We start from the raw sequence: 72089 nt of genomic DNA on the forward strand, positions 1-72089 counted from the left end.
AGTAATTTTCTTTACTATAGGTTAACCCAACCACCCTGTGGCCAACCCCCTATAAATACCCTGCCCCGTGCTGGGCACTGTCGAAAGCCATGGACTGCGGGAGTTGGCTGCACGCCTTGTTTCCCAAGGTGTGAGAATAGGTGTGAGAGGGTGTCTCTAGGTGTGAGAGTGTTTGTCTGAGTGTGTGAGTGGGTGTGAGAAGGTCTATGTGGATGTAAGAGTAAATGTGGAAGTGTCTGTCTGGGTGTAAGAGTAGGTGTAAGAGGGTGTCTCTGGTTATGACAGTGGGTGTGAGAGTGTCTCTGTGAGTGGGTGTGTGATTGCGTGGGTCTGTGAGAGTGTGTGAGAGTCTCAGTGGGTACGTGAGTGGGTGTGTGAATATCTGAGTGGGTCTGTAAGTGGGTGCATGAGTGAAACACATTCACACCCACTGTCATACCCACATAGACCCTCTCACAGTCACTCTTACACCCAGACAGACACTCTCACAGCCACTCTCACGGAGACACCCTCTCACACCTATTATGGCACCCAGAGAGACAGACCGTGTGTCCAACTCCCGCCATGCACATCCAAAGGTCATGCACAGCATGGCATTGGGTGGTTAGCGGGGTGGGCCATGGGGTCTGGCAACAGGCTAGGCCCTGCAGCTAACTCCTGCTACAAAGAGCTGAAGGCCATGCGCGGAGGTGGTTGGATTAAGGTTTAGTAATGAAAATTCACTGGTTTTAAGAACCTAACTATAACGTCCCAGTAACCTTTGGTATATCAAGTGAATATCTATGCTTTTTAAAAAAATTCTATATCTATAAAATCCAAAGGTTACAGGGATGTTATAGTTAGGCCCACATTTTAAACATACTCAACCATAGAAATTCACCTGTTATAGTTAGAGTTATCTAAAGTAACTATAACTCATGCCCAAAGTTAGCTACAGCTAGCGCTCCCAAGATGGAAGAGAGTGAGAGAGAGGGACAGGACCACGGGGGAGCCTCAAGGCCCACGGTACTAGCTGGCTCCCCACTTTCTGTTTTAGCCTGCATTACTCCCAGAAGCAGGAGCCTACGTTAAATAGCATTTCCCTGCATGTGGGAACAATGTTTTTATCTGTTTCCCTGCACACATATTTGTGTGCATGTAAACATATGAAAACTCTGCTTTCTGATAGCAGGAGTCCTGCATTCATTTTAGATTTCGTCCCAAGGAGGAGGTTGTCCCCAGGACATCAGGTCGGCTGAGGGTCCCCCCGCATCCACTTTAGATTTTGGTCCAGGAAGTTGCTGGTCCCTGGTGAAGAGGGGAGGGCCAAGGCCCACCACATCTAACATAAACAAAGCCCCGGGGAAGTGGCAGTCCTTTGGGAAGGGTAGGCCTGGGTGGTGGCAGTCCCAGGGAAGCTGTGGATTTGGGAAGCCCGACTACATTAAAATGTCAATACCACTGGTAGCTGACCCACCTGGAGGGATTGTATAAAACCAGCACCTGTGCTTGTTTTTTTATTTTTTTAAATTGCTGAATCCACGGATCTGCCACGACTCATGGTGATAAAAAATTAAAATGCTTTTTAGCTCAGTGGGGGTCCCTCTGTCACCCCAGCACCAGTGCTAAGATGTCAGGGTGTACCTCCCTGACCCTTTTGTTTTTTTTGTGGGACCTAACTGAAGCAGAGTCCCAAGATGGCTCCCAACACTTGTTGTTGAAGTGTTGGTAGCATATCAGATCTTAGCATGAGATCGGGTATGTTTGTGAAGCCTTAGCGTCCCGATAGATACACATTTTGATTTTCTTTAATTTCTCAAAAACCATTGAATCGATTTACATCAGATAACTAGAGGGATGCTTTCTAGACCAAGAGCTACCTTTCTATCAAATTTGGTGCAATTTCATCAACAGTCCGGGCGCTATCACTGTTTAAAATTCCTATGGAAAAATGAATGGGGAAAACTCATTTTGGGACCCTACCTTTCTCTAACCCCCCCCCCCGCTTGACGGATCACCCCGAAACTTTCCATACAGCGCTGACATGAGCAACTTTTTGGGGAACATGTTGTGAAGATTAATCAAATGGTGCCAAAGTTTAAAACCAAAAATACTTTTTAGATAGAAACCAGGTCCTAACTATAGCTACCATACATATGTGTATATTGTTAGGAACGGGGTCTTTAGTTGGCAGCCAGGTTATCCCCTGTCCCATCAAAGACCCTCTCTCTAGTCAGGGTAGGTCACACACAATCCAAATTATCCTGTTCCCACCCTCTGGTAGCTTGGCACTGAGCAGTCAGGCTTAACTTAGAAGGCAATGTGTAAAGTATTTTTGCAATAACTCATGCAATAAAACAGTGTAAACACCACAAAAAAACACCACACAGGTTTAGCAAAATATAGAATATTTATCTGGATAAAATAAGGTTGAAACGTTCAAGATTTGATAAGTACACATTGAAATATCAATTTAAGTGTCTCTTGCAAGCACAAAGTTCGTGGGTTCCATCTAAATTATCCGCAAGGGACTGCAGAGAAGGAGATGCGAGGAAAATGGGGAGGTGTGCGTCAGTTTCTCTGGGTGCACACAGATGATGCATTGATATTTTTCACAGAGCCAGGGCCTTGTGTTGAGTTCTGGTGCATGAACTTGGAACCTCTTTGGGTTGCGGGGTATTTGGATGCCCTGGGGATGATACAAAGAAATCCTGGGCGTGCAGGACAAAGTCACAGGAGCTCCGTTGATCTGGTGGGTGATGCAGGGAAATTTCTGTTGCACGGCAGGCACTGTGCCAATTCTTCTCACAGGAAGTTGGGCTGCATCATTCCTGCTCGGCTATGCATCGATCCAGTGGGCCGTGTGTCGAAGTTCCGGTCACAACGCTGGCGCTGCGTCGATCTCCACTCAGGGAGCCAGGCTGCATTGTTACGGTTTAGCGTGCAGTGATTTTCTCACTGCAATGCTGGCTGTGCGTCATTTCTGGCAGGCTGGGCATAGAACTTTTGCTGCACAAGGAGTTCTTTGCAGAGATGAAGTCTTTTTGCCACTGAGACTTCAGAAAACCAGAGGCAAGCTCAATCCAAGCCCTTAAAGAGCACTTCTCAGCAGAGCTTGAAGGCAACAGCAAGGCAGCAGTCCTTTTCAGTAAAGCAGTCAGGTGAGTCCTTCGGACAGCCAGGCAGCTTCTCTTGGCAGATTGCAGGTTCTGGTTCAGAGTTTCTTCACCAGTGGTATCTTGTACAGAAGTGCCTGAGTTGGTACGGTCAGAGGCCCTGTTTAAACACCCAAATGTGCCTTTGAAGTGGGGCTTAGAAGTGCACAAGGTCCCCTTTTGGTTCCATCCTGTCTGCCAGGGTCCCAGTAGAGGGTTTGGCAGTCCATTGTGTGAGGGCAGGCCACTGTCCTTCGACATGTAAGTGTCATTCCCTCCACCCTCCCAGCCCAGGAAAACCCATTCGGGATGCAGATGTGTGCAGGTGTGACTGGGCATCCTGTGTTTGGGGTTGTCTGAGTGAAATGCACAGGGGAGCTGTCAACTAACCCAGCCAGACGTGGATTGTAAGGCACAGAAGGATTTAAGTGCAGAGAGATGCTCACTTCCTAACAGTGGCATTTCTAGAATAGCAATATTAAATCCAACTTCACCAATAAGCAGGATTTTCTATTACCATTCTAGCCATACTAAATGTGACCTGTTTACCCCTTTCAGATCAGAATCTACCACTCAAACAGTATATGAGGGTAGCCCTAATGCTATCCCATGAAAGGAGCAGGCCTCACAGTAGTGGAAAATGAATTTAGGAATTTTACACTACCAGGATAAATAAACTACACAGGTACATGTCCTGCCTTTTACCTACATAGCACCCTTCCCTATGGGTTACCTAGGGCCTAACTTAGGGGTGACTTATAGGTAGAAAAAGGGGTGTTTAAGGCTTGGCAAGTACTTTTAAAGTCTAAGTCGAAATGGCAGTGGAGCTGCACACACAGGCCTTGCTTTGGCAGGCCTGAGACATGGTTAAAGGCTACTTATGTGGGTGGCACAACCAGTGCTGCAGGCTCACTAGTAGTATTTAATTTCCATCCCTGGGCACATGTAGTGCACTTTGCTAGGGACTTACAAATAAATTAAATATGCCAATTGGGAATGAGCTAATGTCACCATGTTTTAGGGAGAGAGCATATGCACTTTAGCACTGATTAGCAGTGATAAAGTGTGCAGAGTCCTAAAGCCAGCAAAAATGAGGTCAGAAAAAGGAGGAAGGCAAAACGTTTGGGGGTGACCAGGCAGAAAGGCCATTTCCAACACACATAGATAGATAGATAGATAGATAGATAGATAGATAGATAGATAGATAGATAGATAGATGGATAGATGGATAGATGGATAGATGGATAGATAGATAGATAGATAGATAGATAGATAGATAGATAGATAGATAGATAGATAGATAGATAGATAGATAGATAGATAGATAGATAGATAGATAGATAGATAGATAGATAGATAGATAGATAGATAGATAGATGGGACTTCATAGTTAGGTTCAGATTTTACACACTCAAAACCATAAAGATTTAGCAGTTATAGTTACGATTATCTCAAGAAACTATAACTATGCTCATGTCCAACTGTTTTTTTACTTCTATTTCAATGAATTTCTTTGTTTTTTTTAACGTAAATGAATATTTAATTACGTTAATCCAGCCACCACCGCACACGGCCTTCGGCCTTGCATGGTCGGGGTTTGACTGCAGGGCCTGGCCTTTCCCTGTATTGAACCAACCCTGTGCTGTGCCTGTGAGTGGGTGTGTGAGTGGCTGTATGGGTGTGTGACTGGGTGTTTGTGATTGTGTGGCTGTGTAAGTGGGTGTGCGACTGTATGAGTGGGTGTGTGAGTGCATATGTGAGTGGCTGTGTGGCTCTGCTGATGGCTGTGTGAGTAGTTTTGTGGGTCTGTCAATAGGAGTGTGAGTGGCTGTGTGGGTGTGTGGGTGGTTCTGTGGGTGTGTAAGTGGGATTGAGAGTGTGTGAATGGGTGTATGAAGGGGTGTAGGAGTGGCTCTGTGGGGCTGTGACTGGGTATGCAAGTGGTTTTGTGGGTCTGTGAGTGTGTGTGCATAATTTGCTCTATGGGTATGTGTGAGTGGGTGTATGAGTTATTGTGTGGGTGTGTAAGTGAGCATGTGAGTTTTTAAGTGGGTGTTGGAAAATGGGTTATTGGTAGGGCAGGTAGGTACCTACACCTAGCAACAAGCCACTAACCTCCACATAGGTACAGATGGGTCTCAGTAAATTAATCCCAGCTCAACCCTTGGTAGCTTGGCATCGAGCGTCAAGGCTTAACTTAGGAGACAAAGTGTAAAGCATTCAAATATCACAAAACAGTAATTAAATAAAACACAGGAAACAGTTTAAAAATCCAAAACCAATTTATAAAAATAGTTTATATTTTTATCTTTAAAATGACACCAAAACGAATAAAATCGGATAAAGGGAACCGGAGATATGAATTTTTAAAGAATTATTAATTTTCTAGCGCTTAGAAACAAAAAGCGCCAATCGGGTCATCTGGTTGCACCTCGACCGGGGCAAAGTCAAACTTTCAGGCCGACCGCGATGGAGCCCTGCTCGGCTACAGGTCGCGGGAGGCCTCGGTTAAAAAGTTACCTTCTGACTTAGTCTTTATTTTGAAGATTTTTCTTCAGCGGGACGAACCTGCCAGTCGAATCCAACCTCCTGGAGCCCTTGTCCGGATACGCGATGTGGGTTTCCTCGGTGGAGACTTTTACCTTCGGACTTAGTCGTTTTTTCGAGATGAAAATCCTTCGACCGGGGTAAACCTGGATCTTGATCCGACGTCCATGGAGCCCTTCTTGGATACGATGGCTGGGAGGTCCCGGTCAACTTTTTACCTTCGGACTTAGTCTTTTTTTTGGATGTTTTTCTTTACCGGGACGAACCACGAAGTCAGGCCGGGTCGCGGTTGAGGCAAGCCGGCTAGAATTTCCACGGCGGGTCGGTCCCTCTCTGGAGCTTTTTTCCAAAAATTCTCAAATCTTTTCCAAACTTCTGGGGCTTCACCCAGATGTTCTTTTAAGGTTCTTTTGAGGTCCACAGCTCACCCCAAGGGTCCAGAAGTTCTGTGATGGTCCTTGGGGGGTGCGGACTTCAACTCCCAGAATGCACCTGGCGCAAACTCCTTTTTGGCCACTGGACAGTGGTCAGCTGGTCGCTTTCTTCAGGAGTTGGTGCAGGGGACTCTGGTTTAGCAATTTTTCACCTGTAGCAAACAGGGAGTCCCTCCTTGAACCAGTTGAAGCCAGGCAAAGTCCTTCTTGTGGTGAAGCCCAAGTGTGCAGCTGGTGCAGTCCTTCTGAGTGCAGGGTCCAGGTGCAGGCCAGGGGTCCAGCAGGGCAGTCCTTCTTCTTCTTTAGTTCCTTTCTTGTTGAAATCTGGTAGGGATCTGAGGTGTGGGTGCAGGTCTGCCAGTTTTATCCTTGCTCCTGGGTGAAAAGCAGGGGGGCCCTGGTTCTCCAATCAGGGACAGGGTCGTCCCCCTGTGATGACCACTTCCTGGGAAGTGTGGCAAAAATCCATCCCAGAAGGCAACAGTCTCTAAAAATCCAACATGGATGAATCTGATTTTTGGAGGTTACATCTGGCTGAGCCCACCCACTGGTGTGGCTAAAAATCATAAACACACCCCTCTCCTGCCCTCTCCTAATCTAATCAAGGGAGCACCTAGCTGTCTGGGGTTGCAGGATGTGGGGGTGTTGCTAGGTGCTGCAAATGTCCTTCTCTGCCTTTGAAGACCAGTTTGGCAGCCCTCCCCCTTCCTGCCTCACCATCTGCTGAGGGGAGATTCTCTCCCCCAAGCACATTCCTTTGTGTGAAGTCTGGCCACTTCACACCTCATCAAGGCAGCCTGGCAGAATCTGCTGCAGGCTGGCCAATCAGAGCACAGCAGCAAAAACAATGCAGAGCTGAAATTGGCAACTTTTTAGGTAAAGTCTAAACTTTTTACCTGGACAAGTTATATTAAATCCAACAACTGGAAGTTGTGGGATTTATTACAACAATCAATTTGATACCAAATTCTTGGTATGTAACATTTAAGGAGACTTTAAAATTTAAAATAAAGTCTGCCCATTCTAGCCTATGAAGGCCATTTACTTCAATGAGTGAAAAACGAATTTGGCTGTTTTTACCTCACCAGGGCTTATAAATCTATTTTTATAAAGTCCCTGCTTATAGTTACATGGCACCCAGCCCTAGGGGCACATAGGGCACACCTTAGGGGTGACTTATATGTAAAAATAAGGTAGTTTAAGACTTTGGAAGTACCTTTAATTCCAAAGTCGAATTTGCATATAACTTTAATTTAAAAGCAGCCAGCAAGGCAGGCTTGCTTTTAAAATGACACTGGGCACCTCAGCAATGCACCTAGGTGTGCACCACCTATGCTGTGGTCCCTAAACCTACATGCCCTACCATATACTAGGGACTTATAGGTAGGTTAACTTAGCCAATTATAATTAGCCTAATTTGCATATCCATTTTACACAGAGCACAGGCCCTGGGACTGGTTAGCAGTACCCAGGGCACCTTTAAAGTCAGGAAAACACCAGCAAAAAGTGGAAAATGGGGGCAAAAAGTTATGGGGCCTCTGCAATCAGCCCTGTTTTCTCACACAACCCCCCCCCCCCCAGCCCACACGCCCAGGAGACTCAGCCCAACCCTGGGAGAGTCTTCCTGGCTTGTTAGGCGAGGAAGACAGTGAAGAAAACTGGCTGTCCCTTTGCAGGGCCTACTCTGCCTTACATCCCCCTGTCAGGGTCACTCCCTCTGGGTAGTGAAGCCATCCCAACAGTAAAAGGACCCAACTCAAACTGAAACTTCCCTCTAGGGGGGTCTTCTTCCTTTCTCTCTGCCAACTTGGGTAGTGAGGTGCCCACCTCCCCTACTCCAAACTTTGCTAGGGCAACACCTAGCTTACCCAAAGAGGTCACCCAACACTTGAGCAACCCCACCATGACCAATAGGGTCAGGGGGCCTACTTTGCTATTGGCCCTGGGGTCTGCCTCCCAGGTTAGGTACAGTGCTGCCAGGAAGGCTAGCACCCAGCAGAGGCTACTGACAGCTGTCAGTAACCAGAACCACACCCTAAGCTCTGCACTGACAGGTGGCTGAGCTGCTTTAGGGGCAATTGTGAGGTCCTGGCACCCCTCTTGCTGTCTAGAGTGGGGGGCTACCACTTCCTGTGGCAGACACCCTCCTTCCACTCTCCCTTCTGTCAGTGCAGGGGCAACACCTTGCATCTGGACAGCTGCCTGACTACTCTGGACTTCCTTGGGGTCAGGTGAGGCCTCACCAGTGCCAACTCTGGGCTCCCCCCCTACTGGGGCAGAAGGCCTTTGGCTCCCTGGAACTCTCTTTAAGAGTGGCCTACCCTTTCTTTTCTTCTTTCCTTTTCTTGGGGACCCCTGTCTCTTAACTGTAGGGACTGACTCCCCAGGACTTTGGGTTGGGGGGGCGCCCTGGGCGACCACCCCATCTGTGACCAGACTCACCTCTGGGAGGTCATTGCCCAGGATACAATCTAGGGGGAGGTCAGCACTGACTACCACCCTAATCCAGTCAAGGATACCCTCCCTCTCTAGGGGCACTATGGCTACAGGTTTGGAGGTGACCTCCCCTGTGGCTATCCTGACTTTCTTTGTCTTTCCTGGGACATACATGTCTGGCGTCACTAACCGGTCACTCACTATAGTGTGACTGGCACAGGTGTCCCTCAGGCCAGTGGTAGGGATCCCATTCACTTGAATGTGGTGGAAGTGCCTACTCCCACCCTCAGGGATCACCAGCTTACCATCTGGTCCTGTCTCCCAGCACAATGCTAGGAGGACTTCATCATCTGAGGAGTCCTCCTCTATGGCTACACTGGACAGCCCAGTGCTAACCACCTTCTTTGGACAGGCTGCATCTCCTCTGAAGTGACCTGTCTGCTGACAATCAAAGCAAGCCCTACTGTCCAAGAGCTTTTTTAACCCTGGGTCTCCCTGTCTCTGATTGTCAGAGTGGGAGTGGGATTTACTCTCCTCCTTCTTAGGGTTCTGGGGTACAGAGGGAGTCTCTGTGGTGGGCTTACCACCTCCCTCCTTAGGTTTTTGGGGACCTGCCCCCCCCTTCTTGGAGTCTCCCCCCGGGGACTTGACAATCACCCTGGTTCTCAACCACTCATCAGCTGCCTCCCCTAGCTCTCTAGGGTTGGTATGCTTAGAGTCCACTAGATGCTGGCGTAACCTTTCTTGGGTACAATTGGTCAAGATGTGCTCTCTCATGATCAGATTGTATAACCCCTCATAAGTATCTACCTTGTTACCAATAATCCAGCCCTCTAGTGCCTTTAGTGAAATGTCCACAAAGTCAACCCAAGACTGGGTACTGACCTTCTGGGTGTCCCTGAACTTCATTCTATATTGCTCTGGGGTCAGACCAAACTTCTTGGCTACGCACCTCTTCATACTAGGGTATGAATCTGCCTCCTCCCCCCTTAAGGTCAGAAGCCTATCCCTCCCTGAGTTGGGGACCAACTCCCACAAAAGGGAACCCCAGTATTGAGGCCTAACCCTTCTTATTTGGAGTGCCCTCTCAAAGGCCCCCAGCCACTTATCTATGTCATCCCCCTCTACATAAGCAGGAACCACCCCCTTGGGTAATCTGGGGCAAACTTCCCCACCCATGGACACCTCAGCTTCTTTATCGCTGCTTCCATCTCTTTTCTCTTTGTATGCCCACTTTTTATTTTCTAGGGCCAGCTTCTCTGCTTCCAAAGCTATGTATGCTAGCTGGGCCTCCAGCTCTCGTTCTCTGATGGATGGGTTCTCTCCTCCTGAAGGGACCCCCTTCCTACCACTAGCTTTGGGTCTGCCCCTAGTGACTGTGTCTACTGAGGACCGTTCTTCCTCTTCCTCACTTAGGCTCAGATGCCTTCCCTCCCCTGAGTGGTTAGAGTTAGCATCTTCCCCTTTTTCTTCCTCCTCTGGAGCTTCCTCTGTGCCTAGCCCTTGGGCCTCAGCCCATGCTGTCAGGGATTTAATCAGGATTTGCTTCCTGAGATCAGTGGTTGCAGGCAACCCTCTCTCAATACACAACCCCCTAAGCTGGACTACCGTCAGTGTGGGTAGGCTAGCCAGATCAAGCTCCATGGTTCCCTAGTTTTGTGTCAACAAAAACTTTTTGCAAAAATTGGAAACAAGAATTTAGAAAAATTACAAAAATTCAATAATTGAAATTAATCCAAATTTAAAAATTAAAAACAATTTTTGCACTAGGACAATTTAAAGGATTTTTAAATTTGCTTTACTCAAAACTGTAACGTGATATTGAACACAAGTACAGGATCCCGTCGCTGCTTCCAATTATGCTGGAAAATGGGTTATTGGTAGGGCAGGTAGGTACCTACACCTAGCAACAACCCACTAACCTCCACATAGGTACAGTTGGGTCTCAGTAAATTAATCCCAGCTCAACCCTTGGTAGCTTGGCATCGAGCGTCAAGGCTTAACTTAGGAGACAAAGTGTAAAGCATTCAAATATCACAAAACAGTAATTAAATAAAACACAAGAAACAGTTTAAAAATCCAAAACCAATTTATAAAAATAGTTTATATTTTTATCTTTAAAATGACACCAAAACGAATAAAATCGGATAAAGGGAACCGGAGATATGAATTTTTAAAGAATTATTACTTTTCTAGCGCTTAGAAACAAAAAGCGCCAATCGGGTCATCTGGTTGCACCTCGACCGGGGCAAAGTCAAACTTTCAGGCCGACCGCGATGGAGCCCTGCTCGGCTACAGGTCGCGGGAGGCCTCGGTTAAAAAGTTACCTCTGACTTAGTCTTTATTTTGAAGATTTTTCTTCAGCGGGACGAACCTGCCAGTCGAATCCGACCTCCTGGAGCCCTTGTCCGGATACGCGATGTGGGTTTCCTCGGTGGAGACTTTTACCTTCGGACTTAGTCGTTTTTTCGAGATGAAAATCCTTCGACCGGGGTAAACCTGGATCTTGATCCGACGTCCATGGAGCCCTTCTTGGATACGATGGCTGGGAGGTCCCGGTCAACTTTTTACCTTCGGACTTAGTCTTTTTTTTGGATGTTTTTCTTTACCGGGACGAACCACGAAGTCAGGCCGGGTCGCGGTTGAGGCAAGCCGGCTAGAATTTCCACGGCGGGTCGGTCCCTCTCTGGAGCTTTTTTCCAAAAATTCTCAAATCTTTTCCAAACTTCTGGGGCTTCACCCAGATGTTCTTTTAAGGTTCTTTTGAGGTCCACAGCTCACCCCAAGGGTCCAGAAGTTCTGTGATGGTCCTTGGGGGGTGCGGACTTCAACTCCCAGAATGCACCTGGCGCAAACTCCTTTTTGGCCACTGGACAGTGGTCAGCTGGTCGCTTTCTTCAGGAGTTGGTGCAGGGGACTCTGGTTTAGCAATTTTTCACCTGTAGCAAACAGGGAGTCCCTCCTTGAACCAGTTGAAGCCAGGCAAAGTCCTTCTTGTGGTGAAGCCCAAGTGTGCAGCTGGTGCAGTCCTTCTGAGTGCAGGGTCCAGGTGCAGGCCAGGGGTCCAGCAGGGCAGTCCTTCTTCTTCTTTAGTTCCTTTCTTGTTCAAATCTGGTAGGGATCTGAGGTGTGGGTGCAGGTCTGCCAGTTTTATCCTTGCTCCTGGGTGAAAAGCAGGGGGGCCCTGGTTCTCCAATCAGGGACAGGGTCGTCCCCCTGTGATGACCACTTCCTGGGAAGTGTGGCAAAAATCCATCCCAGAAGGCAACAGTCTCTAAAAATCCAACATGGATGAATCTGATTTTTGGAGGTTACATCTGGCTGAGCCCACCCACTGGTGTGGCTAAAAATCATAAACACACCCCTCTCCTGCCCTCTCCTAATCTAATCAAGGGAGCACCTAGCTGTCTGGGGTTGCAGGATGTGGGGGTGTTGCTGGGTGCTGCAAATGTCCTTCTCTGCCTTTGAAGACCAGTTTGGCAGCCCTCCCCCTTCCTGCCTCACCATCTGCTGAGGGGAGATTCTCTCCCCCAAGCACATTCCTTTGTGTGAAGTCTGGCCACTTCACACCTCATCAAGGCAGCCTGGCAGAATCTGCTGCAGGCTGGCCAATCAGAGCACAGCAGCAAAAACAATGCAGAGCTGAAATTGGCAACTTTTTAGGTAAAGTCTAAACTTTTTACCTGGACAAGTTATATTAAATCCAACAACTGGAAGTTGTGGGATTTATTACAACAATCAATTTGATACCAAATTCTTGGTATGTAACATTTAAGGAGACTTTAAAATTTAAAATAAAGTCTGCCCATTCTAGCCTATGAAGGCCATTTACTTCAATGAGGGAAAAACGAATTTGGCTGTTTTTACCTCACCAGGGCTTATAAATCTATTTTTATAAAGTCCCTGCTTATAGTTACATGGCACCCAGCCCTAGGGGCACATAGGGCACACCTTAGGGGTGACTTATATGTAAAAATAAGGTAGTTTAAGACTTTGGAAGTACCTTTAATTCCAAAGTCGAATTTGCATATAACTTTAATTTAAAAGCAGCCAGCAAGGCAGGCTTGCTTTTAAAATGACACTGGGCACCTCAGCAATGCACCTAGGTGTGCACCACCTATGCTGTGGTCCCTAAACCTACATGCCCTACCATATACTAGGGACTTATAGGTAGGTTAACTTAGCCAATTATAATTAGCCTAATTTGCATATCCATTTTACACAGAGCACAGGCCCTGGGACTGGTTAGCAGTACCCAGGGCACCTTTAAAGTCAGGAAAACACCAGCAAAAAGTGGAAAATGGGGGCAAAAAGTTATGGGGCCTCTGCAATCAGCCCTGTTTTCTCACACAACCCCCCCCCCCAGCCCACACGCCCAGGAGACTCAGCCCAACCCTGGGAGAGTCTTCCTGGCTTGTTAGGCGAGGAAGACAGTGAAGAAAACTGGCTGTCCCTTTGCAGGGCCTACTCTGCCTTACATCCCCCTGTCAGGGTCACTCCCTCTGGGTAGTGAAGCCATCCCAACAGTAAAAGGACCCAACTCAAACTGAAACTTCCCTCTAGGGGGGTCTTCTTCCTTTCTCTCTGCCAACTTGGGTAGTGAGGTGCCCACCTCCCCTACTCCAAACTTTGCTAGGGCAACACCTAGCTTACCCAAAGAGGTCACCCAACACTTGAGCAACCCCACCATGACCAATAGGGTCAGGGGGCCTACTTTGCTATTGGCCCTGGGGTCTGCCTCCCAGGTTAGGTACAGTGCTGCCAGGAAGGCTAGCACCCAGCAGAGGCTACTGACAGCTGTCAGTAACCAGAACCACACCCTAAGCTCTGCACTGACAGGTGGCTGAGCTGCTTTAGGGGCAATTGTGAGGTCCTGGCACCCCTCTTGCTGTCTAGAGTGGGGGGCTACCACTTCCTGTGGCAGACACCCTCCTTCCACTCTCCCTTCTGTCAGTGCAGGGGCAACACCTTGCATCTGGACAGCTGCCTGACTACTCTGGACTTCCTTGGGGTCAGGTGAGGCCTCACCAGTGCCAACTCTGGGCTCCCCCCCTACTGGGGCAGAAGGCCTTTGGCTCCCTGGAACTCTCTTTAAGAGTGGCCTACCCTTTCTTTTCTTCTTTCCTTTTCTTGGGGACCCCTGTCTCTTAACTGTAGGGACTGACTCCCCAGGACTTTGGGTTGGGGGGGCGCCCTGGGCGACCACCCCATCTGTGACCAGACTCACCTCTGGGAGGTCATTGCCCAGGATACAATCTAGGGGGAGGTCAGCACTGACTACCACCCTAATCCAGTCAAGGATACCCTCCCTCTCTAGGGGCACTATGGCTACAGGTTTGGAGGTGACCTCCCCTGTGGCTATCCTGACTTTCTTTGTCTTTCCTGGGACATACATGTCTGGCGTCACTAACCGGTCACTCACTATAGTGTGACTGGCACAGGTGTCCCTCAGGCCAGTGGTAGGGATCCCATTCACTTGAATGTGGTGGAAGTGCCTACTCCCACCCTCAGGGATCACCAGCTTACCATCTGGTCCTGTCTCCCAGCACAATGCTAGGAGGACTTCATCATCTGAGGAGTCCTCCTCTATGGCTACACTGGACAGCCCAGTGCTAACCACCTTCTTTGGACAGGCTGCATCTCCTCTGAAGTGACCTGTCTGCTGACAATCAAAGCAAGCCCTACTGTCCAAGAGCTTTTTTAACCCTGGGTCTCCCTGTCTCTGATTGTCAGAGTGGGAGTGGGATTTACTCTCCTCCTTCTTAGGGTTCTGGGGTACAGAGGGAGTCTCTGTGGTGGGCTTACCACCTCCCTCCTTAGGTTTTTGGGGACCTGCCCCCCCCTTCTTGGAGTCTCCCCCCGGGGACTTGACAATCACCCTGGTTCTCAACCACTCATCAGCTGCCTCCCCTAGCTCTCTAGGGTTGGTATGCTTAGAGTCCACTAGATGCTGGCGTAACCTTTCTTGGGTACAATTGGTCAAGATGTGCTCTCTCATGATCAGATTGTATAACCCCTCATAAGTATCTACCTTGTTACCAATAATCCAGCCCTCTAGTGCCTTTAGTGAAATGTCCACAAAGTCAACCCAAGACTGGGTACTGACCTTCTGGGTGTCCCTGAACTTCATTCTATATTGCTCTGGGGTCAGACCAAACTTCTTGGCTACGCACCTCTTCATACTAGGGTATGAATCTGCCTCCTCCCCCCTTAAGGTCAGAAGCCTATCCCTCCCTGAGTTGGGGACCAACTCCCACAAAAGGGAACCCCAGTATTGAGGCCTAACCCTTCTTATTTGGAGTGCCCTCTCAAAGGCCCCCAGCCACTTATCTATGTCATCCCCCTCTACATAAGCAGGAACCACCCCCTTGGGTAATCTGGGGCAAACTTCCCCACCCATGGACACCTCAGCTTCTTTATCGCTGCTTCCATCTCTTTTCTCTTTGTATGCCCACTTTTTCTTTTCTAGGGCCAGCTTCTCTGCTTCCAAAGCTATGTATGCTAGCTGGGCCTCCAGCTCTCGTTCTCTGATGGATGGGTTCTCTCCTCCTGAAGGGACCCCCTTCCTACCACTAGCTTTGGGTCTGCCCCTAGTGACTGTGTCTACTGAGGACCGTTCTTCCTCTTCCTCACTTAGGCTCAGATGCCTTCCCTCCCCTGAGTGGTTAGAGTTAGCATCTTCCCCTTTTTCTTCCTCCTCTGGAGCTTCCTCTGTGCCTAGCCCTTGGGCCTCAGCCCATGCTGTCAGGGATTTAATCAGGATTTGCTTCCTGAGATCAGTGGTTGCAGGCAACCCTCTCTCAATACACAACCCCCTAAGCTGGACTACCGTCAGTGTGGGTAGGCTAGCCAGATCAAGCTCCATGGTTCCCTAGTTTTGTGTCAACAAAAACTTTTTGCAAAAATTGGAAACAAGAATTTAGAAAAATTACAAAAATTCAATAATTGAAATTAATCCAAATTTAAAAATTAAAAACAATTTTTGCACTAGGACAATTTAAAGGATTTTTAAATTTGCTTTACTCAAAACTGTAACGTGATATTGAACACAAGTACAGGATCCCGTCGCTGCTTCCAATTATGCTGGAAAATGGGTTATTGGTAGGGCAGGTAGGTACCTACACCTAGCAACAACCCACTAACCTCCACATAGGTACAGTTGGGTCTCAGTAAATTAATCCCAGCTCAACCCTTGGTAGCTTGGCATCGAGCGTCAAGGCTTAACTTAGGAGACAAAGTGTAAAGCATTCAAATATCACAAAACAGTAATTAAATAAAACACAAGAAACAGTTTAAAAATCCAAAACCAATTTATAAAAATAGTTTATATTTTTATCTTTAAAATGACACCAAAACGAATAAAATCGGATAAAGGGAACCGGAGATATGAATTTTTAAAGAATTATTACTTTTCTAGCGCTTAGAAACAAAAAGCGCCAATCGGGTCATCTCGTTGCACCTCGACCGGGCCAAAGTCAAACTTTCAGGCCGACCGCGATGGAGCCCTGCTCGGCTACAGGTCGCGGCAGGCCTCGGTTAAAAAGTTACCTCTGACTTAGTCTTTATTTTGAAGATTTTTCTTCAGCGGGACGAACCTGCCAGTCGAATCCGACCTCCTGGAGCCCTTGTCCGGATACGCGATGTGGGTTTCCTCGGTGGAGACTTTTACCTTCGGACTTAGTCGTTTTTTCGAGATGAAAATCCTTCGACCGGGGTAAACCTGGATCTTGATCCGACGTCCATGGAGCCCTTCTTGGATACGATGGCTGGGAGGTCCCGGTCAACTTTTTACCTTCGGACTTAGTCTTTTTTTTGGATGTTTTTCTTTACCGGGACGAACCACGAAGTCAGGCCGGGTCGCGGTTGAGGCAAGCCGGCTAGAATTTCCACGGCGGGTCGGTCCCTCTCTGGAGCTTTTTTCCAACAATTCTCAAATCTTTTCCAAACTTCTGGGGCTTCACCCAGATGTTCTTTTAAGGTTCTTTTGAGGTCCACAGCTCACCGCAAGGGTCCAGAAGTTCTGTGATGGTCCTTGGGGGGTGCGGACTTCAACTCCCAGAATGCACCTGGCGCAAACTCCTTTTTGGCCACTGGACAGTGGTCAGCTGGTCGCTTTCTTCAGGAGTTGGTGCAGGGGACTCTGGTTTAGCAATTTTTCACCTGTAGCAAACAGGGAGTCCCTCCTTGAACCAGTTGAAGCCAGGCAAAGTCCTTCTTGTGGTGAAGCCCAAGTGTGCAGCTGGTGCAGTCCTTCTGAGTGCAGGGTCCAGGTGCAGGCCAGGGGTCCAGCAGGGCAGTCCTTCTTCTTCTTTAGTTCCTTTCTTGTTCAAATCTGGTAGGGATCTGAGGTGTGGGTGCAGGTCTGCCAGTTTTATCCTTGCTCCTGGGTGAAAAGCAGGGGGGCCCTGGTTCTCCAATCAGGGACAGGGTCGTCCCCCTGTGATGACCACTTCCTGGGAAGTGTGGCAAAAATCCATCCCAGAAGGCAACAGTCTCTAAAAATCCAACATGGATGAATCTGATTTTTGGAGGTTACATCTGGCTGAGCCCACCCACTGGTGTGGCTAAAAATCATAAACACACCCCTCTCCTGCCCTCTCCTAATCTAATCAAGGGAGCACCTAGCTGTCTGGGGTTGCAGGATGTGGGGGTGTTGCTGGGTGCTGCAAATGTCCTTCTCTGCCTTTGAAGACCAGTTTGGCAGCCCTCCCCCTTCCTGCCTCACCATCTGCTGAGGGGAGATTCTCTCCCCCAAGCACATTCCTTTGTGTGAAGTCTGGCCACTTCACACCTCATCAAGGCAGCCTGGCAGAATCTGCTGCAGGCTGGCCAATCAGAGCACAGCAGCAAAAACAATGCAGAGCTGAAATTGGCAACTTTTTAGGTAAAGTCTAAACTTTTTACCTGGACAAGTTATATTAAATCCAACAACTGGAAGTTGTGGGATTTATTACAACAATCAATTTGATACCAAATTCTTGGTATGTAACATTTAAGGAGACTTTAAAATTTAAAATAAAGTCCGCCCATTCTAGCCTATGAAGGCCATTTACTTCAATGAGGGAAAAACGAATTTGGCTGTTTTTACCTCACCAGGGCTTATAAATCTATTTTTATAAAGTCCCTGCTTATAGTTACATGGCACCCAGCCCTAGGGGCACATAGGGCACACCTTAGGGGTGACTTATATGTAAAAATAAGGTAGTTTAAGACTTTGGAAGTACCTTTAATTCCAAAGTCGAATTTGCATATAACTTTAATTTAAAAGCAGCCAGCAAGGCAGGCTTGCTTTTAAAATGACACTGGGCACCTCAGCAATGCACCTAGGTGTGCACCACCTATGCTGTGGTCCCTAAACCTACATGCCCTACCATATACTAGGGACTTATAGGTAGGTTAACTTAGCCAATTATAATTAGCCTAATTTGCATATCCATTTTACACAGAGCACAGGCCCTGGGACTGGTTAGCAGTACCCAGGGCACCTTTAAAGTCAGGAAAACACCAGCAAAAAGTGGAAAATGGGGGCAAAAAGTTATGGGGCCTCTGCAATCAGCCCTGTTTTCTCACACAACCCCCCCCCCCAGCCCACACGCCCAGGAGACTCAGCCCAACCCTGGGAGAGTCTTCCTGGCTTGTTAGGCGAGGAAGACAGTGAAGAAAACTGGCTGTCCCTTTGCAGGGCCTACTCTGCCTTACATCCCCCTGTCAGGGTCACTCCCTCTGGGTAGTGAAGCCATCCCAACAGTAAAAGGACCCAACTCAAACTGAAACTTCCCTCTAGGGGGGTCTTCTTCCTTTCTCTCTGCCAACTTGGGTAGTGAGGTGCCCACCTCCCCTACTCCAAACTTTGCTAGGGCAACACCTAGCTTACCCAAAGAGGTCACCCAACACTTGAGCAACCCCACCATGACCAATAGGGTCAGGGGGCCTACTTTGCTATTGGCCCTGGGGTCTGCCTCCCAGGTTAGGTACAGTGCTGCCAGGAAGGCTAGCACCCAGCAGAGGCTACTGACAGCTGTCAGTAACCAGAACCACACCCTAAGCTCTCCACTGACAGGTGGCTGAGCTGCTTTAGGGGCAATTGTGAGGTCCTGGCACCCCTCTTGCTGTCTAGAGTGGGGGGCTACCACTTCCTGTGGCAGACACCCTCCTTCCACTCTCCCTTCTGTCAGTGCAGGGGCAACACCTTGCATCTGGACAGCTGCCTGACTACTCAGGACTTCCTTGGGGTCAGGTGAGGCCTCACCAGTGCCAACTCTGGGCTCCCCCCCTACTGGGGCAGAAGGCCTTTGGCTCCCTGGAACTCTCTTTAAGAGTGGCCTACCCTTTCTTTTCTTCTTTCCTTTTCTTGGGGACCCCTGTCTCTTAACTGTAGGGACTGACTCCCCAGGACTTTGGGTTGGGGGGGCGCCCTGGGCGACCACCCCATCTGTGACCAGACTCACCTCTGGGAGGTCATTGCCCAGGATACAATCTAGGGGGAGGTCAGCACTGACTACCACCCTAATCCAGTCAAGGATACCCTCCCTCTCTAGGGGCACTATGGCTACAGGTTTGGAGGTGACCTCCCCTGTGGCTATCCTGACTTTCTTTGTCTTTCCTGGGACATACATGTCTGGCGTCACTAACCGGTCACTCACTATAGTGTGACTGGCACAGGTGTCCCTCAGGCCAGTGGTAGGGATCCCATTCACTTGAATGTGGTGGAAGTGCCTACTCCCACCCTCAGGGATCACCAGCTTACCATCTGGTCCTGTCTCCCAGCACAATGCTAGGAGGACTTCATCATCTGAGGAGTCCTCCTCTATGGCTACACTGGACAGCCCAGTGCTAACCACCTTCTTTGGACAGGCTGCATCTCCTCTGAAGTGACCTGTCTGCTGACAATCAAAGCAAGCCCTACTGTCCAAGAGCTTTTTTAACCCTGGGTCTCCCTGTCTCTGATTGTCAGAGTGGGAGTGGGATTTACTCTCCTCCTTCTTAGGGTTCTGGGGTACAGAGGGAGTCTCTGTGGTGGGCTTACCACCTCCCTCCTTAGGTTTTTGGGGACCTGCCCCCCCCTTCTTGGAGTCTCCCCTCGGGGACTTGACAATCACCCTGGTTCTCAACCACTCATCAGCTGCCTCCCCTAGCTCTCTAGGGTTGGTATGCTTAGAGTCCACTAGATGCTGGCGTAACCTTTCTTGGGTACAATTGGTCAAGATGTGCTCTCTCATGATCAGATTGTATAACCCCTCATAAGTATCTACCTTGTTACCAATAATCCAGCCCTCTAGTGCCTTTAGTGAAATGTCCACAAAGTCAACCCAAGACTGGGTACTGACCTTCTGGGTGTCCCTGAACTTCATTCTATATTGCTCTGGGGTCAGACCAAACTTCTTGGCTAAGCACCTCTTCATACTAGGGTATGAATCTGCCTCCTCCCCCCTTAAGGTCAGAAGCCTATCCCTCCCTGAGTTGGGGACCAACTCCCACAAAAGGGAACCCCAGTATTGAGGCCTAACCCTTCTCATTTGGAGTGCCCTCTCAAAGGCCCCCAGCCACTTATCTATGTCATCCCCCTCTACATAAGAAGGAACCACCCCCTTGGGTAATCTGGGGCAAACTTCCCCACCCATGGACACCTCAGCTTCTTTATCGCTGCTTCCATCTCTTTTCTCTTTGTATGCCCACTTTTTCTTTTCTAGGGCCAGCTTCTCTGCTTCCAAAGCTATGTATGCTAGCTGGGCCTCCAGCTCTCGTTCTCTGATGGATGGGTTCTCTCCTCCTGAAGGGACCCCCTTCCTACCACTAGCTTTGGGTCTGCCCCTAGTGACTGTGTCTACTGAGGACCGTTCTTCCTCTTCCTCACTTAGGCTCAGATGCCTTCCCTCCCCTGAGTGGTTAGAGTTAGCATCTTCCCCTTTTTCTTCCTCCTCTGGAGCTTCCTCTGTGCCTAGCCCTTGGGCCTCAGCCCATGCTGTCAGGGATTTAATCAGGATTTGCTTCCTGAGATCAGTGGTTGCAGGCAACCCTCTCTCAATACACAACCCCCTAAGCTGGACTACCGTCAGTGTGGGTAGGCTAGCCAGATCAAGCTCCATGGTTCCCTAGTTTTGTGTCAACAAAAACTTTTTGCAAAAATTGGAAACAAGAATTTAGAAAAATTACAAAAATTCAATAATTGAAATTAATCCAAATTTAAAAATTAAAAACAATTTTTGCACTAGGACAATTTAAAGGATTTTTAAATTTGCTTTACTCAAAACTGTAACGTGATATTGAACACAAGTACAGGATCCCGTCGCTGCTTCCAATTATGCTGGAAAATGGGTTATTGGTAGGGCAGGTAGGTACCTACACCTAGCAACAACCCACTAACCTCCACATAGGTACAGTTGGGTCTCAGTAAATTAATCCCAGCTCAACCCTTGGTAGCTTGGCATCGAGCGTCAAGGCTTAACTTAGGAGACAAAGTGTAAAGCATTCAAATATCACAAAACAGTAATTAAATAAAACACAAGAAACAGTTTAAAAATCCAAAACCAATTTATAAAAATAGTTTATATTTTTATCTTTAAAATGACACCAAAACGAATAGAATCGGATAAAGGGAACCGGAGATATGAATTTTTAAAGAATTATTACTTTTCTAGCGCTTAGAAACAAAAAGCGCCAATCGGGTCATCTGGTTGCACCTCGACCGGGGCAAAGTCAAACTTTCAGGCCGACCGCGATGGAGCCCTGCTCGGCTACAGGTCGCAGGAGGCCTCGGTTAAAAAGTTACCTTCTGACTTAGTCTTTATTTTGAAGATTTTTCTTCAGCGGGACGAACCTGCCAGTCGAATCCGACCTCCTGGAGCCCTTGTCCGGATACGCGATGTGGGTTTCCTCGGTGGAGACTTTTACCTTCGGACTTAGTCGTTTTTTCGAGATGAAAATCCTTCGACCGGGGTAAACCTGGATCTTGATCCGACGTCCATGGAGCCCTTCTTGGATACGATGGCTGGGAGGTCCCGGTCAACTTTTTACCTTCGGACGTAGTCTTTTTTTTGGATGTTTTTCTTTACCGGGACGAACCACGAAGTCAGGCCGGGTCGCGGTTGAGGCAAGCCGGCTAGAATTTCCACGGCGGGTCGGTCCCTCTCTGGAGCTTTTTTCCAAAAATTCTCAAATCTTTTCCAAACTTCTGGGGCTTCACCCAGATGTTCTTTTAAGGTTCTTTTGAGGTCCACAGCTCACCCCAAGGGTCCAGAAGTTCTGTGATGGTCCTTGGGAGGTGCGGACTTCAACTCCCAGAATGCACCTGGCGCAAACTCCTTTTTGGCCACTGGACAGTGGTCAGCTGGTCGCTTTCTTCAGGAGTTGGTGCAGGGGACTCTGGTTTAGCAATTTTTCACCTGTAGCAAACAGGGAGTCCCTCCTTGAACCAGTTGAAGCCAGGCAAAGTCCTTCTTGTGGTGAAGCCCAAGTGTGCAGCTGGTGCAGTCCTTCTGAGTGCAGGGTCCAGGTGCAGGCCAGGGGTCCAGCAGGGCAGTCCTTCTTCTTCTTTAGTTCCTTTCTTGTTGAAATCTGGTAGGGATCTGAGGTGTGGGTGCAGGTCTGCCAGTTTTATCCTTGCTCCTGGGTGAAAAGCAGGGGGGCCCTGGTTCTCCAATCAGGGACAGGGTCGTCCCCCTGTGATGACCACTTCCTGGGAAGTGTGGCAAAAATCCATCCCAGAAGGCAACAGTCTCTAAAAATCCAAAATGGATGAATCTGATTTTTGGAGGTTACATCTGGCTGAGCCCACCCACTGGTGTGGCTAAAAATCATAAACCCACCCCTCTCCTGCCCTCTCCTAATCTAATCAAGGGAGCACCTAGCTGTCTGGGGTTGCAGGATGTGGGGGTGTTGCTGGGTGCTGCAAATGTCCTTCTCTGCCTTTGAAGACCAGTTTGGCAGCCCTCCCCCTTCCTGCCTCACCATCTGCTGAGGGGAGATTCTCTCCCCCAAGCACATTCCTTTGTGTGAAGTCTGGCCACTTCACACCTCATCAAGGCAGCCTGGCAGAATCTGCTGCAGGCTGGCCAATCAGAGCACAGCAGCAAAAACAATGCAGAGCTGAAATTGGCAACTTTTTAGGTAAAGTCTAAACTTTTTACCTGGACAAGTTATATTAAATCCAACAACTGGAAGTTGTGGGATTTATTACAACAATCAATTTGATACCAAATTCTTGGTATGTAACATTTAAGGAGACTTTAAAATTTAAAATAAAGTCTGCCCATTCTAGCCTATGAAGGCCATTTACTTCAATGAGGGAAAAACGAATTTGGCTGTTTTTACCTCACCAGGGCTTATAAATCTATTTTTATAAAGTCCCTGCTTATAGTTACATGGCACCCAGCCCTAGGGGCACATAGGGCACACCTTAGGGGTGACTTATATGTAAAAATAAGGTAGTTTAAGACTTTGGAAGTACCTTTAATTCCAAAGTCGAATTTGCATATAACTTTAATTTAAAAGCAGCCAGCAAGGCAGGCTTGCTTTTAAAATGACACTGGGCACCTCAGCAATGCACCTAGGTGTGCCCCACCTATGCTGTGGTCCCTAAACCTACATGCCCTACCATATACTAGGGACTTATAGGTAGGTTAACTTAGCCAATTATAATTAGCCTAATTTGCATATCCATTTTACACAGAGCACAGGCCCTGGGACTGGTTAGCAGTACCCAGGGCACCTTTAAAGTCAGGAAAACACCAGCAAAAAGTGGAAAATGGGGGCAAAAAGTTATGGGGCCTCTGCAATCAGCCCTGTTTTCTCACACAACCCCCCCCCCAGCCCACACGCCCAGGAGACTCAGCCCAACCCTGGGAGAGTCTTCCTGGCTTGTTAGGCGAGGAAGACAGTGAAGAAAACTGGCTGTCCCTTTGCAGGGCCTACTCTGCCTTACATCCCCCTGTCAGGGTCACTCCCTCTGGGTAGTGAAGCCATCCCAACAGTAAAAGGACCCAACTCAAACTGAAACTTCCCTCTAGGGGGGTCTTCTTCCTTTCTCTCTGCCAACTTGGGTAGTGAGGTGCCCACCTCCCCTACTCCAAACTTTGCTAGGGCAACACCTAGCTTACCCAAAGAGGTCACCCAACACTTGAGCAACCCCACCATGACCAATAGGGTCAGGGGGCCTACTTTGCTATTGGCCCTGGGGTCTGCCTCCCAGGTTAGGTACAGTGCTGCCAGGAAGGCTAGCACCCAGCAGAGGCTACTGACAGCTGTCAGTAACCAGAACCACACCCTAAGCTCTCCACTGACAGGTGGCTGAGCTGCTTTAGGGGCAATTGTGAGGTCCTGGCACCCCTCTTGCTGTCTAGAGTGGGGGGCTACCACTTCCTGTGGCAGACACCCTCCTTCCACTCTCCCTTCTGTCAGTGCAGGGGCAACACCTTGCATCTGGACAGCTGCCTGACTACTCAGGACTTCCTTGGGGTCAGGTGAGGCCTCACCAGTGCCAACTCTGGGCTCCCCCCCTACTGGGGCAGAAGGCCTTTGGCTCCCTGGAACTCTCTTTAAGAGTGGCCTACCCTTTCTTTTCTTCTTTCCTTTTCTTGGGGACCCCTGTCTCTTAACTGTAGGGACTGACTCCCCAGGACTTTGGGTTGGGGGGGCGCCCTGGGCGACCACCCCATCTGTGACCAGACTCACCTCTGGGAGGTCATTGCCCAGGATACAATCTAGGGGGAGGTCAGCACTGACTACCACCCTAATCCAGTCAAGGATACCCTCCCTCTCTAGGGGCACTATGGCTACAGGTTTGGAGGTGACCTCCCCTGTGGCTATCCTGACTTTCTTTGTCTTTCCTGGGACATACATGTCTGGCGTCACTAACCGGTCACTCACTATAGTGTGACTGGCACAGGTGTCCCTCAGGCCAGTGGTAGGGATCCCATTCACTTGAATGTGGTGGAAGTGCCTACTCCCACCCTCAGGGATCACCAGCTTACCATCTGGTCCTGTCTCCCAGCACAATGCTAGGAGGACTTCATCATCTGAGGAGTCCTCCTCTATGGCTACACTGGACAGCCCAGTGCTAACCACCTTCTTTGGACAGGCTGCATCTCCTCTGAAGTGACCTGTCTGCTGACAATCAAAGCAAGCCCTACTGTCCAAGAGCTTTTTTAACCCTGGGTCTCCCTGTCTCTGATTGTCAGAGTGGGAGTGGGATTTACTCTCCTCCTTCTTAGGGTTCTGGGGTACAGAGGGAGTCTCTGTGGTGGGCTTACCACCTCCCTCCTTAGGTTTTTGGAGACCTGCCCCCCCCTTCTTGGAGTCTCCCCCCGGGGACTTGACAATCACCCTGGTTCTCAACCACTCATCAGCTGCCTCCCCTAGCTCTCTAGGGTTGGTATGCTTAGAGTCCACTAGATGCTGGCGTAACCTTTCTTGGGTACAATTGGTCAAGATGTGCTCTCTCATGATCAGATTGTATAACCCCTCATAAGTATCTACCTTGTTACCAATAATCCAGCCCTCTAGTGCCTTTAGTGAAATGTCCACAAAGTCAACCCAAGACTGGGTACTGACCTTCTGGGTGTCCCTGAACTTCATTCTATATTGCTCTGGGGTCAGACCAAACTTCTTGGCTAAGCACCTCTTCATACTAGGGTATGAATCTGCTTCCTCCCCCCTTAAGGTCAGAAGCCTATCCCTCCCTGAGTTGGGGACCAACTCCCACAAAAGGGAACCCCAGTATTGAGGCCTAACCCTTCTCATTTGGAGTGCCCTCTCAAAGGCCCCCAGCCACTTATCTATGTCATCCCCCTCTACATAAGAAGGAACCACCCCCTTGGGTAATCTGGGGCAAACTTCCCCACCCATGGACACCTCAGCTTCTTTATCGCTGCTTCCATCTCTTTTCTCTTTGTATGCCCACTTTTTCTTTTCTAGGGCCAGCTTCTCTGCTTCCAAAGCTATGTATGCTAGCTGGGCCTCCAGCTCTCGTTCTCTGATGGATGGGTTCTCTCCTCCTGAAGGGACCCCCTTCCTACCACTAGCTTTGGGTCTGCCCCTAGTGACTGTGTCTACTGAGGACCGTTCTTCCTCTTCCTCACTTAGGCTCAGATGCCTTCCCTCCCCTGAGTGGTTAGAGTTAGCATCTTCCCCTTTTTCTTCCTCCTCTGGAGCTTCCTCTGTGCCTAGCCCTTGGGCCTCAGCCCATGCTGTCAGGGATTTAATCAGGATTTGCTTCCTGAGATCAGTGGTTGCAGGCAACCCTCTCTCAATACACAACCCCCTAAGCTGGACTACCGTCAGTGTGGGTAGGCTAGCCAGATCAAGCTCCATGGTTCCCTAGTTTTGTGTCAACAAAAACTTTTTGCAAAAATTGGAAACAAGAATTTAGAAAAATTACAAAAATTCAATAATTGAAATTAATCCAAATTTAAAAATTAAAAACAATTTTTGCACTAGGACAATTTAAAGGATTTTTAAATTTGCTTTACTCAAAACTGTAACGTGATATTGAACACAAGTACAGGATCCCGTCGCTGCTTCCAATTATGCTGGAAAATGGGTTATTGGTAGGGCAGGTAGGTACCTACACCTAGCAACAACCCACTAACCTCCACATAGGTACAGTTGGGTCTCAGTAAATTAATCCCAGCTCAACCCTTGGTAGCTTGGCATCGAGCGTCAAGGCTTAACTTAGGAGACAAAGTGTAAAGCATTCAAATATCACAAAACAGTAATTAAATAAAACACAAGAAACAGTTTAAAAATCCAAAACCAATTTATAAAAATAGTTTATATTTTTATCTTTAAAATGACACCAAAACGAATAAAATCGGATAAAGGGAACCGGAGATATGAATTTTTAAAGAATTATTACTTTTCTAGCGCTTAGAAACAAAAAGCGCCAATCGGGTCATCTGGTTGCACCTCGACCGGGGCAAAGTCAAACTTTCAGGCCGACCGCGATGGAGCCCTGCTCGGCTACAGGTCGCGGGAGGCCTCGGTTAAAAAGTTACCTCTGACTTAGTCTTTATTTTGAAGATTTTTCTTCAGCGGGACGAACCTGCCAGTCGAATCCGACCTCCTGGAGCCCTTGTCCGGATACGCGATGTGGGTTTCCTCGGTGGAGACTTTTACCTTCGGACTTAGTCGTTTTTTCGAGATGAAAATCCTTCGACCGGGGTAAACCTGGATCTTGATCCGACGTCCATGGAGCCCTTCTTGGATACGATGGCTGGGAGGTCCCGGTCAACTTTTTACCTTCGGACTTAGTCTTTTTTTTGGATGTTTTTCTTTACCGGGACGAACCACGAAGTCAGGCCGGGTCGCGGTTGAGGCAAGCCGGCTAGAATTTCCACGGCGGGTCGGTCCCTCTCTGGAGCTTTTTTCCAAAAATTCTCAAATCTTTTCCAAACTTCTGGGGCTTCACCCAGATGTTCTTTTAAGGTTCTTTTGAGGTCCACAGCTCACCCCAAGGGTCCAGAAGTTCTGTGATGGTCCTTGGGGGGTGCGGACTTCAACTCCCAGAATGCACCTGGCGCAAACTCCTTTTTGGCCACTGGACAGTGGTCAGCTGGTCGCTTTCTTCAGGAGTTGGTGCAGGGGACTCTGGTTTAGCAATTTTTCACCTGTAGCAAACAGGGAGTCCCTCCTTGAACCAGTTGAAGCCAGGCAAAGTCCTTCTTGTGGTGAAGCCCAAGTGTGCAGCTGGTGCAGTCCTTCTGAGTGCAGGGTCCAGGTGCAGGCCAGGGGTCCAGCAGGGCAGTCCTTCTTCTTCTTTAGTTCCTTTCTTGTTCAAATCTGGTAGGGATCTGAGGTGTGGGTGCAGGTCTGCCAGTTTTATCCTTGCTCCTGGGTGAAAAGCAGGGGGGCCCTGGTTCTCCAATCAGGGACAGGGTCGTCCCCCTGTGATGACCACTTCCTGGGAAGTGTGGCAAAAATCCATCCCAGAAGGCAACAGTCTCTAAAAATCCAACATGGATGAATCTGATTTTTGGAGGTTACATCTGGCTGAGCCCACCCACTGGTGTGGCTAAAAATCATAAACACACCCCTCTCCTGCCCTCTCCTAATCTAATCAAGGGAGCACCTAGCTGTCTGGGGTTGCAGGATGTGGGGGTGTTGCTGGGTGCTGCAAATGTCCTTCTCTGCCTTTGAAGACCAGTTTGGCAGCCCTCCCCCTTCCTGCCTCACCATCTGCTGAGGGGAGATTCTCTCCCCCAAGCACATTCCTTTGTGTGAAGTCTGGCCACTTCACACCTCATCAAGGCAGCCTGGCAGAATCTGCTGCAGGCTGGCCAATCAGAGCACAGCAGCAAAAACAATGCAGAGCTGAAATTGGCAACTTTTTAGGTAAAGTCTAAACTTTTTACCTGGACAAGTTATATTAAATCCAACAACTGGAAGTTGTGGGATTTATTACAACAATCAATTTGATACCAAATTCTTGGTATGTAACATTTAAGGAGACTTTAAAATTTAAAATAAAGTCTGCCCATTCTAGCCTATGAAGGCCATTTACTTCAATGAGGGAAAAACGAATTTGGCTGTTTTTACCTCACCAGGGCTTATAAATCTATTTTTATAAAGTCCCTGCTTATAGTTACATGGCACCCAGCCCTAGGGGCACATAGGGCACACCTTAGGGGTGACTTATATGTAAAAATAAGGTAGTTTAAGACTTTGGAAGTACCTTTAATTCCAAAGTCGAATTTGCATATAACTTTAATTTAAAAGCAGCCAGCAAGGCAGGCTTGCTTTTAAAATGACACTGGGCACCTCAGCAATGCACCTAGGTGTGCACCACCTATGCTGTGGTCCCTAAACCTACATGCCCTACCATATACTAGGGACTTATAGGTAGGTTAACTTAGCCAATTATAATTAGCCTAATTTGCATATCCATTTTACACAGAGCACAGGCCCTGGGACTGGTTAGCAGTACCCAGGGCACCTTTAAAGTCAGGAAAACACCAGCAAAAAGTGGAAAATGGGGGCAAAAAGTTATGGGGCCTCTGCAATCAGCCCTGTTTTCTCACACAACCCCCCCCCAGCCCACACGCCCAGGAGACTCAGCCCAACCCTGGGAGAGTCTTCCTGGCTTGTTAGGCGAGGAAGACAGTGAAGAAAACTGGCTGTCCCTTTGCAGGGCCTACTCTGCCTTACATCCCCCTGTCAGGGTCATTCCCTCTGGGTAGTGAAGCCATCCCAACAGTAAAAGGACCCAACTCAAACTGAAACTTCCCTCTAGGGGGGTCTTCTTCCTTTCTCTCTGCCAACTTGGGTAGTGAGGTGCCCACCTCCCCTACTCCAAACTTTGCTAGGGCAACACCTAGCTTACCCAAAGAGGTCACCCAACACTTGAGCAACCCCACCATGACCAATAGGGTCAGGGGGCCTACTTTGCTATTGGCCCTGGGGTCTGCCTCCCAGGTTAGGTACAGTGCTGCCAGGAAGGCTAGCACCCAGCAGAGGCTACTGACAGCTGTCAGTAACCAGAACCACACCCTAAGCTCTCCACTGACAGGTGGCTGAGCTGCTTTAGGGGCAATTGTGAGGTCCTGGCACCCCTCTTGCTGTCTAGAGTGGGGGGCTACAACTTCCTGTGGCAGACACCCTCCTTCCACTCTCCCTTCTGTCAGTGCAGGGGCAACACCTTGCATCTGGACAGCTGCCTGACTACTCAGGACTTCCTTGGGGTCAGGTGAGGCCTCACCAGTGCCAACTCTGGGCTCCCCCCCTACTGGGGCAGAAGGCTTTTGGCTCCCTGGAACTCTCTTTAAGAGTGGCCTACCCTTTCTTTTCTTCTTTCCTTTTCTTGGGGACCCCTGTCTCTTAACTGTAGGGACTGACTCCCCAGGACTTTGGGTTGGGGGGGCGCCCTGGGCGACCACCCCATCTGTGACCAGACTCACCTCTGGGAGGTCATTGCCCAGGATACAATCTAGGGGGAGGTCAGCACTGACTACCACCCTAATCCAGTCAAGGATACCCTCCCTCTCTAGGGGCACTATGGCTACAGGTTTGGAGGTGACCTCCCCTGTGGCTATCCTGACTTTCTTTGTCTTTCCTGGGACATACATGTCTGGCGTCACTAACCGGTCACTCACTATAGTGTGACTGGCACAGGTGTCCCTCAGGCCAGTGGTAGGGATCCCATTCACTTGAATGTGGTGGAAGTGCCTACTCCCACCCTCAGGGATCACCAGCTTACCATCTGGTCCTGTCTCCCAGCACAATGCTAGGAGGACTTCATCATCTGCGTAGTCCTCCTCTATGGCTACACTGGACAGCCCAGTGCTAACCACCTTCTTTGGACAGGCTGCATCTCCTCTGAAGTGACCTGTCTGCTGACAATCAAAGCAAGCCCTACTGTCCAAGAGCTTTTTTAACCCTGGGTCTCCCTGTCTCTGATTGTCAGAGTGGGAGTGGGATTTACTCTCCTCCTTCTTAGGGTTCTGGGGTACAGAGGGAGTCTCTGTGGTGGGCTTACCACCTCCCTCCTTAGGTTTTTGGGGACCTGCCCCCCCCTTCTTGGAGTCTCCCCCCGGGGACTTGACAATCACCCTGGTTCTCAACCACTCATCAGCTGCCTCCCCTAGCTCTCTAGGGTTGGTATGCTTAGAGTCCACTAGATGCTGGCGTAACCTTTCTTGGGTACAATTGGTCAAGATGTGCTCTCTCATGATCAGATTGTATAACCCCTCATAAGTATCTACTTTGTTACCAATAATCCAGCCCTCTAGTGCCTTTAGTGAAATGTCCACAAAGTCAACCCAAGACTGGGTACTGACTTTCTGGGTGTCCCTGAACTTCATTCTATATTGCTCTGGGGTCAGACCAAACATCTTGGCTAAGCACCTCTTCATACTAGGGTATGAATCTGCCTCCTCCCCCCTTAAGGTCAGAAGCCTATCCCTCCCTGAGTTGGGGACCAACTCCCACAAAAGGGAACCCCAGTATTGAGGCCTAACCCTTCTCATTTGGAGTGCCCTCTCAAAGGCCCCCAGCCACTTATCTATGTCATCCCCCTCTACATAAGAAGGAACCACCCCCTTGGGTAATCTGGGGCAAACTTCCCCACCCATGGACACCTCAGCTTCTTTATCGCTGCTTCCATCTCTTTTCTCTTTGTATGCCCACTTTTTCTTTTCTAGGGCCAGCTTCTCTGCTTCCAAAGCTATGTATGCTAGCTGGGCCTCCAGCTCTCGTTCTCTGATGGATGGGTTCTCTCCTCCTGAAGGGACCCCCTTCCTACCACTAGCTTTGGGTCTGCCCCTAGTGACTGTGTCTACTGAGGACCGTTCTTCCTCTTCCTCACTTAGGCTCAGATGCCTTCCCTCCCCTGAGTGGTTAGAGTTAGCATCTTCCCCGTTTTCTTCCTCCTCTGGAGCTTCCTCTGTGCCTAGCCCTTGGGCCTCAGCCCATGCTGTCAGGGATTTAATCAGGATTTGCTTCCTGAGATCAGTGGTTGCAGGCAACCCTCTCTCAATACACAACCCCCTAAGCTGGACTACCGTCAGTGTGGGTAGGCTAGCCAGATCAAGCTCCATGGTTCCCTAGTTTTGTGTCAACAAAAACTTTTTGCAAAAATTGGAAACAAGAATTTAGAAAAATTAAAAAAATTCAATAATTGAAATTAATCCAAATTTAAAAATTAAAAACAATTTTTGCACTAGGACAATTTAAAGGATTTTTAAATTTGCTTTACTCAAAACTGTAACGTGATATTGAACACAAGTACAGGATCCCGTCGCTGCTTCCAATTATGCTGGAAAATGGGTTATTGGTAGGGCAGGTAGGTACCTACACCTAGCAACAACCCACTAACCTCCACATAGGTACAGTTGGGTCTCAGTAAATTAATCCCAGCTCAACCCTTGGTAGCTTGGCATCGAGCGTCAAGGCTTAACTTAGGAGACAAAGTGTAAAGCATTCAAATATCACAAAACAGTAATTAAATAAAACACAAGAAACAGTTTAAAAATCCAAAACCAATTTATAAAAATAGTTTATATTTTTATCTTTAAAATGACACCAAAACGAATAAAATCGGATAAAGGGAACCGGAGATATGAATTTTTAAAGAATTATTACTTTTCTAGCGCTTAGAAACAAAAAGCGCCAATCGGGTCATCTGGTTGCACCTCGACCGGGGCAAAGTCAAACTTTCAGGCCGACCGCGATGGAGCCCTGCTCGGCTACAGGTCGCGGGAGGCCTCGGTTAAAAAGTTACCTTCTGACTTAGTCTTTATTTTGAAGATTTTTCTTCAGCGGGACGAACCTGCCAGTCGAATCCGACCTCCTGGAGCCCTTGTCCGGATACGCGATGTGGGTTTCCTCGGTGGAGACTTTTACCTTCGGACTTAGTCGTTTTTTCGAGATGAAAATCCTTCGACCGGGGTAAACCTGGATCTTGATCCGACGTCCATGGAGCCCTTCTTGGATACGATGGCTGGGAGGTCCCGGTCAACTTTTTACCTTCGGACTTAGTCTTTTTTTTGGATGTTTTTCTTTACCGGGACGAACCACGAAGTCAGGCCGGGTCGCGGTTGAGGCAAGCCGGCTAGAATTTCCACGGCGGGTCGGTCCCTCTCTGGAGCTTTTTTCCAAAAATTCTCAAATCTTTTCCAAACTTCTGGGGCTTCACCCAGATGTTCTTTTAAGGTTCTTTTGAGGTCCACAGCTCACCCCAAGGGTCCAGAAGTTCTGTGATGGTCCTTGGGGGGTGCGGACTTCAACTCCCAGAATGCACCTGGCGCAAACTCCTTTTTGGCCACTGGACAGTGGTCAGCTGGTCGCTTTCTTCAGGAGTTGGTGCAGGGGACTCTGGTTTAGCAATTTTTCACCTGTAGCAAACAGGGAGTCCCTCCTTGAACCAGTTGAAGCCAGGCAAAGTCCTTCTTGTGGTGAAGCCCAAGTGTGCAGCTGGTGCAGTCCTTCTGAGTACAGGGTCCAGGTGCAGGCCAGGGGTCCAGCAGGGAAGTCCTTCTTCTTCTTTAGTTCCTTTCTTGTTGAAATCTGGTAGGGATCTGAGGTGTGGGTGCAGGTCTGCCAGTTTTATCCTTGCTCCTGGGTGAAAAGCAGGGGGGCCCTGGTTCTCCAATCAGGGACAGGGTCGTCCCCCTGTGATGACCACTTCCTGGGAAGTGTGGCAAAAATCCATCCCAGAAGGCAACAGTCTCTAAAAATCCAAAATGGATGAATCTGATTTTTGGAGGAGAGATCTGGCTGAGCCCACCCACTGGTGTGGCTAAAAATCATAAACACACCCCTCTCCTGCCCTCTCCTAATCTAATCAAGGGGGCACCTAGCTGTCTGGGTTTGCAGGATGTGGGGGTGTTGTTGGGTGCTGCAAATGTCCTTCTCTGCCTTTGAAGACCAGTTTGGCAGCCCTCCCCCTTCCTGCCTCACCATCTGCTGAGGGGAGATTCTCTCCCCCAAGCACATTCCTTTGTGTGAAGTCTGGCCACTTCACACCTCATCAAGGCAGCCTGGCAGAATCTGCTGCAGGCTGGCCAATCAGAGCACAGCAGCAAAAACAATGCAGAGCTGAAATTGGCAACTTTTTAGGTAAAGTCTAAACTTTTTACCTGGACAAGTTATATTAAATCCAACAACTGGAAGTTGTGGGATTTATTACAACAATCAATTTGATACCAAATTCTTGGTATGTAACATTTAAGGAGACTTTAAAATTTAAAATAAAGTCTGCCCATTCTAGCCTATGAAGGCCATTTACTTCAATGAGGGAAAAACGAATTTGGCTGTTTTTACCTCACCAGGGCTTATAAATCTATTTTTATAAAGTCCCTGCTTATAGTTACATGGCACCCAGCCCTAGGGGCACATAGGGCACACCTTAGGGGTGACTTATATGTAAAAATAAGGTAGTTTAAGACTTTGGAAGTACCTTTAATTCCAAAGTCGAATTTGCATATAACTTTAATTTAAAAGCAGCCAGCAAGGCAGGCTTGCTTTTAAAATGACACTGGGCACCTCAGCAATGCACCTAGGTGTGCACCACCTTTGCTGTGGTCCCTAAACCTACATGCCCTACCATATACTAGGGACTTATAGGTAGGTTAACTTAGCCAATTATAATTAGCCTAATTTGCATATCCATTTTACACAGAGCACAGGCCCTGGGACTGGTTAGCAGTACCCAGGGCACCTTTAAAGTCAGGAAAACACCAGCAAAAAGTGGAAAATGGGGGCAAAAAGTTATGGGGCCTCTGCAATCAGCCCTGTTTTCTCACACAACCCCCCCCCCCCCCCAGCCCACACGCCCAGGAGACTCAGCCCAACCCTGGGAGAGTCTTCCTGGCTTGTTAGGCGAGGAAGACAGTGAAGAAAACTGGCTGTCCCTTTGCAGGGCCTACTCTGCCTTACATCCCCCTGTCAGGGTCACTCCCTCTGGGTAGTGAAGCCATCCCAACAGTAAAAGGACCCAACTCAAACTGAAACTTCCCTCTAGGGGGGTCTTCTTCCTTTCTCTCTGCCAACTTGGGTAGTGAGGTGCCCACCTCCCCTACTCCAAACTTTGCTAGGGCAACACCTAGCTTACCCAAAGAGGTCACCCAACACTTGAGCAACCCCACCATGACCAATAGGGTCAGGGGGCCTACTTTGCTATTGGCCCTGGGGTCTGCCTCCCAGGTTAGGTACAGTGCTGCCAGGAAGGCTAGCACCCAGCAGAGGCTACTGACAGCTGTCAGTAACCAGAACCACACCCTAAGCTCTCCACTGACAGGTGGCTGAGCTGCTTTAGGGGCAATTGTGAGGTCCTGGCACCCCTCTTGCTGTCTAGAGTGGGGGGCTACCACTTCCTGTGGCAGACACCCTCCTTCCACTCTCCCTTCTGTCAGTGAAGGGGCAACACCTTGCATCTGGACAGCTGCCTGACTACTCAGGACTTCCTTGGGGTCAGGTGAGGCCTCACCAGTGCCAACTCTGGGCTCCCCCCCTACTGGGGCAGAAGGCCTTTGGCTCCCTGGAACTCTCTTTAAGAGTGGCCTACCCTTTCTTTTCTTCTTTCCTTTTCTTGGGGACCCCTGTCTCTTAACTGTAGGGACTGACTCCCCAGGACTTTGGGTTGGGGGGGCGCCCTGGGCGACCACCCCATCTGTGACCAGACTCACCTCTGGGAGGTCATTGCCCAGGATACAATCTAGGGGGAGGTCAGCACTGACTACCACCCTAATCCAGTCAAGGATACCCTCCCTCTCTAGGGGCACTATGGCTACAGGTTTGGAGGTGACCTCCCCTGTGGCTATCCTGACTTTCTTTGTCTTTCCTGGGACATACATGTCTGGCGTCACTAACCGGTCACTCACTATAGTGTGACTGGCACAGGTGTCCCTCAGGCCAGTGGTAGGGATCCCATTCACTTGAATGTGGTGGAAGTGCCTACTCCCACCCTCAGGGATCACCAGCTTACCATCTGGTCCTGTCTCCCAGCACAATGCTAGGAGGACTTCATCATCTGAGGAGTCCTCCTCTATGGCTACACTGGACAGCCCAGTGCTAACCACCTTCTTTGGACAGGCTGCATCTCCTCTGAAGTGACCTGTCTGCTGACAATCAAAGCAAGCCCTACTGTCCAAGAGCTTTTTTAACCCTGGGTCTCCCTGTCTCTGATTGTCAGAGTGGGAGTGGGATTTACTCTCCTCCTTCTTAGGGTTCTGGGGTACAGAGGGAGTCTCTGTGGTGGGCTTACCACCTCCCTCCTTAGGTTTTTGGGGACCTGCCCCCCCCTTCTTGGAGTCTCCCCCCGGGGACTTGACAATCACCCTGGTTCTCAACCACTCATCAGCTGCCTCCCCTAGCTCTCTAGGGTTGGTATGCTTAGAGTCCACTAGATGCTGGCGTAACCTTTCTTGGGTACAATTGGTCAAGATGTGCTCTCTCATGATCAGATTGTATAACCCCTCATAAGTATCTACCTTGTTACCAATAATCCAGCCCTCTAGTGCCTTTAGTGAAATGTCCACAAAGTCAACCCAAGACTGGGTACTGACCTTCTGGGTGTCCCTGAACTTCATTCTATATTGCTCTGGCGTCAGACCAAACTTCTTGGCTAAGCACCTCTTCATACTAGGGTATGAATCTGCCTGCTCCCCCCTTAAGGTCAGAAGCCTATCCCTCCCTGAGTTGGGGACCAACTCCCACAAAAGGGAACCCCAGTATTGAGGCCTAACCCTTCTCATTTGGAGTGCCCTCTCAAAGGCCCCCAGCCACTTATCTATGTCATCCCCCTCTACATAAGAAGGAACCACCCCCTTGGGTAATCTGGGGCAAACTTCCCCACCCATGGACACCTCAGCTTCTTTATCGCTGCTTCCATCTCTTTTCTCTTTGTATGCCCACTTTTTCTTTTCTAGGGCCAGCTTCTCTGCTTCCAAAGCTATGTATGCTAGCTGGGCCTCCAGCTCTCGTTCTCTGATGGATGGGTTCTCTCCTCCTGAAGGGACCCCCTTCCTACCACTAGCTTTGGGTCTGCCCCTAGTGACTGTGTCTACTGAGGACCGTTCTTCCTCTTCCTCACTTAGGCTCAGATGCCTTCCCTCCCCTGAGTGGTTAGAGTTAGCATCTTCCCCTTTTTCTTCCTCCTCTGGAGCTTCCTCTGTGCCTAGCCCTTGGGCCTCAGCCCATGCTGTCAGGGATTTAATCAGGATTTGCTTCCTGAGATCAGTGGTTGCAGGCAACCCTCTCTCAATACACAACCCCCTAAGCTGGACTACCGTCAGTGTGGGTAGGCTAGCCAGATCAAGCTCCATGGTTCCCTAGTTTTGTGTCAACAAAAACTTTTTGCAAAAATTGGAAACAAGAATTTAGAAAAATTACAAAAATTCAATAATTGAAATTAATCCAAATTTAAAAATTAAAAACAATTTTTGCACTAGGACAATTTAAAGGATTTTTAAATTTGCTTTACTCAAAACTGTAACGTGATATTGAACACAAGTACAGGATCCCGTCGCTGCTTCCAATTATGCTGGAAAATGGGTTATTGGTAGGGCAGGTAGGTACCTACACCTAGCAACAACCCACTAACCTCCACATAGGTACAGTTGGGTCTCAGTAAATTAATCCCAGCTCAACCCTTGGTAGCTTGGCATCGAGCGTCAAGGCTTAACTTAGGAGACAAAGTGTAAAGCATTCAAATATCACAAAACAGTAATTAAATAAAACACAAGAAACAGTTTAAAAATCCAAAACCAATTTATAAAAATAGTTAATATTTTTATCTTTAAAATGACACCAAAACGAATAAAATCGGATAAAGGGAACCGGAGATATGAATTTTTAAAGAATTATTACTTTTCTAGCGCTTAGAAACAAAAAGCGCCAATCGGGTCATCTGGTTGCACCTCGACCGGGGCAAAGTCAAACTTTCAGGCCGACCGCGATGGAGCCCTGCTCGGCTACAGGTCGCGGGAGGCCTCGGTTAAAAAGTTACCTTCTGACTTAGTCTTTATTTTGAAGATTTTTCTTCAGCGGGACGAACCTGCCAGTCGAATCCGACCTCCTGGAGCCCTTGTCCAGATACGCGATGTGGGTTTCCTCGGTGGAGACTTTTGCCTTCGGACTTAGTCGTTTTTTCGAGATGAAAATCCTTCGACCGGGGTAAACCTGGATCTTGATCCGACGTCCATGGAGCCCTTCTCGGATACGATGGCTGGGAGGTCCCGGTCAACTTTTTACCTTCGGACTTAGTCTTTTTTTTGGATGTTTTTCTTTACCGGGACGAACCACGAAGTCAGGCCGGGTCGCGGTTGAGGCAAGCCGGCTAGAATTTCCGCTGCGGGTCCGTCCCTCTCTGGAGCTTTTTTCCAAAAATTCTCAAATCTTTTCCAAACTTCTGGGGCTTCACCCAGATGTTCTTTTAAGGTTCTTTTGAGGTCCACAGCTCACCCCAAGGGTCCAGAAGTTCTGTGATGGTCCTTGGGGGGTGCGGACTTCAACTCCCAGAATGCACCTGGCGCAAACTCCTTTTTGGCCACTGGACAGTGGTCAGCTGGTCGCTTTCTTCAGGAGTTGGTGCAGGGGACTCTGGTTTAGCAATTTTTCACCTGTAGCAAACAGGGAGTCCCTCCTTGAACCAGTTGAAGCCAGGCAAAGTCCTTCTTGTGGTGAAGCCCAAGTGTGCAGCTGGTGCAGTCCTTCTGAGTGCAGGGTCCAGGTGTAGGCCAGGGGTCCAGCAGGGCAGTCCTTCTTCTTCTTTAGTTCCTTTCTTGTTGAAATCTGGTAGGGATCTGAGGTGTGGGTGCAGGTCTGCCAGTTGTATCCTTGCTCCTGGGTGAAAAGCAGGGGGGCCCTGGTTCTCCAATCAGGGACAGGGTCGTCCCCCTGTGATGACCACTTCCTGGGAAGTGTGGCAAAAATCCATCCCAGAAGGCAACAGTCTCTAAAAATCCAAAATGGATGAATCTGATTTTTGGAGGAGAGATCTGGCTGAGCCCACCCACTGGTGTGGCTAAAAATCATAAACACACCCCTCTCCTGCCCTCTCCTAATCTAATCAAGGGGGCACCTAGCTGTTTGGGTTTGCAGGATGTGGGGGTGTTGTTGGGTGCTGCAAATGTCCTTCTCTGCCTTTGAAGACCAGTTTGGCAGCCCTCCCCCTTCCTGCCTCACCATCTGCTGAGGGGAGATTCTCTCCCCCAAGCACATTCCTTTGTGTGAAGTCTGGCCACTTCACACCTCATCAAGGCAGCCTGGCAGAATCTGCTGCAGGCTGGCCAATCAGAGCACAGCAGCAAAAACAATGCAGAGCTGAAATTGGCAACTTTTTAGGTAAAGTCTAAACTTTTTACCTGGACAAGTTATATTAAATCCAACAACTGGAAGTTGTGGGATTTATTACAACAATCAATTTGATACCAAATTCTTGGTATGTAACATTTAAGGAGACTTTAAAATTTAAAATAAAGTCTGCCCATTCTAGCCTATGAAGGCCATTTACTTCAATGAGGGAAAAACGAATTTGGCTGTTTTTACCTCACCAGGGCTTATAAATCTATTTTTATAAAGTCCCTGCTTATAGTTACATGGCACCCAGCCCTAGGGGCACATAGGGCACACCTTAGGGGTGACTTATATGTAAAAATAAGGTAGTTTAAGACTTTGGAAGTACCTTTAATTCCAAAGTCGAATTTGCATATAACTTTAATTTAAAAGCAGCCAGCAAGGCAGGCTTGCTTTTAAAATGACACTGGGCACCTCAGCAATGCACCTAGGTGTGCACCACCTTTGCTGTGGTCCCTAAACCTACATGCCCTACCATATACTAGGGACTTATAGGTAGGTTAACTTAGCCAATTATAATTAGCCTAATTTGCATATCCATTTTACACAGAGCACAGGCCCTGGGACTGGTTAGCAGTACCCAGGGCACCTTTAAAGTCAGGAAAACACCAGCAAAAAGTGGAAAATGGGGGCAAAAAGTTATGGGGCCTCTGCAATCAGCCCTGTTTTCTCACACAACCCCCCCCCCAGCCCACACGCCCAGGAGACTCAGCCCAACCCTGGGAGAGTCTTCCTGGCTTGTTAGGCGAGGAAGACAGTGAAGAAAACTGGCTGTCCCTTTGCAGGGCCTACTCTGCCTTACATCCCCCTGTCAGGGTCACTCCCTCTGGGTAGTGAAGCCATCCCAACAGTAAAAGGACCCAACTCAAACTGAAACTTCCCTCTAGGGGGGTCTTCTTCCTTTCTCTCTGCCAACTTGGGTAGTGAGGTGCCCACCTCCCCTACTCCAAACTTTGCTAGGGCAACACCTAGCTTACCCAAAGAGGTCACCCAACACTTGAGCAACCCCACCATGACCAATAGGGTCAGGGGGCCTACTTTGCTATTGGCCTTGGGGTCTGCCTCCCAGGTTAGGTACAGTGCTGCCAGGAAGGCTAGCACCCAGCAGAGGCTACTGACAGCTGTCAGTAACCAGAACCACACCCTAAGCTCTCCACTGACAGGTGGCTGAGCTGCTTTAGGGGCAATTGTGAGGTCCTGGCACCCCTCTTGCTGTCTAGAGTGGGGGGCTACCACTTCCTGTGGCAGACACCCTCCTTCCACTCTCCCTTCTGTCAGTGCAGGGGCAACACCTTTCATCTGGACAGCTGCCTGACTACTCAGGACTTCCTTGGGGTCAGGTGAGGCCTCACCAGTGCCAACTCTGGGCTCCCCCCCTACTGGGGCAGAAGGCCTTTGGCTCCCTGGAACTCTCTTTAAGAGTGGCCTACCCTTTCTTTTCTTCTTTCCTTTTCTTGGGGACCCCTGTCTCTTAACTGTAGGGACTGACTCCCCAGGACTTTGGGTTGGGGGGGCGCCCTGGGCGACCACCCCATCTGTGACCAGACTCACCTCTGGGAGGTCATTGCCCAGGATACAATCTAGGGGGAGGTCAGCACTGACTACCACCCTAATCCAGTCAAGGATACCCTCCCTCTCTAGGGGCACTATGGCTACAGGTTTGGAGGTGACCTCCCCTGTGGCTATCCTGACTTTCTTTGTCTTTCCTGGGACATACATGTCTGGCGTCACTAACCGGTCACTCACTATAGTGTGACTGGCACAGGTGTCCCTCAGGCCAGTGGTAGGGATCCCATTCACTTGAATGTGGTGGAAGTGCCTACTCCCACCCTCAGGGATCACCAGCTTACCATCTGGTCCTGTCTCCCAGCACAATGCTAGGAGGACTTCATCATCTGAGGAGTCCTCCTCTATGGCTACACTGGACAGCCCAGTGCTAACCACCTTCTTTGGACAGGCTGCATCTCCTCTGAAGTGACCTGTCTGCTGACAATCAAAGCAAGCCCTACTGTCCAAGAGCTTTTTTAACCCTGGGTCTCCCTGTCTCTGATTGTCAGAGAGGGAGTGGGATTTACTCTCCTCCTTCTTAGGGTTCTGGGGTACAGAGGGAGTCTCTGTGGTGGGCTTACCACCTCCCTCCTTAGGTTTTTGGGGACCTGCCCCCCCCTTCTTGGAGTCTCCCCCCGGGGACTTGACAATCACCCTGGTTCTCAACCACTCATCAGCTGCCTCCCCTAGCTCTCTAGGGTTGGTATGCTTAGAGTCCACTAGATGCTGGCGTAACCTTTCTTGGGTACAATTGGTCAAGATGTGCTCTCTCATGATCAGATTGTATAACCCCTCATAAGTATCTACCTTGTTACCAATAATCCAGCCCTCTAGTGCCTTTAGTGAAATGTCCACAAAGTCAACCCAAGACTGGGTACTGACCTTCTGGGTGTCCCTGAACTTCATTCTATATTGCTCTGGGGTCAGACCAAACTTCTTGGCTAAGCACCTCTTCATACTAGGGTATGAATCTGCCTCCTCCCCCCTTAAGGTCAGAAGCCTATCCCTCCCTGAGTTGGGGACCAACTCCCACAAAAGGGAACCCCAGTATTGAGGCCTAACCCTTCTCATTTGGAGTGCCCTCTCAAAGGCCCCCAGCCACTTATCTATGTCATCCCCCTCTACATAAGAAGGAACCACCCCCTTGGGTAATCTGGGGCAAACTTCCCCACCCATGGACACCTCAGCTTCTTTATCGCTGCTTCCATCTCTTTTCTCTTTGTATGCCCACTTTTTCTTTTCTAGGGCCAGCTTCTCTGCTTCCAAAGCTATGTATGCTAGCTGGGCCTCCAGCTCTTGTTCTCTGATGGATGGGTTCTCTCCTCCTGAAGGGACCCCCTTCCTACCACTAGCTTTGGGTCTGCCCCTAGTGACTGTGTCTACTGAGGACCGTTCTTCCTCTTCCTCACTTAGGCTCAGATGCCTTCCCTCCCCTGAGTGGTTAGAGTTAGCATCTTCCCCTTTTTCTTCCTCCTCTGGAGCTTCCTCTGTGCCTAGCCCTTGGGCCTCAGCCCATGCTGTCAGGGATTTAATCAGGATTTGCTTCCTGAGATCAGTGGTTGCAGGCAACCCTCTCTCAATACACAACCCCCTAAGCTGGACTACCGTCAGTGTGGGTAGGCTAGCCAGATCAAGCTCCATGGTTCCCTAGTTTTGTGTCAACAAAAACTTTTTGCAAAAATTGGAAACAAGAATTTAGAAAAATTACAAAAATTCAATAATTGAAATTAATCCAAATTTAAAAATTAAAAACAATTTTTGCACTAGGACAATTTAAAGGATTTTTAAATTTGCTTTACTCAAAACTGTAACGTGATATTGAACACAAGTACAGGATCCCGTCGCTGCTTCCAATTATGCTGGAAAATGGGTTATTGGTAGGGCAGGTAGGTACCTACACCTAGCAACAACCCACTAACCTCCACATAGGTACAGTTGGGTCTCAGTAAATTAATCCCAGCTCAACCCTTGGTAGCTTGGCATCGAGCGTCAAGGCTTAACTTAGGAGACAAAGTGTAAAGCATTCAAATATCACAAAACAGTAATTAAATAAAACACAAGAAACAGTTTAAAAATCCAAAACCAATTTATAAAAATAGTTAATATTTTTATCTTTAAAATGACACCAAAACGAATAAAATCGGATAAAGGGAACCGGAGATATGAATTTTTAAAGAATTATTACTTTTCTAGCGCTTAGAAACAAAAAGCGCCAATCGGGTCATCTGGTTGCACCTCGACCGGGGCAAAGTCAAACTTTCAGGCCGACCGCGATGGAGCCCTGCTCGGCTACAGGTCGCGGGAGGCCTCGGTTAAAAAGTTACCTTCTGACTTAGTCTTTATTTTGAAGATTTTTCTTCAGCGGGACGAACCTGCCAGTCGAATCCGACCTCCTGGAGCCCTTGTTCAGATACGCGATGTGGGTTTCCTCGGTGTAGACTTTTGCCTTCGGACTTAGTCGTTTTTTCGAGATGAAAATCCTTCGACCGGGGTAAACCTGGATCTTGATCCGACGTCCATGGAGCCCTTCTCGGATACGATGGCTGGGAGGTCCCGGTCAACTTTTTACCTTCGGACTTAGTCTTTTTTTTGGATGTTTTTCTTTACCGGGACGAACCACGAAGTCAGGCCGGGTCGCGGTTGAGGCAAGCCGGCTAGAATTTCCACTGCGGGTCCGTCCCTCTCTGGAGCTTTTTTCCAAAAATTCTCAAATCTTTTCCAAACTTCTGGGGCTTCACCCAGATGTTCTTTTAAGGTTCTTTTGAGGTCCACAGCTCACCCCAAGGGTCCAGAAGTTCTGTGATGGTCCTTAGGGGGTGCGGACTTCAACTCACAGAATGCACCTGGCGCAAACTCCTTTTTGGCCACTGGACAGTGGTCAGCTGGTCGCTTTCTTCAGGAGTTGGTGCAGGGGACTCTGGTTTAGCAATTTTTCACCTGTAGCAAACAGGGAGTCCCTCCTTGAACCAGTTGAAGCCAGGCAAAGTCCTTCTTGTGGTGAAGCCCAAGTGTGCAGCTGGTGCAGTCCTTCTGAGTGCAGGGTCCAGGTGCAGGCCAGGGGTCCAGCAGGGCAGTCCTTCTTCTTCTTTAGTTCCTTTCTTGTTGAAATCTGGTAGGGATCTGAGGTGTGGGTGCAGGTCTGCCAGTTTTATCCTTGCTCCTGGGTGAAAAGCAGGGGGGCCCTGGTTCTCCAATCAGGGACAGGGTCGTCCCCCTGTGATGACCACTTCCTGGGAAGTGTGGCAAAAATCCATCCCAGAAGGCAACAGTCTCTAAAAATCCAACATGGATGAATCTGATTTTTGGAGGTTACATCTGGCTGAGCCCACCCACTGGTGTGGCTAAAAATCATAAACACACCCCTCTCCTGCCCTCTCCTAATCTAATCAAGGGGGCACCTAGCTGTCTGGGGTTGCAGGATGTGGGGGTGTTGCTGGGTGCTGCAAATGTCCTTCTCTGCCTTTGAAGACCAGTTTGGCAGCCCTCCCCCTTCCTGCCTCACCATCTGCTGAGGGGAGATTCTCTCCCCCAAGCCCATTCCTTTGTGTGAAGTCTGGCCACTTCACACCTCATCAAGGCAGCCTGGCAGAAGCTGCTGCAGGCTGGCCAATCAGAGCACATCAGCAAAAACAATGCAGAGCTGAAATTGGAACTTTTTAGGTAAAGTCTAAACTTTTTACCTGGACAAGTTATATTAAATCCAACAACTGGAAGTTGTGGGATTTATTACAACAATCAATTTGATACCAAATTCTTGGTATGTAACATTTAAGGAGACTTTAAAATTTAAAATAAAGTCTGCCCATTCTAGCCTATGAAGGCCATTTACTTCAATGAGGGAAAAACGAATTTGGCTGTTTTTACCTCACCAGGGCTTATAAATCTATTTTTATAAAGTCCCTGCTTATAGTTACATGGCACCCAGCCCTAGGGGCACATAGGGCACACCTTAGGGGTGACTTATATGTAAAAATAAGGTAGTTTAAGACTTTGGAAGTACCTTTAATTCCAAAGTCAAATTTGCATATAACTTTAATTTAAAAGCAGCCAGCAAGGCAGGCTTGCTTTTAAAATGACACTGGGCACCTCAGCAATGCACCTAGGTGTGCACCACCTATGCTGTGGTCCCTAAACCTACATGCCCTACCATATACTAGGGACTTATAGGTAGGTTAACTTAGCCAATTATAATTAGCCTAATTTGCATATCCATTTTACACAGAGCACAGGCCCTGGGACTGGTTAGCAGTTCCCAGGGCACCTTTAAAGTCAGGAAAACACCAGCAAAAAGTGGAAAATGGGGGCAAAAAGTTATGGGGCCTCTGCAATCAGCCCTGTTTTCTCACAGTGGGTGAATGAATGGCAGTCATGGCGATCACCAGAAGGTAGTCATAGTTAAGACATAGGGATATATTAACAAGGATGTGGCACCGAGCAGCACAGAAAGTGACCTTGCTGTACTGCACTGCACTACACGGAAAGGGCATAAATGAACTGTATTTACAAGATACAGTGCATTTATGTCCTTTCTCCCTTAGCTGATGCACAAATTGCTGCCTAATGCCAACGCACGCATGCTTGCACCATGATTCAAGGGTGCCTGCATTGTCAGCAGGATCGTTTCTGTGCAAGAACGGGTCCCTTCCTGCATAAAACAATCCTGAGAGGTATTTCACTTTTTCTTTGCTTGCTTTAGAAAGCACCCACACAGAAAGAGGAAACAATGAGAAGAAAAAAACTATATTTCTCCTCATTGCGCGAGCCCTGGGGAGGCATACTGGTTTGGCGCATTCCCAGCTTTACAGATTCTTGTAAATCTATGAATGCATCAAAAACCACCCAAGGCCCATGGTACGCCTCCCTGCCGCAGTGTAAGACAACTCAGAGACTTACGCTGCGTTGCCTTTCATCAAATCTACAAGGCCATGCCTTGTAGATATAGGCCTGCACTATGTGCCACCAGTGCCTCACAAAATTGACAAACCATGACACACCAGTGGAACATGGGGCTTGTAAATATGCCCCCTAGTTTCCATAGACAAAGTGTTTTTTTGTTTTGTAAATAGCTTTAGTGCTGTTTGACGAATCTTCACAAAATCTTCAAAACTAGTATACTAGACACTGTTTTTTAAAATTTATGCTGCGTAATCCCAGACGATCCGCAAATCCACAGCAAAAATTTGAAAAAAAACAAGTGCGGTCTCCAGTCTGTGTTTTTCAATTTGCAGCCCCCCTCCCAGGCTGATTTCAGCCCTGGGGACCCCATCTCTGGAGTCCAGGCAAAATACAAAATGGGTAGAAGGGCCCCAAAGCTCCTGGGCCAATTTCGGCCTATGGGACCCCCCATCCTCTGGCCCTAGACAATATCCAAAATGGGGAGGAGGGCTGCAGGGCCCCACTTTGGGGCCAAGTACGGCCCATGGACCCAATCCCCTGGGGCCTGGTCATTTGAAAAAGTCAGGAAGGAGGGCCACCTGGCCCCCTCCCAGAGCCAAAAATGATTGTGGGGACCCCATCCCCAACAGTTTTGCTCCTGCTTTGTCCCGGGGAGCCCACCCCCAGGACATATCGGTTTTCCTGCACACACTAGTGCGGGGTTTTGAAACTTCTGTTTGCTCTCAGTTGAAATTTAAAGCTCCCCCCAAGCAAAAGCAAACAGTAAGCCCTCTACTGGTGGACAGGAGCATTAAAAAAGCTCCCATCCACTGGAAGCACACTTTTCATCTGCTTCCCTGCCCTCTGTGAAGCAGGCATGAAGACAAATGAAAACATTGCTCCCATACACAGGGAACAACATTTTTGCTGCTCCCTGTGTGTGGGAGCAATCTGACTCTTGCTGGAGCTGGCTGGGGCTGCAGGAGCACTGGGCCCCCCTGAGGCCTCCACCAAAGAGGCAATTACAGCAATGTACCCCTCCCCTGAAAACAATATGAGGCAGGTCCTGTGGGATGGGGTCCCTGGGGCTGAAATCAGCACAGGGAGGGGGGCTACATAACTGGGCTCCAGGGTTGGCTGCATTTGGGGGAAAGGGCTGTAGCCTACCCCCCACTGAGCAAGTACAAAGGCTGTGCACAGCAAGGGGTTGGGTCCCTGAGGAGGGATGGCTGAAGAGCTCCCACTAGGCACAGGCGAAGGCTCTGCATGGGGTTGGGTGCCTTTGAGGGGTTGAACCAAAGGGTCTGGCCTGCAGCCAAACCCTCGCCATGCGCAGCCAAAGGCCATGCACAGTGGGGGTTGGATTAATGTAAAGTTATTAAATATTATTTAACATTAAAAAAGACCCTAGAAATTAACTAAAAAAAACAAAGGTTACAGGGACTTTGTAGAAGTAGAATTTTAAAAAAACTTTAGAAACCAACAGTTACAGGGATGTTATAGTTAGGGTCAGATTTTACTTGCACAAAACCACAGAAATTAATCAGTAATAGTCATACTTATCTCATGAAACTGTAGCTCATGCTCTAAGGTAACTATAACTTGTGCCCTTGCCATGTATTGCTAATTATCCCACATTTTACTTTACTGATGATAACTCCTACCAACTAATTATTTTTTTGAAGTAAAATTATTATATATGTATATTTACACACACATATATATATATATATGCATATATATCTGTATATATGGTAGGGTAGGCTTTGTGTCCCTGCAGGTAGTATGGAACAGAGATCGAAGAATAGCATTAAAAGATGCAGAATGAAAAGGGTTTTGAAAAGAAGGTCCTTGATGCAAGGTTTAAATAATATAGTTTATTGTGCTACATCACACATATCCAACACTCAATACCCAACCCGCTACTCAAGATGTATCAAGTCATAACTGATAAATGCCCACAATGTGAGTCCAATGAAGTGGCTTAACACATATGTTTTAGAGCTAAACAGCTCTATCAATACATTGGCAAAGGGTTAATCAAAGCATAAAGCAATGAATGGGGCACAATGCTGTATCTTGTTCCAGTGAATGTATGTTGGCTTTACTGAGACAAACAAATAACAAAACACATGCAGAATTGCAGACACTGCTTTGTTGCTAACAAACAGACAAATGACCACCACATGGAAATCTGCATATGCACCTCAGCTAGAGCACTGAAAAAGGCAGTTACTTAAGTGGATGAGGGCTGAGTGTACAGCACTGACAGTCCAACAAACAAGAGATGGAGTGACAAGTCAAGTTAAGTCGAATAACAGAATGGGATGCAATTCTCATGAAGCTTAGAAGAGAAAACAATGATAGGCCTTCCTGATCTAGAAGACAAATGATGTGTTGCTCCCATCATCTCCCCAAACCAGTGACTCTCATTCAAACACAGCCCTCAATACATATTAAGTATGCAACAACCAAAACACACAGCTTGTACATGTATACATGTATAAATCCCTCCCTGCACACCCTAGCAACTTACAATTTCTACATATTTGCAGGTCCCAGAAAAGATGGTAACAAACAGCTTAGTAAAGAGGCTGGACCCATAAACCTGGGTGCATAGTCTGTTGATGGAATACAATAACTTGCAATGAGTTAAATCAAGGTCTCCTGCCTTCTAAAAACATTAGTAGATTGTTTATAAAAAGGAGAACATAGTGCAACAATAAATAGACATGGTATGTAACATGCAAATTATTAAAGCAAATGTATAATTTACCATGCACAAATAATAAACATATTTATTAAAAATAGCGGTAAATCAATGCATGCCTGCTTCACAGTATTGTGGTGGCCCACATTCTCACTAGGACTCACTCTAGTGTGGGTAACTCAAACAACACTTTTTTGGTTCACTCCGAAGTACCTTCTTATGGGCCGTGTTGGTAAGCCAGCAGTCCGCCTTCATGACAAGGTCTCTGGAGTCAGTGAGCTTGCTATCCACTAGATGTTGGTGCAGCTCTGTAAAACAACTTCTAAACATGTGCTCTCTGGCAATCAAATTATACATTTCCTTGTAATTACTTACATCACTGCCATTCATCCGTCCATCCAGTGCCCTTTAAAAGTGATCCACAGTACCCACCCCATACTCCAGGGGCAACCTCTGGCAGTCCCTAAACATTTGGCTATACTTTTCAGGGGTGAGGCCATACTTCCTGACAAGGATGATCTTCATGGGGGAGTGCCTCATCTTGTCTCCCTTCCTTGGGGCTAACAGTGCATCCCTCCTTTCACAGAGAATGTGCCTACAGAGACTGGCTCCTAAACCCTTCTCATGTACCTTGTACATCTCCAAGGAATCCTCCTATGTCTCAAAACATTTGTCAATTTCACCCCCCCAATAAAGTTAGGCACTAGACCCTCAATGATGTGGATCCTCCAGCCTCCTCTGGCCACTGTGCATTCCTCGGCTCTAAGGTCCTACTGTCTAAGGTGCATTTCATGAACCATCAAGATTTTTCTCTCCTCCAGGGCTCTGTCAACCTTCATCTTGTCTGCCAATTTCTTCCCCAGGGCCAATCTCCTATCCTCCAATGCTCTTTGGCAACACCTCTTCCTTGGCTGCCTCCAGTTTCATTGTTGGCAAATATAACTTAAGCTCCCTCTTTGCCTTCCTGTGCAGTTCCTCAGGAGACAGGTTGAAAACGTGATTAGGTGGGTTGCTTGTATTAATCTCACCCAATGGTAATTGCTTTGGCCATGCCACCTCAAACAGGAAATGTCCATATGCAAATCAACCATGGTCCTGCTATACCAGGAGCAACCAGTCCGAATTGCCACACCAGGTCCCCTCTGAACTGAATCACAACCAACCCTAGACTGAGAGATATTTTCTTGGGAAAAGGTGGATAGGAGGTGGCGACAGGTGAAAATGACATAAACATTATTTTAAAGTAATACTTCAAAAATGAAATATGACTTGGACTTCGAGGCTTACAATGCTTTGTTACTGAACTAGAAATTTGATTTAGAAAAACTGTATCTATTTAGAAGGAGCAGTACCTGTGAATGCAAAACAGAGCTATTTTGTTTGTGAAAAACTAACAGAAATAACTAAAAAATAAACAACATAGGATTTATACAAACGTGTAACATCCTGTAGAAAAGTTTCTTCAGCAAATAACTGTACTATCTTGTTCTAGTTTGTCATGTCGTGGTCCCTTCTTATTAAAAAGGTGATAAAGCCATCACCCATACAGAGGAGAATGCTTCAACACGGGGTTCTCTCATCTAGCATCAGAGAAGCAACCTGTGGCATGTGTTGCTTGAGAAGGGTCTTTACCCTTTCATTCAAAACTCAGATTTCTTACATTGGTACTTAGTGGTGGGATCCAGTACTTGTGGTTGTGCAGTGCCACTCATTCATTTTGTGTAGCACTAAAATCACCAAAAATAATCTGACATTAAGGCCCTCATTACAACATTGGCGGTAAATCCCACTTACCGCCGTGCAGAAGACCGCCAACACACCGCTGCGGCGGCGGAATTCCGCTACAGCTATTACGACCCACAGGCCGGAATCCGCCAAAATCCAGACACCCACACAAGTCCGCCACACCAAAGGTCAGTGATAAACTGGCGATAACAAAACCTCCACCGTCATGCCAACAGGAATACGCCCACACTATCACGACCCACGAATCCATGCAGCGGTCTTTCAACCACCGTATTCCACTGGCGATACACACCGCCACGCTCACAATACACACACATTTACAAAACACAACCACATTGGACAATTCGAAATACACACACCTGATACACATCCACACACCACTCCCACACACCCAATCCAATATAAAACACACACCCACATCACCCACAAACCCTTACTACCAAAAATTCAGAAAGAAGCACAGAGACACCACCATCAACAATACTAGCATCCACAGGCACACAATACCATCACTCACACAAAATCCATGCACCTCAGACAACACTCACAAACACATCCCATCACACATCACAACACACACCACCCCATACATCACCCACACCACACCATGGCCCCGCAAAGACACCCCAGGTTCTCAGAGGAGGAGCTCAGGGTCATGGTGGAGGAAATCATCCGGGTAGAGCCACAGCTAGTCGGATCACAGGTGCAGAACACCTCCATAGCTAGGAAGATGGAGCTATGGCGCAGAATCGTAGACAGGGTCAACGTAGTGGGACAGCATCCAAGAACACGGGATGACATCAGGAAGAGGTGGAACGACCTACGGGGGAATGTGCGTTCCATGGTCTCAAGACACCAGATTGCAGTTCAGAGGACTGGCGGCGGACCCCCACCTCCTCCCCCACAACTAACAACATGGGAGGAGCAGGTCTTGGCTATACTGCATCCTGAGGGCCTCGCAGGAGTAGCAGGAGGAATGGACTCTGGTAAGTCAAATCTTAACCATTACATCCCCCACCCTACCTGCAAGCTATCACATACCCCACCCTCACCCACATCACTCCAACATCTCACATATGCCCCACTATCATAACCCACACATCCCAATACCAACCCCTGCATGCAACAACAAAGCATGGACACCCATCACCAAAGCATGTCCACTACAGATACCTACACAGACCCCAAACCAAATATTACACAAGGTCCTACACAAGAATGGAAGCACTGGAGTACAGGGTCACCCACCCATTGCACATGATGGCACACACAGATGCAATAATCATGCCTTTACACCCCTGCAATACCCCTACCCAACGTCACCGGACAGGAGGTTCAAGACATGTCCACTCCCCCCACAGACGAGGCCCACAGTGATGACAGCAGCTCTGTCCAACTGGATCAAGATGACCAGCCCGGCCCATCTGGGACCTCGGGACAGTCGGTTCCCATGACACTGGCACATGCCACCACAGAGCCTCACCCCTCAGGAAACACCACCACAGCACCCACCCAGCGGGCCCATCCCTCTGTCCCCAGGAGACGTCAAGCAGCAGTGTGTCCACCATTACAGGGAACCCAGGCAAACACACCACCCCAAGAAAATCAGGGACCTGGGGGCAGTGGCAGTGGGCACACGGTTCATGGGACAGCAGAAAAGGAAAACAGGGGAATTGGGAGGACTGCTGTGCGACAGGTGGAGGACAGGCCCAGGGAACCCACTCTCCACGAGGCCCTCTCCAACATCATGGGAGCGTACCATCATTCCCAGGAGACGATGGCTACGGTACTGGCCAAATTTCAGGAGACCCAGTGGCTGCAGGAGGAACAGTATTTGTGGATCAGGGAGGAACTCAAGTCCATCAACACCACCCTTTTCATCATTGTAGGGGTGCTGAAGGACCTTGTGAACACCAGGAGGGACGCTGTGGCACAACAAGGGGCCCCTGACACTAGCCTGGATGATGAACAGCCCACCACCTCCGCCGGCGCTAGTGGGCAGGAGGCACCGCCCCAGGACCACGACACCAGCACCCCACCCCCTGCAGATGGAGAACCACCCCGCAAACGGTCCCTGAGATCCAGGACAAAGACGGAGAACAATGCCAAGACCCCCGCCAGGAAATGAGACCACCCTGAATGTCATCCTTCTGTCCCACTTCGTCACCCTGCCCATCCATCAACTGCCCTAGCTCCACTTCCTATGCCCCTTTGGACAATGCACTTGTGAAACAAATAGACTGGACTCTGCCATGGACAATCCTCCACCATCACCCCTGCCCATTTTACAACTCCCTCCACTATTTTGCACTGAAATAAACACCCTTGAATCCCAAAACAAGCTGGAGTCAGTCTGTGCTTTCACACATGTGTATTTGCAATAACTAAGGAAAATAGCAATGTCGATTGTATTGTCAACATACCTATATCACACAGCTCTAGTCCATGAGGTAATATAGCAGAGGTCACACAGTGGGACCCACATCTGTGAAATGGAAAGGCAAAGTGACAAGTCAGGGTCCATACACTGGGTAAAAGTGGCAGACATATAATAGGTCTAACAATTGTATGAGATGTGTGAGCCAGTGACATCTTCTTACCTGTGTCTCACTGGAAGAATTGCTGGATAACATTGCTTCTGTTGTCGATATCCTCTTCTTCTGCCTCCTCTTCTTCACTGTCCACAGGCTCCACAGCTGCCACAAGATCTCCTTCTCGACCATCCTTCTGCAGAAAAGGCACCTGTCGTCGCAAAGCCAGGTTGTGCAGCATACAGCAGGCCACGATGATCTGGCACACCTTCTTTGGTGAGTAGTAGAGAGAACCACCTGTGATATGGAGGCACCGGAACCTGGCCTTCAGGAGGCCGAAGGTCCTTTCGATCACTCTCCTAGTTCGCCCATGTGTCTCATTGTAGCATTCCTCTGCCCTTGTCCTGGGATTTCTTACTGGAGTCAGTAGCCATTACAGGTTGGGGTACCCAGAGTCACCTGCAAATGTCGAGGGACAACTGTTAGACACACACTAACACTTAGGGACAACCCCAGACCCAGACAACTATTCACACGGTATAGGGTCCTTGTCCTCACCTATTAGCCACACACAGTGCCTCTGGACTTGTCCCATCACATAAGGGATGCTGTTATTCCTCAAAATGTAAGCATAATGCACTGAGCCTGGAAACCTGGCATTCACATGGGAGGTGTACTGGTCAGCCAAACACACCATCTGCACATTCATTGAATGGTAGCTCCTCCGGTTTCTGTACACCTGTTCACTCCTGCGGGGGGTACCAAGGCCACATGTGTCCCATCAATGGCACCTATGATGTTGGGGATATGTCGCAGGGCATAGAAGTCACCTTTCACTGTGGGCAAATCCTCCACCTGAGGGAAAAAGATGTAGCTGTGCATGTGTTTCAGCAGGGCAGACAACACTCTGGACAACACGCTTGAGAACATAGGCTAGGACATCCCTAATGCAATGGCCACTGTTGTTTGAAAAGACCCACTTGCCAGGAAATGGAGTACTGACAGGACCTGCACTAGAGGGGGGATTCCTGTGGGATGGCGGATAGCTGACATCGGGTCTGGCTCCAACTGGGCACACAGTTCATGGATTGTTGCACAATCAAGTCTGTAGGTGACTATTACATGTCTCTCTTCCATTGTCAACGGGTCCACCAGCAGTATGTACACCAGAGGATGCCGCCATCTCCTCACCTGCCCCAGCGGATGTGCCCTGTGGATGAGAATTGTGAGCAGTCAGCCAACACTGAGGTATTACAAAAAATATTTCTTTCACACATTTGTCAATCCGCAATGTGCCTGTCACTGTGTGTATGCAAGGCCTAGATAGGTGTGACGCATTTAACATTCATGCCATGTGGCCCCCTGAAATGGCGGCTGCCTGACCTGTAAGGTGGGACAAGGGGATATGAGGTAACTGCGCTGGCGTTGCATTGGTTAACATTGGACCCTATGGGGCCCAGGAGCCAATGACGATGTACTCCGGTGGTGACGGTACGCACCGCCGCGGACGTGACCGCCATTTTCTGTCTATTCACTCACTTGATACCTGACCTTCGACAGTAGGGGACCTACACTGCAAGTGCTGCTGTGACCTCAGTCTGGAAGCGAAGATGGCTCATGTGTCTGGGGAAAGGGCCCCTGCCTTCACTTCGGAGGAGTTGGAGAAGTTAGTGGATGGGGTCCTCCCCCAGTACACACTACTCTACGGTCCTCCAGACAAACAGGTGAGTACACTGTGAGCATGCTGTATGGGCAATGGCTGTTTGCAGTGGTGTGGATGGAAGATAAGGGGGGGACTGAGGCCTGCATGAGCGGACGGTGAGTGTATGTGCGTCAGGGCAAGGGTGGGAAGGTGGGTCAATGACTGTGACGGTCTGGACGGTTAAAGATTAGCCTTTTCCCCTGTACTATTCCTCTAGGTCAGCGCCCACCAGAAGAAGGATAGTTGGCGTGCCATCGCCAAGGACGTCCAGACCCTGGGAGTCCACCACAGACGGAGCACCCACTGCCGTAAAAGATGGGAGGACATTCGCCGCTGGAGCAAGAAGACGGCGGTGGCCCAGCTGGGGATGGCCTCCCAACGTGGGAGGGGTGCCCATCGCACCACAACCCCCCTGATGTCCCGGATCCTGGCGGTGGCGTATCTGGAGTTGGATGGGAACTAGAGGGCATCACAGCAGCCACAAGGGGGTGAGTACAGTCACATCCATCTGGCTCTGTGCGCATTACGAGGTGTCTGGGTGGGGGAGGTGGGCTGTGGGTTCCCCTAGGCCACAGTGAGTTTTGTAGGCAAGGTCCGTTCGTGAGGCAGGCTATGTGGCACCCCACCAGTGGTAAGAGCCAACTACACCCAGTCAGGCTCCTGTGACTTTCATGTGTGCAGCAATCGGGCATAGGCCTTGTACCCCATGTCCCTGTGATTAATTAGGGAACTCTAAGTGCATGACGTGGTGCAGAGGGCTGCTGTGTCTGTAGTGTCCGCCAACGGTAGCGGTATTGTATGCACTGGACATGTCTTTCTTCTGTCTTCCCCCCCCTTTTTGTGGTCACCCTGTTCTTGTGTGCATTAGCATCATCAGGCGGAGGAGCAGTGGCACCAGAGCAGGAGGGAGCTGCATCCCACATGGCCCTGGAGGGCGAGACAACGGAGTCTGAAGCCACTAGTGGGACGGAGGGCGAGGGGAGTGACTCTTCCTCTGATGGGAGCTCCCTTGTGGTGGCGGGCCCCTCTGTGCGGGCCCCTCTGTGCTCCCCTACCAGCACCGCCCTCCCAGCAGCCCCTCAGCGTGTAACCCGTGGTCGCTCACCCAGGAAGGTGGGCATCTCTTTCGCCCCAGGCACCTCAGTCCCTGCCCCAGTCAGCCCTGCTGCCCTCAGTGAGGAGGCTATTGACATCCTGAGATCCCTCACTTTTGGGCAGTCTACCATTCTGGATGCCATCCAGGGTGTCGGGAGGCAGTTGCAACAAACAAATGCATACCTGGAGGGCATTCATTCTGGCCAGGCAGTCCAACAGAGAGCATTTCAGGCTCTGGCCTCAGCACTGATGGCAGCCATTGTCCCTGTGTCCAGCCTCCCCCCTCCAACTTCCTCCACCCAGACCCAATCCCCTGTACCTCAGCCTATCCCAAGCACACCATCAGACCAGCATGCACACACCTCAACACACAAGGGTGGCTCTGGCAAACATAAGCACCACACATCCCACAGGCACTCACACAAGCATCATACACATGCACACATCCCAACATCCACTGCCTCCACTGTGTCCCCCTCCTCCACGTCCTCCTCCTCCGTCCCTGTCTCATCTCCACTCACACCTGCATGCACTACATCTTCAGCCACTACCTCCACCACCAGCACGCCCATCAACACACACCACTCATGTGCACTCAACACCGCCACTATCATTCACACATCCCCTGTGTCCTCTGCGAGTGTGTCTGTGAGCCCTCCTCCCAAAGTACACAAACGCAGCCACACACCCACCCAACAGCCATCCACCTCACAACAGCCTCCAGCCCAGGCACCTTCACCCAAAGTCAGCAAACGTACTCCTCCTACAACCACTACCTCTTCCTCCACTCTCAAACCCCCTCCATCTACCTGTCCCAGTGTGTCTAAAAAGCTTTTCCTATCTAATGTTGACCTCTTCCCTACACCTCCCCTCCCACCCGTCCCTAGGGCCCGCCTTTCCAGGTTCCAACCCAGCACCTCGGCTACCACATCACCGGGCACAGTGGTGCCAGCAACTGCGGGCTTTTGGAGTGTGCCAAGCAACAGGGCTGCCAGTCTTCCACGGAGCGAGGGCAAGGACATTCCGCCACCTCCAAAAGTAAAAAAATTGCCCACATCCCGGAGGGAGAAGGCAAAAACACCTGCCACCAAGGGCTCGGGCAAAACAAAAGTGGATAGTGGCAAGACAGCTGCGCCACCATCCAAGGTGGGGAAGGGCCAGAAAATCAAGGGCAGGTCCACGTCGACCCCAACCTGCACAGCGGGCAAGACCGCCACCAGCACCGCCACCAGCACCACCACATGCACCGCCACCAGCACAGCAGTCACTGAGCCCACCACCAGCACCAATGCCACAAGCCCGAGACCAGCACCGCCACCACAAAGACTGCCGCCAGCACCACCGCCACAAAGACCGCCACCAGCACTGATGCCACAGAGCCCGCCGCCAGCACCGATGCCACAGAGCCCGCCGCCAGCACCGCCACCACAAAGATCGTGCCAGGACCGCCGCCACAAAGACCGCCACCAGCACCGATGCCACAGAGCCCGCCGCCCGCACCAATGCCACAGAGCCCACCGCCAGCACCGAAGCCACAGAGCCCAACACCAACACCGATGCCACAGAGTCCGCCGCCAGCACCGATGCTACAGAGTCCGCCGCAAGCACCGCCGCTACTGACACTGCCGCCAGTACCGATGCCACTGAGGCAGGTGCAAGCACTGCCACTACTGACACCGCCGCCAGCACTGCCAGCGGCCCTGCGACATCCTGAGCCAGTGGCACCACCGCAGACATGGCTGCCATCCCCAGTGGTCAGTCGTCCGAGGCTGGTGGTCAGCTCCAGGAGCCTGGGCAGCTTGCATGTTGCACCACCGTCAGTGGAGTATCACATCCACTAGCTCAGTCCTTGGCAGGATGAAGCACTCTGGGCACCAAGCCCCCTCCAGAACCAGTGGAGTATCAAATCCACTACCTCAGTCCTTGGCAGGATGAAGCACTCTGGGCACAAAGCCCCCTCCAGAACCAGTGGAGGTTGTTCTCCACTTGAGAGACTGTGGCTTTGAATTCCCCAGGATAGAGCAGTGGGCAAACCACGCACTGGAGAGACTTGAGGGACTGTGGCTTTGCACTCCCCAGGATAATGCAGTGGGCAAACCACCCACTTGAGAGACTTGAGAGACTGTGGCTTTGGACTCCCCAGGATAAAGCAGTGGGCAAACCACCCACTGGAGAGACTTGAGAGACTGTGGCTTTGCACTCCCCAGGATAGAGCAGTGGGCAAACCACCCACTGGAGAGACTTGAGAGACTGTGGCTTTGCACTCCCCAGGATAGAGCAGTGGGCAAACCACCCACTGGAGAGACTTGAGAGACTTGAGAGACTGTGGCTTTGCACTCCCCAGGATAATGCAGTGGGCAAACCACCCACTTGAGAGACTTGAGAGACTGTGGCTTTGCACTCCCCAGGATAAAGCAGTGGGCACACCACCCACTGGAGAGACTTGAGAGACTGTGACTTTGCACTCCCCAGGATACATCAATGGGCATGGAGCCCCCTCATAGAGCTGCCATCATGCACTCATCCGGCTGATGTGCCCCCCCTTTCCTTCCCCCTGAGGTGCCTGTTTCATTTCGATCTGATGCCCTTGCAGTGTTCTCTCCGTTTGGAGTCTGGTATCGACTGTGGGCTGCGCCCATACATTTTGGGCCCAGTGGTCCACGGACTATGAATGGTGCACTATCCGGACTTGTGTAGTTGGTGTACATAATTGTTTATACTGTATTTCAAGTTTTGGCTAATGGATTTTCATTTATTACAATCGTTCAACTCATATCCTTTTGTCCTTGCGTTCTTTCAGGGGGGTGGGGGGGTTGTAAATGTAATATTGCAGCATGTATTTGTGTGTATGTTGTTGTGGGTGACGGTGTGGGTGGGGGTTTTGCGTGTTGCGTGTGTGTGTGTGTGTCACTATCTTTTCCCTCCCCACTCAACCTGTGTTGTAGGTGCAGTACTCACCATGGTCGTCGCCGCCATCTTTCATGCTCCTGGTAGAGGAGCAGGAATACTATTGCAGGGAGTATTTGGAGTTCTGGCTCCATGGCATCCTGGTTCCTCGTGGAATGTGTAGAGGTGAGTGTTTTCCCTTCCAAGGCCTGTTTCCGCCGTGGTTTTGTTCACGTTGGTTCCGCCCTGGAAAAGGTGGCAGATTGGCCTCTCATAATAGTGTGGGCGGTACATTGTCTTCCGCCTGTCTGTTGGCAGTGACCGCCAAGCAGTTTGTTTCTACCGCCGTGGCGGTTGGAGTGTTAAAGTGGCTGTCTATGTTAGCGGTTTCCACCTTGGTCGTGATTCCATTTTTTTTACCGCCGGCCTGTTGGCGGTCTTACCGTCGCTTTAACACCGACCGCCAGGGTTGTAATGAGGGCCTAAATGTGATTTGTTTCCTTAAATTCTCCTTAGTTTTTGATTTGGCTATTTTCCTTTGTCTATATTGGTTCTTTAAACCAAGACTCATTGGAAACTATTCAGGAACATCGTTGAAGGCAGGGGACAAATCTGTTTGCTTTTTAAATTAACCCAAATGTGTCCTTAAGTACCCTGTGTGAGCGCAAGTATATCTGTTTGATGAGAGCAATTATTTACTCTTGAAAAAAGGTCTTCTTCAATAATTGGAGATTAAATTTGGGATTGGAGCATATTATATAGTTCTGAAATCTTGATGAACTTACCTACTTGGGTGCATAAATAAGTCTTTGATTGTGTCTATCTTGCTTTGTGAATCATACTCTAACTTATAAAACGTTATTTTTTTGCCCTACATCCCTCATTCAATTTGAAAACACTATACCACTTTGCTGATCAGAGTGTGTACTAATTCCATTCTGTATTTGTTCCAAGAACAAACTCTGCATTATCCTGGTCCTCCTGTGCAATATCGCACTGCGGCCAAACTGTATGTACAAAGCTGGACCACCATTCGAGACAACAGTAATACCTGGGTCTGTGATTCAGATGCAGAACTCAATTCCAGCCAGATCAATTAAAAGTTTCACTTACCTTTGAATACCCTTATAGCTGTCAAACCTATCGATCATAGGAGGAGTATGCCCACATCGCAATCATATACGGAGTCACTTAATTCAGCCAAATGGATCTGTAAAAAATTGGTAAAGCTGTGGAGGAAAAGAACGTTGGTTAAAAATTCAAAATGACCTACTGCAATATGAAAAAAACTTGCAAAAAAGCAAAGCTGCTTACTTTTATGATCGCATTTTAAACTCTAAAAATCCAACGAGAAAGGTGTTTACTGTTTTGAAAGCATGGTGCATCCATTTGCGGCGGTCAACCACTTTGTGCCCTCTCAAGAGCTGAGCAACAGTTTATCAATTTCTTTAATGATAAAATCAATGACTTGAAAAACAGTTAAGGGCGAATAGATCAGCCTATAGTGACCCCAATATTCCAGACTGGTCTTCTTTTATCACATGTCTATTCAGCAAATTACAGAAAATTGACATCTCTTGCTTCTGTCTCCTCTGGAAGTTTGTCCAATAGTGCAACTAGAGAAAGTTACCAGTCCCATCACCACTATCCTGACTGACTGTGCAAAAATGCTTGTCTGTATTTGGGCATAGTTCCTGTCACCTAGAACCATGTCTTAATAACTCTGTTGTTGAAGATGTCTATGCTTGATACAACCATCTTATCCATCGTCCCATATTTTTAATATCTTTATTTGTGAAGATAACTGAATCAGTAGTCAATAACCAATTGATGAACTTTATTTCCTCCATCGGCCCAATCTTGGTTTCAAAAAGGTTTAAGTATTGAAACTGTTTAGGCAAAGTGTACCAATTATATTTGCCTCATTCTAGACCATGCGTGTGTGGCACCATGATCCTGCTCACCTCTTAGCCTTTTTTTTACACCATTTCACACTCTATTCTTCTCAATTGCTTGGCCGATTTTGCTATCACGGATATAGACCACAAATGTTTGCCTCCTTTTTTCAAGACTGCAGCCAGTCAGTTTGCTCGGCTAAATATCAGTCCCCAGTTGGAAGTTAAATCTGTTTCTTCTGGTGTACCTCAGGAATCTGCTTTCTGTCCCACATTATTCAACTTGTTGTGCTGATGTGCAGACTTGTAGACTCCTTTGGTTTTACGTTATACGCCTATGCTGATGACACCCAACTTATCCTAAGGTTGGACAGAAGCAGGAAGAAAGCATCCCAAAAATTCTCACTATGCTTGAAGGAAGTGGAAGAGTGGATGAAATTCAATCATTTGGTTCCAAATGGGTATAAAACAGAAAAACTCTAAGTTCTCTTTTCAACAGCTTGTCAAGATTTTAACTACCACCTGTTTCTGTCTTTTAAGTATCATAAGAACATTTTTCCCATTTCTTCCTGCGTCTTCCAGGAAGTGTCTGGTACAATCTTTGATCATTTCCAGACTTGACAATTGTAATTCCTTGCTAATTGGCCTTCCTGGATCTCTATATACAGACTGCAGGTGCGACAAAATGTAGCACGCACAGCTCTTGGAGTGAATAGAAGTTGGCTCCTTCCCCTACCCCTTCACCACCTTTTCTTTCTGGCCACTGCCGAAAGAAGTCTTTTAAAGCACTGTGCCTTTGTCATATCGACAGGACTGGAGCAGCTACATATATGTCCTCCCTGTTTTTCTGGTACTCTACTTCCCTCGCTCTACCCTCTAACTCACAATGTCTGAGTGAATTAGGCCACTCTTTGTCAGTTTTGGCATCTGAGAATTGGAAAGCTATCCCCGTTCTCTTTGGGCCTAATCCAATCATAGCAGTTTCAGGAAACAATTGAAGATCTATCTGTTTACCATCACAATATATTAGTCTCTGGAAGAGATCTCACAGTTTTTAGCTGTTTGATTAGCTCTGCCCAGTAGTGACAGGACACTCCTTTTTGAGGTATCTGTGTGCTTTTCAAATATATATTCATATATTTATATATTCATATGGTACAGGGATTAGAATGTGTGGATATTAACACTCCACATTATTTTAGCCCTATCGGCATGCATTTTCTCAATTGTGGAACTAATGCAAAATAGTAAGTTGACATCAGACTATGTAATATAATAATCTTTTTTTTTTTAATTACGTGTTTTTTTTAAAGGAAAAGCCTTTGGGACAATACCTAAATATATATGTACCTGAAGTCAACCTTTCTACATCACCTCAATGGATCCCCCCTCGTCACTGCCTTTTACTGTACTCTCTGCTCTCACTTTGAGAGTGGACAGGTAAGGATTGCTAACCAAAGCTCTATGAGAGACACTCAGCACGGCCTTCCATTCCCTGTCCCACGCTGACAGGCGAAACAGCAGTTGAGAAGGCAACATCCCCATCTATATTCTCAATCTGTTTCAGCCTGTAGAGATATAAGGGACGTAGCAGATTACCGCTAGACAGAATAAGGGCATTGTGGGTCTTGAGGGTCACTGCTTTGATGTTATAGTGATGAACAGGCTAGACCTCTTTTTCATTCCTCTGACAGCGGAGCAGTGAATTACCATGCTTCTAAAACCATGCTGATGCCAATGGCAATCAAGTTTCATGCATAAAAAACATTGGTAAAGTCAATAGGTTTGGCCCTTACTTATAATTTTATTAGAAGACTTGGAGCCAGATTTAAGAGCCCCTTGCTCCATAAGATTGCCACATTAGCATCATTTTTTTACACTAATGTGCTGCTATTATGGCAATAATGCTGCACCAGATTTACAAATCACTTTGGGGGTCATTCTGACCCTGGCGGTCATGGCCCACCAGGGCCAACGACCGCGGAAGCACCGCCAACAGGCTGGCGGTGCTTCCGGGGGCATTCTGACCGCGGCGGTAAAGCCGCGGTCAGAAAAGGGAAGCTGGCGGTTTCCCGCCGGCTTCCCGCTGCCCCAGGGAATCCTCCACGGCGGCGCTGCAAGCAGCGCCGCCATGGGGATTCCGACCCCCTTCCCGCCAGCCTGGTTCTGGTGGTTTTCACCGCCAGAACCTGGCTGGCGGGAACGGGTGTCGTGGGGCGCCTGGGGGCCCCTGCAGTGCCCATGCCAGTGGCATGGGCAGTGCAGGGGCCCCCTAACAGGGCCCCACATAGATTTTCAGTGTCTGCGTGGCAGACCCTGAAAATCGCGACGGGTGCAACTGCACCCGTCGCACCCCTTCCACTCCGCCGGCTCCATTCGGAGCCGGCATCCTCGTGGAAGGGGGTTTCCCGCTGGGCGGGCGGGCGGGCGGGCGGCCTTCTGGCGGTCACCCGCCAGCACTGCGGGAAACTCAGAATGACCGCCGCGGTCTTTTGACCGCGGTACGGTCTTCTGGCGGTTCCCGCCAGGCCGGCGGCATCCGCCGCCGGCGGCGGTCAGAATGACCCCCTTTGTAACTCCTTGCGCCACATCATGCCTGCCCCAGACATAATGTATGCAAGGGGGCGTTCCTGCTTTAGGGGGCCCGAAAAAATGATGCAAAGAAATCTAAAAGACTTCTTTGCGTCATTTTTTTGGTATTTCTAACACCTGCTCAGAGCAGCAGTTAAAAGGGGGGCACACCATTGTTTACAATGGGCCCCTTTGGTCAGTTCAGAGAGAGTGGCAACATTTTGGCGCTACCTTAAACAGTACATGAATAGCGTGAAAAATTCCGATGCTAGTGTCCCCTACCCTGCACCATGGTGCGCCATATTTTAAACACAGAACACACATGGTGGCGGTAGTAGGGCACTAAGGGGTACAAGGAAGTGCCACCTTTCTCAAATCTGCCCCTAGGAGTGCTTATTAAAAATATACTCAGATTCGGTACACAAACACTTTTTAGTTGCAATGCAAATCACAGGAAAATAGTGTTCCAGTTGGTGCAAAGTGAGGGTACTATTGATTTTGAATTACTGCAACCTAAACATATAGTTTAAGTACAAGTGTGAATAAAAAAATAAAGGATACAAATTGGAAACAAAAATACATTGGCAAGGTAAAGTATAAGCCTATCATCCTAACACTTAAAGAACACTTCTTTTTAGGCACATGGGCATCGTGATCGGTCAAAATGCTGTCACACACTAAGAGAAAGAGCCAATGGCTCGAGTGTACTGCCTGTTTGCCCCAAGTAGAAGGCCGTGGTGGATGAAGCAACATGTGAGTGATAGCTGAACAGACGAGTGGATGGACGGGACTGACCTCAACCCCATTATGTACTAATGTATTTATTTATATTAATACACAAGGCAAGGAAACAGCAAACAACTCTGAAGCTGTTACTTGGCCAGACCCAAAAAGACATCAGGGCACATTGTAGAGTGCAAGCCTGAGTTTCAGTAGAGGAATACTATTCAGATGCACACGTACAGAGTCAAATTACACATTCTTTGACTGCCCCGGAACACCGCCACAATGCGTGAGCCTCTGTACAAAAATGCCGCGTAACACTGAGCCAAAATATTTGCCCCTTCCAAGCTCTGCACTTTCACATGCAACCCCGCCGACATGTCCTTTGGAAGCCTGGTGGGACTTCTCAGATTCTGTGGTATGTTTACAATTTTCTCTCAGCATCTGTCTGGAAGTCATCCAGGGCCCTTTAAATTGACTGTTTCCTCTGACCGCTAACTCATTGACCTCAACCAGGAGCGATAAAGCCAGATGGTCCCAGGAGAAGCATTCCTTCCCAGATCTGCGGGTCTAATAAACTCCAGCCGTAATAGGAAATTGACAGAAAACGTAAAATAAGCTTCTAGAGTGGAGTCTTTCTGCTACCGCTTTATCATGGCCGACTTTGAGGAATGCGAGGCCTGGCAAAAAGACAAGAAGGCAGTCACTGTGCTCAAGATGTTCAAAGGATGACACGTTATCTAGGATAATTGTCACTAATCTGTCGATGCATCTGTGTTTTGCTTGATTACTTTTTCACGGAACATTTTCTACCGTGAGCCGGAGATGTAAACAATGCATCTGCATATGTTTAATATTTATGTAATAAAAATGTTTTACTAATTGCAATAGCACTGCAATAGGCATTGACTGTCCGCGGAATGATGTTTACATAAACAAACATGCAAAAATACAGTGGGCTTAATTACTTGGCCAAAGCGCTGCAGAATAAAGTGACGGATGAAGAAAATACAGAGACTCAAGAATAATTGAAATATAAATAATTACACAAGTGAATATATGCAGTTGACTCTACCAAATATAAAACACACTGCAAAGGTACCATGAAACTCCACAAATTTAGCACGAATGCGAGATAGATAGATAGATAGATAGATAGATAGATAGATAGATAGATAGATAGATAGATAGATAGATAGATAGATAGATAGATAGATAGATAGATAACGATGAAGAAGAATAGGAATAAGAATAAAATTACATATTTTCAGAATCAAAGGTTCCTCGTGCATTAGCCAGGTGCCATCTGCTCCTTCATTTGATCAGTCTGACAAAACATACAGGTTCAATGCAGCACGACTCAACCAGTGATTTGTCGCTCCTGTTGCACATCAGGTGATACACTTGAGGGTCAGACCAGCTCATATTCTTATCTCATCCGTTTTCAATAAATAATGGCTTCCATGTTCATCATATTGTTACAACACAGTATTAATGTGTTATGTTTCAAAATACACATACACAGATGACACGCAGAATCAGTTTCAAGAAAACTGCTCTACAAGCTTTGCTTTTCAACTCAGTGGAATCTACTGTAACATAAGGATTCACTCATAGTGGATCTCTGCTACGTATGATTGGCTGTCACCCTCGTGTTTAGACCCTGACTGCAGCTCGTCTTGTTTAATATACTCAGGAGCTGTGTGACTTCCACCACTAATCAACCACCCTTCACTAGTCTGGGAATGAAGATTTCAGCAATGTTCTTTTCTCCCTGCACAGACTGCAACACTGTGGATACAGCTCATGTGTCAAAACCGTGCAGTATGGTGACAGATCAATGTGGGCATGACACTCCTCCCGCCCGAACCATTCAGCACCCAGCACCATAATTGTCCACACCCCCTGGTTCACCCAGTCCAAATAGATCTTGGAGTCCTAACCTCAAGTCACTGAGAACCACTGAATTTTTCCAGGCCTGACAAGCAGTACAGTGAACGTAAATAACCCCCTGGAGCATGTAGGCGATACTTGTGCCTCATTTGCTCGCCCACATTAAGTATGCTACGAAGAAGGATGGAAAAGCGGCCTGAATTATATAGGCAAAAACATTTAACTAAGGCCTCTCATATTTTTACTGCGATATTAAACTCAATAAGGATAATCGTCTTCTTTCTGTCTTAAAATAGAATTACCATTACTGCACAGATAATGTCTCTACACTACCTGAATCTCAAAGTATTATCATACACCAGCCTTTGAGAGCAAGCTGGTGACACCCTGAAAGCGAAAGTCTAAAATGGCAATATCAGGTTCTATTGTTTACACAAACAACAGGCAACACTTCGTAGCAGAAAATCGTAATTTCACAGTCGCAAGAGTATAATCCTCCTAGCTGTTTTTGCTAACATCACTATATTTCATTTTAATTTATGTTTTTATCCATCCAGCTCTTGTTTCTCAAATATGAACCACACGTATGATCCACGGTGCTCTCCAAATGAAAATAAATAATGCACAAATTGCAGTGCAGAACAATCTTTTCTGCATAACCACCCTGCAAAACACTCTAATTGTTCAGTTTCTTGTAAGCTTTATGGGTGAAGCAAGCCATTTAAAAATGAATGCATGCAGGCACCGGAAGCCACTACAGACAGAAAAGAGATGGTGTAATGTGATCCGAATTTCTATCCTTGGAGAACCGCCTACTAGTAAAGTTAAAAAAAGCATGCAGTTGAGAGAGGAAGAGTTGGGTGTAACTGGCAGAGCCAGAACATAACATAATGTAGCAATAATTATTATTAGCACCATCAACATTGTCGTCATCATTTAGTAAAGTGAACACTCCAGATTGAATTGTCTCTTGACAGGTCAATACTTGGTTCATTTTTAAACAAATTAACTGTTTTCCCCTAACAGTGCCAATGCACAGAAGCTACTTCAGCCTTTTTAGCCCCTAAACTGCTTGACACCCACCACCATTCATGTTTGAACTCTGACTTATGATAGGCCAGCTGCATGGGATAAGAAAAGCAACTGTATGACAACTAGTCTTTCTAGACACACCTGGGGCCTTGAAAACAAGACCATGAGACCCGACTGAGCCCAACATTTACATTTGGCCTACCAGCCCACCAGGTCACCAGATGTCTGGTGGACGACTGCCCTTCATATTATGAGATTTGTGTCCTGCCTGACAAGGATCTCACTGTCTTCTGTGCATTCTCTAGTAACGTGGTTACACAGAAAGAAGAGAAGTATTGAGAGTGGATGCAATGTTGTTTTGGGCCTGCTCAATATACTTCTTTGTTTCAGAAAAAAACATAAAACACACAAGTGGCCCTGAGGCACTTGGAGTTTTCTGATAATGCACAGGGCCATTTCTTTTGTTTCCTATTTGGAACCCCAGGCTTTTCTTGGCATTCTTTACAGGAAAAGTGTACATTTTAATGCTGGCACTAAGTAGGACAAGCATAATATATACAACAACAATATATACAGCAACAGTTCTGTGGCACACAGGCCTCTGCACAAGATGGGCTCTTCTGTCAGAACTCAAGCAATATTTGCTGGCTTTCATATTCATTACCCACTTACAACAAAATTGGGTTCCAAGAGCTCTGGCCACAGACACACAATTTACAAAGGAAATGAAACATTATTGTAAGACCACATAACCGTTTCATCACCAAGCCATATTTGGTCATCCTCTCAACATTTACTTGTCCATAACTACTTCATTGTGGCTGACACTACTGTTCCAACGGCAGTGTAAGAAATAAAAAGTGGCAACCAATTACTCAGCAGATGTCATGTTCTGAGGTCCTCAGCATCTCAACCAAAGGCTACCACTGCAGTGAAAGTTAACAATATCAAGCATCAACACCCTTGAACAGCCACTTTTTTATTCACAGATACCTAAATTCTCAAAGATTCAGAGAGCATCCAGAAGAGTTCTCAGCAGATTAGGAATCCTCCATCTGCAGAGATCACATACGTTGATGAACCTCATGCATGCCCAAAAAAACATAAATACAGCAGCATACACTGAATTACCACTCTTTCAACACATCTGAGACCAAACACACTTCAATCAGCGAAGTTGTGAAATGCAGGTAACCCTGATATTGCAGAAGACTATAGAACCATCTCCAATACCGCCATGTGGTTCTCGTAGCCCGGCCACAATCATAGGTAGTCTTTGTAGGACAACCACACCTAAATTCATTTGTCCACGGAAAATTACACAAACACATGGCTCATTGAGGCATTGCATCATTCACTTGCTAATCTCATATCTTATAATGAAAAAGTCATTAGATAGAACCCCAAAAGGGGCATGGCAGAAAGTGTGACTTTATTCTGCAGACTATTCTGCTAAGACACAGATTGACCCAACTATGAATCAAGTGCTTATGATCTGGTGAAAACCATCATAAGCTCTACTTAATCCTTCTGCTCCTATCCTATCTTCTACCCTCCCAACAATTGTCTATGTCTTCACTTCACAACTTAACTGCATCGCAAAAGAGCTTCTGACTCTATTGAAAACATTGCCTCTCATCTGTGATCTACACATCTGGATAGATGATTTATGAAGCATATTCACTCAGGGCATTGTGGTTGATATTAAAATGCCAATTTCACCTAACTTGTTTAGGATCCCACATATGGTAACCTTGCTTTATAAATGGGTTTTACCTTTCATGGTCAGAGCACATTCTCATCAATTTCATCAAAGGGTTGCCACACACTAACCCATTCTTGGTCTTTTTATCCACGCAGGTGTTCAGAAACATATTCAACAATCGATCAATCAGAAAACCTTCCTTCAGACACACCAAACCACCCCTGCCTCAATAATAGGTTGCTTTATACTTTTCTAGCTTACATCAAAGGTGTGGGCTTGAGTGCACTGGATCTGATTGTGACACTCAATGCTAGAAGTGACCCAATGAATTTATTTTTTATTACAAAAAAAATATTTAGCCAAAAAGTGTAAAATGATTTGCAAAATAACATGTGTGTTGAATGCAATTTGTTGTAGATTAATATACTTAGACAGTATAAGCATGTATAAGATCTAATAATGTGCAGATTTGAGTTAGTGTAACTGTTAATGCAATACTGACTACAAAATAATACACTAGCATTGAAAGGTCTGTTTTACACATTGGGGGTCATTACAACATTGGCGGTATAAGGCGCTTACCGCCGCGCAGAAGACCGCCAACACACCGCCGCGGCCGTGGAATTCCGCCACAGCTATTATGACACACACCACGGAATCCGCAGAAATTCAGACACCCACACAATCCCGCCACACCAAAGATCAGCGATAAACATGCGGAAACAAATCCTCCACCTCCACGCCAACAGAAACACGCCCATGCTATTACGACACACGAATCCACGCGGCGGTCTTGCAACTGCGGTATTCCATTGGCAGTACACACCGCCGCGCTCAAAATACACACACTCTTACAAAACACAGCCACATTGGACAATTCCAAATACACACACCTGATACACATACACATACCACTCCCACACACCCAACTCAATATAAAACACACACCCACATCACCCACAAACCCCTATGACCCGAAATTAGAGAGAAGGCCAGAGAGAGACAGCACAGAATAGAGAACCCCATCACACAGAGGCACACTACACCATCACCCACACAACATCCACGCACAAAACACCACATACCACTGCACTCACCACAACCATCAACACATACACCACCTCACACATCACACACACCACCCCATGGCACGCCAAAGACACCCCGCTTTTCCGAAGAGGAGCTCAGGGTCATGGTGGAGGAAATCATACGGGTTGAGCCACAGCTATTTGGCTCACAGGTACAGCACACATCCATAGCCAAGAAGATGGAGCTATGGCAAAGAATAGTCGACAGGGTCAACGCTGTGGGAAAGCATCCAAGAAATAGGGAGGACATAAGGAAGAGGTGGAACGACCTACGGGGGAAGGTGCGTTCCACGGTATCCAGGCACCACATTACGGTTCAGCGGACTTGTGGCAGACCCCCACCTCCTCCCCCACAACTAACAACATGGGAGGAGCAAGTCTTGACCATCTTGCATCCTGAGGGCCTCGCAGGAGTCGTTGGAGGAACGGACACTGGTAAGTCAAATCTTAACTATCATATCCCCCACCTTACCTGCATGCTATCACACACCCCCACCCTCACACCCTCCCCTATCACCCTAACTCCTCACTAATTTACCCATAACACCAACCACCCATCCCAACACCAAGACCTGCATGACACAACTAAGCATGGATACCCATCACTAAAGCATGCCCAATGCACATACCCAGAATAACCCCCAACCATCACCACACAAGCCCCCCACACAGAAATGCCTGCACTGGGGTACACGCACACCCAACCATTGCACACCATGAAACACACACATGCAATAATCATGTACTTATACCCCCGCAGGAACCCGAAGGACCGTCACCACACCAGAGGGTCCAGAGAACACCACTCGACCCCCAGAAGAGGCCCACAGTGACGACAGCAGCTCTGCCTTACTGGATCTTGATGACCAGCCCGGACCATCGTGGGCCTCAGGACAGTCGGTTCCCCTTGCCCCGCCACAGCCCAACACTGACCTTCCACCTTCTGGGAACACCAGCACAGCACCCACCCAGCGGGCCCATACCTCCCTACCCAGGACAGGTCAATCAGCGGTGTGTCCACCACTACAGGGCACCCAGGGTAACCCACCACCCCAACAACAACACGGACCTGGGGGCAGTGGTAGTGGGCACACGGTCCAGGGGATGGAGGCACAGGAACACAGGGGAACTGGGAGGGCTGCTGTGCGACAGAGGGAGAACAGGCCAAGGGAACCTACTCTCAACGAGGCCCTCTCCTCCATCATGGGAGCATACCACCACTCCCAGGAGACAATGGCAACGGTCCTGGACAAGTTGCAGGAGACCCTGCGTCTGCAGGAGGAGCAGTATTTGGGGTTCAGGGAGGAGCTCAGGACCATCGGCTCCGCCCTGGGCACCATCGTAGGGGTGCTGACGGACATTCAAAAGACCTTGAGGGACACCGTGGCACTCCAAGGGGCCCCTGACACTAGCCACGACGATGAAATGCCCACCACCTCCGCCGGCACTAGTGGACAGGACGCCCCGCCACAAGACCAACACACCAGCACCCCACCCCCTGCAGACGGACAACCACCACGAAAGCGGTCTCTGAGATCCAGGAACAGGACAGAGCAAGATGGCAAGACCCCCGCCAGGAAATAAGAGCACCCTGATTGTCCCCCCACTGTCCCACTTTGTTACCCTGTCTAAATCGGAACTGCCCCAGCTCCACTTCCAATGGCCAGATGTGCAATGTACCTGTGAGACTAATAGACTGGACTCTGCCATGGAGATTCTCCCACCATCATCCATCCCCATTTCACAACCCCCCTTCATGTTTATGCACTCAAATAAACACCCTTGAAACACTGAAAAAACTGGAGTCAGTCAATGATATCGAACTGTGTATTGTCAATTACAGTGTAAAAAATGGTTACCAATTGGAAGGCCAACATACCAATGTCACACATCAAAAGCCTTTCAAGGGTGCAAGCTGTTGACACGTAGGTTACCACATTTGTGAAACTGAAATGGAAGGGGACAACTCAGTTAACAAATAGTGAGTGAAATGTAGGTACAGGATAGAGGTAGACGTGTGAAAGTTGATGTTATGTTAAACCTGAAAACGTACTCACCTGTGTCTCACTGGAAATATTGCTGTGTGACTGACTCCCTGTTGTCGTTTTCTTCTTCATCAGCTTCATCCTCATCACTGTCCACAGGCTCCACAGGCTCCACAGGCTTCACCGCTGCTACAACACCGTCATCTGGATCATCCTCCTGCAGAAAAGGCACCTGGCCTCGCAATGCCAAGTTATGGAGCATGGAGCAGGCGATGATGATGTCGCACACCTTCTTCGGTGAGTAGAATAGGGACCCACCTGTCATATGGAGGCACCTGAACCTGGCCTTAAGAAGGCCGAAGGTGCGTTCGATAACCCTCCTAGTCCGCCCATGGGCCTCATTGTACCGTTCCTCTGCCCTGGTCCTGGAATTCCTCACTGGGGTGACTAGCCAGGAAAGGTTGGGGTAACCAGAGTCCCCCAATAGCCATACACAGTGCTTCTGGAGTTGACCCATCATATCAGGGATGCTGCTATTGCGCAGGAGGTAGGCGTCATGCACAGAGCCAGGGAACATAGCATTTACCTGCGAAATGTACTGGTCTGCCAAACAGACCATCTGGACATTCATCGAATGATAACTCTTCCTGTTCCTGTACACCTGTTCACTCCTGCGGGGGGGGACCAGAGCTACATGGGTGCCATCAATGGCACCTATGACGTTGGGGATATGTCCAAGGGCATAGAAGTCACCTTTAACTGTAGGCAAATCCTCCACCTCAGGGAAAATGATGTATCTCCTTACGTTTTTCAGCAGGGCAGACAAAACTCTGGACAACACGTTGGAAAACATAGGCTGGGACATCCCTGATGTCATGGCCACTGTTGTCTGAAAAGACCCACTTGCAAGGAAATGGAGCACTGACAGCACCTGCATGTCAGGGGGGATTCCTGTCGGATGGCGGATTGGTGACATCAGCTCTGGATCCAACTGGGTACATAGTTCCTGGATTGTGGCACGGTCGAACCGGTAGGTCACAATCAAATGTCTCTCTTCCATTGTCAACAGGTCCACCAGTGGTCGGTACACTGGCGGATTCCGCCATCTTCCAATATGTCTCAACTGACGGTGCCTAAGAAGGACAACAGCGAAGAAACTGTAACCATTCCTTCAGGTATGTACCCACAGTCACACACAAGACTACAACAGACAATTAACCCATCCGGGAAAAGTTTTGAGTGTAGGCCTCGGTATGTGTGACGCAGTAGTAAATGAAGCCATGTGGGCCCCTGAAATGGCGGCTGCCTGACCTCTAAACTGGGACAATGGAATTGTGGGGTAACTGCGCTGGCGTTGCACACCGTTGCAGTAGGCGGTCGTAGAGCGCGGCGCAATGCTGCATTGGTTAACATTGGACCCTATGGGTCCCAGGAGCCAATGAACAGATGCGCTGGCGGTGATGATGCGCCCCGCCGCGACGTCACCGCCGCGGACGTCACCACCATTTTCTATCTGTTCACTCACTAGATACCTGACCTTCGACAGGAGAGGACTTACACTGCTAGTGCTGCTGTGACCTCGGTCTGGAAGCGACGATGGCTGCTGCGTCTGGGGAAAGGGCCCCTGCCTTCACTGCACAGGAGTTGGAGAAACTTGTGGATGGGGTCCTCCCCCCAGTACACGCTACTCTACGGTCCTCCAGACCAACAGGTTAGTACACAGGGAGCACGTTGGATGGGCTAGGCCTGGGTGGACAGGGCTGGGTGGG

Source organism: Pleurodeles waltl, chromosome 2_2 (assembly GCF_031143425.1).
Source record: "Pleurodeles waltl isolate 20211129_DDA chromosome 2_2, aPleWal1.hap1.20221129, whole genome shotgun sequence".
Lineage (NCBI taxonomy): Eukaryota > Metazoa > Chordata > Amphibia > Caudata > Salamandridae > Pleurodeles > Pleurodeles waltl.